Source organism: Carettochelys insculpta, chromosome 32, assembly GCF_033958435.1.
Source record: "Carettochelys insculpta isolate YL-2023 chromosome 32, ASM3395843v1, whole genome shotgun sequence".
Classification (NCBI taxonomy): domain Eukaryota; kingdom Metazoa; phylum Chordata; order Testudines; family Carettochelyidae; genus Carettochelys; species Carettochelys insculpta.
The window spans coordinates 3,160,817-3,230,373 of NC_134168.1; the positions used below are offsets into that span (position 1 = coordinate 3,160,817).

The 69,557-nt window shown below is 51.7% G+C and overlaps 9 protein-coding genes across 9 annotated transcripts; 8 read left to right on the plus strand and 1 right to left on the minus strand.

Moving 5' to 3' along the window:
- The first annotated feature begins 46 nt into the window (after window positions 1–46).
- LOC142004649 (olfactory receptor 10D3-like) lies at window positions 47–979 on the plus strand. The gene has a single exon (XM_074982277.1). The coding sequence runs from the start codon at window positions 47–49 to the stop codon at window positions 977–979; it is 933 nt and encodes a 310-aa protein (XP_074838378.1).
- Window positions 980–8,437: 7,458 nt separating this feature from the next.
- LOC142004650 (putative olfactory receptor 10D4) lies at window positions 8,438–9,370 on the plus strand. The gene has a single exon (XM_074982278.1). It carries the CDS (start codon window positions 8,438–8,440, stop codon window positions 9,368–9,370), a length of 933 nt encoding a protein of 310 aa, XP_074838379.1.
- An 11,252-nt stretch (window positions 9,371–20,622) lies between these two features.
- LOC142004656 (olfactory receptor 10D3-like) lies at window positions 20,623–21,540 on the plus strand. Its single transcript, XM_074982289.1, has one exon. The coding sequence runs from the start codon at window positions 20,623–20,625 to the stop codon at window positions 21,538–21,540; it is 918 nt and encodes a 305-aa protein (XP_074838390.1).
- A 4,728-nt stretch (window positions 21,541–26,268) lies between these two features.
- On the plus strand, window positions 26,269–27,201 carry LOC142004651 (olfactory receptor 10D3-like). Its single transcript, XM_074982279.1, has one exon. It carries the CDS (start codon window positions 26,269–26,271, stop codon window positions 27,199–27,201), a length of 933 nt encoding a protein of 310 aa, XP_074838380.1.
- Window positions 27,202–32,999: 5,798 nt separating this feature from the next.
- Window positions 33,000–33,932, plus strand: LOC142004536 (putative olfactory receptor 10D4). Its single transcript, XM_074982179.1, has one exon. It carries the CDS (start codon window positions 33,000–33,002, stop codon window positions 33,930–33,932), a length of 933 nt encoding a protein of 310 aa, XP_074838280.1.
- A 5,643-nt stretch (window positions 33,933–39,575) lies between these two features.
- On the minus strand, window positions 39,576–40,517 carry LOC142004659 (olfactory receptor 10G6-like). The gene has a single exon (XM_074982294.1). The coding sequence runs from the start codon at window positions 40,512–40,514 to the stop codon at window positions 39,576–39,578; it is 939 nt and encodes a 312-aa protein (XP_074838395.1). The 5' UTR covers window positions 40,515–40,517.
- Window positions 40,518–52,995: 12,478 nt separating this feature from the next.
- Window positions 52,996–53,922, plus strand: LOC142004660 (olfactory receptor 10D3-like). Its single transcript, XM_074982295.1, has one exon. It carries the CDS (start codon window positions 53,011–53,013, stop codon window positions 53,920–53,922), a length of 912 nt encoding a protein of 303 aa, XP_074838396.1. The 5' UTR covers window positions 52,996–53,010.
- A 4,711-nt stretch (window positions 53,923–58,633) lies between these two features.
- Window positions 58,634–59,566, plus strand: LOC142004537 (putative olfactory receptor 10D4). Its single transcript, XM_074982181.1, has one exon. The coding sequence runs from the start codon at window positions 58,634–58,636 to the stop codon at window positions 59,564–59,566; it is 933 nt and encodes a 310-aa protein (XP_074838282.1).
- Window positions 59,567–66,943: 7,377 nt separating this feature from the next.
- On the plus strand, window positions 66,944–67,897 carry LOC142004538 (putative olfactory receptor 10D4). Its single transcript, XM_074982182.1, has one exon. It carries the CDS (start codon window positions 66,944–66,946, stop codon window positions 67,895–67,897), a length of 954 nt encoding a protein of 317 aa, XP_074838283.1.
- Window positions 67,898–69,557: the final 1,660 nt, after the last annotated feature.

A 69,557-nucleotide genomic window follows, 5' to 3' on the forward strand; every position in this document is an offset into this window, starting at 1 on the left:
AGTAACTCCCATCATTTCTCTCCTCAATCCCAGGAATGAGTCTCAAATGGGGCTGGCCAACCACACGGTGGTGACTCATTTCATCCTCTTAGGGATCCCCAACACCGATGGCCTCCAGAACATCCTCTTCTTCACCTTCTTAGCCTTCTACCTCTGCACCCTGATGGGCAACCTGCTCATCTTATCAGCCATCATTGCCGACTCCCGCCTGCACACCCCCATGTACTTCTTCCTCTGCAACCTATCGATTCTGGACATGGGTTTTTCCTCCATCAGCACTCCCAAGATGTTGGCCAACCTTTGGGGTCAGAGCAAGGTCATCTCGCTGGGCGGGTGCGTGTCCCAGGTCTTCTTCTTCCACTTCCTGGGCAGCACCGAATGCCTGCTCTACACAGTCATGGCCTATGACAGGTATGTAGCAATCTGCCACCCGCTGCGCTACCTGCTCATCATGAACCGGAGGGTGTGCGCCCTCCTGGCTGCCGGCACCTGGATCACCAGTTCCTTCCACGCCACCATCCTCACCACCCTGACCTTCACGCTGCCCTACTGCGGCTCCAACGTGGTGGACTATTTCTTCTGCGACATCTTCCCGGTGGTCAAGCTGGCCTGTGCTGATACGTACATCATTGAGACTGTGAGCTTTACCAACATTGGGGTGGTGCCCATGACCTGCTTCTTCCTCATCCTCACCTCCTACGTCCGGATTGTCTACTCCGTCCTGAAAATGAACTCGGCCAAAGGGCGGCGCAAAGCGGCCTCCACTTGCAGCTCACATATTATGGTGGTGACTCTGTTCTTTGGACCCTGTGCCCTTGTGTACACTCAGCCACAGCTGAGCACAATCCTGGGGACTCCCGTGCACATCTTCTGTAACGTGGTGACGCCCATGCTCAACCCGCTCATCTACACGCTAAGAAACCAAGAGGTGAAAGTGGCACTCAGAAAACTGGGAGGGGGCCAGATTCCTGCACGTTGATGTGCAGCTGGTGCCAGATTAGCTTTTACACTAAGAGCTGGGGGAAAGCCGAGAGGTGTGGAGGAGCACAAGGATCAGACAGAGGCTTTCCTTAGGGGAGAGACTATCAATAATTAATTCTCCACGTCCTAGTAAGGAGGAGAGGATAGAAGATGATACAATATGGGTAAGATCAGATAAGAAACAGTGAAGTGAAAATGAGTCCCAGACCATCACATCATATAATGGCAGACAACTAAACTGTAACAAGCTTTGACAGTGCATCTATACAAATGGTAGAAGTCTAACTCATAAGTTGGGCGAACAAGCGTGCCTCATATTGCATGAGGATATTGATAAAATAGGCATCACAAACTTGGTGGAATAAGGATAATCAATGGGACATAGTAATACTAGGGCACAAAATACATAGGAAGGACAGAACAGGTCTTGGTGGTTGCAGAGTTTCACTATATGTGAAAGAAAGCACAGAATCAAATGAAGTATCCTTTAAATTATGTTCAAATGACTGGAGAAGAGGAAATGTGATGTCAATTTTTTAAAAAAGGGCTCTAGAGGTGACCCAAGCAATTACACACTAGTAAGCCTAACTTCAGTATCAGGCAAACTGGTTGAAACTATAGTAAAGAGGAGAAATGCCAGACACACAAATGAATGATCTTTGTTGTGGGGAAGTCAATGTGGTTTCTATAAAGGGAAATTATGCCTCACCAATTTACAGAAATTCTTTGAATGGGGTCATCGAGCATGTGGACAAATGGATCCAGTGGATATAGTGTGCCTAGGTTCCCCGAAAACTACCTATGGCTCTTAAGCATCACACCCCTCCCCCAAAGAGCCACTGAGAGGTAGCCGTGTGTGATGGGGTTCAGGGGTCCCCCTGCACTGCACCCCGTCTGCTGGCAGGATTGACTCTCACTCAGCAGGTACAACAGAAGGTTTATTAGGCAACAGATGCCCAGTTTCTCCCAGAAGCGACAGCACAGCAGCCAGAGACAGTCCTTCCAACCCGTCCTGGGGAGAAGACCCCGAGGGGTGCCCCTCTGGGGTGTAGCTTTCCCCCTCCTCCGGCTGGCTGCCTTCCAGCTCCTCTTTCCCCCGCTTCCTAACTGCCGCCCCCGATTCAAAACTCGGCTCAGCTCCTCCCTCCTCTTTGTTCAGGGCAGAGGTGTTACCTGCCAGTTGTAGCCCCAGGGTCATCCTTAGCCACTGGGAGCTTCTGCTTGCCTCAGACATCCAGCCTGACTCACACATGCACTCCCCCCACTCCATCACACCGTGTTAGTCTGTATCTTCACAAAACAAAATAAGCAGTCTTGTGGAACTTTAAGGACTAACAAAATGATTTATTAGGTGATGAGCTTTCATGGGACAGACCCACTTCTACAGACCTGGAAATTCTGTTAAAAGTAAACTGGCACAATGGGAGTTTAACAAGAAGATAGAAAAAAAAAATAAATAATCTGCAGCCTGCACTGGAACACGATGCTACACTTTCAGAGGCTCTGGGTGAGAAGTCTGAACCTTCCTAATAGTAATTCTGGAACTTTTCCCTGAAACAAACCCTGTTGCCAACTCTGTGTACATATTGCCCTGGAGACACCATCACTGGAAATTTCCATGTCAGTTATGCAATCAGGGGCTCACACTCTTGTACGTACACCAATGGGATATATGCCATCATGTGTCAGCCGTGCTATGTATACTGGGCAATCGGGACAATCATTCCCTCAAAGAGTGAATGGACACAGAGCCAACATCAGGAATCTGCAGACACACAAGCCCGTCGGTGGGCATTTCCACTGAGCAGGCCGCAGCATCCAAGCCCTGAAAGCCTGCACCCTAAAACAGAGATACTCTAACGCCACATTACAAACGGAGACACCTGGATTGGAACTCATGCTCACGTCCGACACGTTACACTTAGGCCTCAGTGAAGACAGCAATTGCCTGACGCACTGCAAGGACTGTTTCCCCATCTTCGATATTCATAGTGATCTCTGGCAACTCGCCCGACTTAACAGAAAACTGCAGTAAGTAATTTTCTTTCCTCTCTTCTCCTCCCTTCACCACCCTCCTTCTGTCCCATGCAGCCTGTTCATCAGTTTTCATTCCATTATTTTGCTAGCTGTTAAAAGTAAATTGGCAGGATGAGAATTTAACGGAATTTCCAGATCTGAAGAAGTGGGTCTGTCCCACAAAAGCTCATCACCTAATAAACCACTTTATTAGTCTTTAAAGTGTTACTAGGTTGCCTCTACCCTGAGTTCACTGTTAGAGGGCTGGACAGCATCCAGTACGGACACAAGGGATGTTCCTTTGTGTTAAGCCGTAAGTGTTGCTGGAAAAGACATGAGGCTGCCAGCATGTATGTGACAGACTAGCTCTACCAAATAGGGTTACTATATCACAGCCTCTATTTAAATGCTTTAAATTGTATGGCATTTATCACCCCTTTCAACCACGAAAGTCTGTTGTTAGCTACAGGCTTTCCTTTCGCCTAAGTAAAGGCTTCCGGACTTTGGGGCTTTGGGATGAAAGCATTTCCAGTGGAGATGCCCCTCCCCCTGTGGGCTAGGACCCTTCAAAGAATTTACCTGGGCTCCAGAAGAGTGTCAGTAATCCTCTGTGTGTGTGTTGTGTGGTCTTATTCTGATTCAAGGTGTCTTGGGGTTACAGATGCAGACCCAGCACGTGTCTCCAAGGATCCTTGCAAAAGGTGGGGAAACCCCACTGCTCCCCACCCCAGGCCATCTGCCCTTTCTTCAGGGGTAGTCACACAGCTCCCAGCCATGACTGACCCCTTCCTGGTGACCTCTGTACCCTTTTTCCCCTTTGAATTGGGCGCACCTCTAGTTACCAGGCGCCTGGTTCATCAGCCTCAACCACAGCTTCTTGGACCCCCACCTTTTCTTGAAGGCTTTACCCGAACACATGTGCTGTGCACCCCAGGGCTGGGCTCCCAAGCATTTTAAAGCTTGGAGGACCCCATGACACCAGGTAACTCATGGCTGCTGGTTGCCTGCTACCACTCCACCCTCTCGTTGCAAACTGCCTCATCCTCTCGGAGAGGAATTAAAGAGACACCCTGCGTGCTCTTCTCGGAGTCTCTGCTGTACTGCAAGAAGTGCTGTGCCATGGTGCACAGACCCTATAGGGTACTCCGTGGGCACAGGGATGAATTTCAGCCTCACACCCCGTCACATCACTGTACGACCACATCCCTGTGCACACACAGACACAGAGAAGGGGGCAGGGGAACAGCTGGAGGTACAAGGCAAGGAGAAACCTCTGTTGTCCTCAGAGGCCTCCAGCAGAACCTTTGTCTCCACTGACTCCTATTCCACAGCCTGGGAGGAATTCTATGGCTTGTGTCACAAGGCGGGACAGTCCAGCTGAGCAGGACTGCCCCCCCGACCCCCCTTACAGTGCACGGATTAGATTCCCAGCTGGTAGAAACCCACACAGCTCTTTGGAGTCTAGTGGCATTACTCCTGATTTACACCAGTGTGCACTGCTGAGCGGGGCAAGAGGGACAGCAGAATCCAGACCCTGGTGGAACTGGGGAGCTGGCACTTTCACTTCCATGGTGATTACTTACGCCACCTGAGGACCTGGCCCCGGGGGGCAGGGGCCATGAGTGATCTCTCGGATGACGTAAATTCTCCATTAATTGGTGATGCTGCTGAGGTCTCAGGCTGGGAGCCTGGTGGGGATTCAGGGCTCTGGGTCCTGAGGGGCCCAAAGGGGATTTAAAGACCAGGGAGAGCTGGGAGGATGCAGGTAGTGGGAGACGCTTTGGGGCTCGGCTGCAGCGTGGGGCAAATCGGTGGTGGGCAGAGCCAGGTGGCTTCGGAGCACATTAGGGCTCCTGGTTGGATGCCAAGTGCCCAGGCTGAGCCCCTCTCCTGGGCGATGGGCTGCTCTGGGTAAGGAAGCCGGATGGTGCTACACAGGAGTCACAGCCGGGGACAGAAAAGAAGAATTACCATCAGCTGGACCCACCTCTGCCAATGCAGCCAGTGTAAGGCTCCTGCTTTGTAAAGATATTTTCACTCTAACTCTCAGTCTCTGGCTGTCCTGGATCCCATCACGGCCTTGGTCCCAGGGGGAGGTCAGCCAGGGATTTTCTACAGCGAAAAATTGATGTTGTCGTCTCGCCATCTGTCTCTGTGCAGTGTGTCTGTCTGCCTGTGTGTTGTGTGTCTAGCATTTGTGCTCCTCCCTCCATGTTATAATTGAATCTGCCAGCATCTCTCCTACAGCCCAGCCCCTCCTGCCTGGGGAAACTGCCTGGGAAAATGCCAACAGACCCTTTCTCAGAGAGGTAGCCATGTTAGTCTGCAGCTTTGAGAACAACAAGTCTTGTGGCACCTTATAGACTAACACATATTTTGGAGCGTAAGCTTTCGTGGGCAAGACCTGATGAAGCAGGTCTTTGCCCACGAAAGCTTATGCTCCAAAATATCTGTTAGTCTATAAGGTGCCACAAGGCTTCTTGTCGTAACAGACCCTTTGTTATTTTCCCTCAAACTGCACTGTAACTATCCCGTGGGGAATGTTATGGACAGAGCCCAGCCTGCTGAACACAGCCAAGCAGATGACCAGCTCTGGCCAGGGGGCTGAACAATCTTTTTAGTCAGGGTGCTCAGTCACTCAACCAAGCTGTGCGCCCTGGATGTGATGGAAACCATATCAAGTCAGGGGGTTCAGCTGTTCCTTCGGTGCCCCTAGTTCCAGCCCCTTTGGCTGTGGCTGCTCCCCTTCTTCTCTCTCTAGCCCTAATAATATCCTCCCAACAACTCAATTCTTTAACAAAGCCAGAGCAATCCCTCGCCACATTCAGCCATTTGTGTGTTCCCTTTGCCCCATCTTCCTGAGCACAAATATGCAGCCGCCTGTGCCTTTCTAACAACATAACCCTCCTAAAGCCCAGTGCTGCAGTGCATACGCAGTCAGCCCTCTCAGAAGAGCCGAAGAGAGAGAACAAAGCACAAAGGGGAAGTGTCAGCCACAATGGAAGGCTCTAAGGAAGTGTTTCTTGAACTATGTTCTGCAGAGCACTGGTGTTCTGTGAACAACCTGCAGGAGTGACACAAGCATCCGGCACTTTTCTGATAGCACACACCAATGGTCTGGATTTTCTGTTATTAAAACCAAATACAAGGTTATTTCCTCATTGCTAGAATACCTGAGAACATTATTTCCTTTTGTTTTTGTTATATATGTTGATGTTTGGAGTTCTCTCTCGTCTGGCAACAGTTGTTTTTTTCCAGAAAATTTTCACAGATGTTCCACATAAAATATTATTATTTGGCGTTCCACGGTCTCAAAAAGTTTCAGAACTGCTCTAAGGTACTGTGGTGAAGAGAGTGGGGAAAGGGCATAGAAAGAGTAGGACTGTGGAAACTGGACTAGGGCAAGAGAGAATAGAAGAAACAGCAAGAGAATAGAATAGAATTTAAACTACATGGAAATTTTTAAAGATACCATAATAGAGGTGCAACTTAAAAGCGTACCTCAGGTTAAAGAATGTAGTAAGAAGGCAGCTAAGTCCCCCTGTGGCTGAACAGCAATGTAAAAGAAGCAGTGTGATGCAAAAAGGCTTTCTTTAAAAAAATGGAAGATAGAGCCTATTGAAGAAAATAGAAAGGAGCATAAACTCGGGCAAGTGTAAAAATGTATTTAGTAAGGCCACGTGGTTGGAGGATAGCTAATGTGATGCCACTTTCTAAAAAGTTTCCAGGGGTGATCCTGACAATCTTAGGTGGGTAAATCTAATTTCAATACCTGCCACAAAAGAATTGACAGACACGTTGATCAATATCATCTGCTGGGGGGGCAGAGTCAACATGGTGTTTGTAAAGGAAAATCAAGCCTCACCAAGCTACTAGAATGCTTTGAGAGGCGACAAAAGAAAACGTGGACAAGCAAGAATCCAGTCTATATAGTGTACTCAGCTGTTCAGATAGCCTTCGGCAACGCCGCTCACCAAAGGCTCTTAACGCAAAGTGAACTGTCCTGCGAAGAGAGGGAAGGTCCTCTCATGGACCAGTAGCTGGGTAAAATATAGGAAACAAAGCAGAGGAATGAATAGTAAGTTTTCACAATGGAGAGAGGTAAATAAAGGTGTAACCAAGGGTTCTGTACTGGGATCGATCCTATTCAACATATTCAGAAATGATCTGGACAAAGGGGTAAACAATGAAGGGGCAGAACTGGCAGACAGTAGAAATCTACCTTAAGGTAGTTAAATCTGAAGCAGACAGGGAAGAGTCACAAATGGATTTCACAAAACTGGGTGATATGGCCAGAAAATGGCAGATGAAATGAAAATAATGCACATAGTAAAACTTAATCCCAACTACACATATAAAAAGATGGAGTGGAAATCAGCTGCTACCCCTCAAGAAAAAGATAATGAAGTCATTGAAAATAGTTCACTGAAAACTTGCTGTCAACGTGCTTCAGCAGTCAAAAAAGGATACAGTGTTGTGAATCATTAAGAAAGGATCTGATAAGAAAGGAAATAGAACATTCCCTGTATATAAATCCAGTGTATGTCCACATCTTGAATTCTGTGTATGGATGTGGTCACCTCATCTCAAAAAAGGTGTACTGGATTTGGAAAAGATTCCGAAAAGAGCAACAAAAGTTACTGGGAGAGGCATGGAACAGCTTCCCTATGAAGAGAGATTAATAAGACTGGGACTTTTCAGCCTCGAAAAGAGAAGACGAAGGGGGAATATGATATAAACCTACCAAATGGCAACTGGTGTGGACAAAGTAAATAAGGAACAACTATTTACTCCTCTTTAGTGTAAAACAATTTTGGTGTAATTTCACCAAATGAAATTAATAGAGAGCAGGCTTTAAACCAACAAAAGCAACTATTTCTTCACCCAAAGAACAGCCAGTCTGTGGAACACTTTGCCTTCACAGAATCCTTTGGCAAAGACAGAGGGCGTTCCAAAAAGAACTTGAGGAAATTCGTGGAGATTAGGTCTGTCCATGGCTAATAGCCAGGACATTCAGCGAGAGTACCCTAGCTTCTGTCTGCCAGGGTTTGGGAATGGGTGATGGGGAAAAGCTGACTTCATGATTCTCTGTTCTGTGCACACCCTCTGGAGCATTTGACGTTGGCCATTGCCAAAAGACCAGAGACTGGGCTAGATGGACCTTTGGTCTGACCCAGTGTGGCCATTCTCATGTTCCCCTTTCTCTGTTCATTGGTGGATTGTAATATCTTTAAGACAGAAATGTTCTCTATATTACCGTCAGCTGTGTGAGGCCCTGACCCCGCCTGGCATTACAGTGGTAGAAATATGCACCACTCCAAATGACAGTGAGTGCTGTGGGCAGAGGAAGGAAGTGGGAGCACTGCAGCTGTAGGACGGTCCTTTATTTCAGTAACTCATTGACATTACTTCTCTCCCCCTCCTCAGGAACGAGACCCCTATGGGGTTGGTCAACCACAGTAAGGCGACATATTTCATCCTCTTAGGGATCCCCAACACCGATGGCCTCCAGAACATCCTATTCTTCACTTTCTTAGTCTTCTACTTGTGCACCCTGATGGGCAACCTGCTCATCTTCTCAGCCATCATTGCCGACTCCCGCCTGCACACCCCCATGTACTTCTTCCTCTGCAACCTCGCTGTGCTGGACATTGGCTTTTCCTCCATCAGCACCCCGAAATTTCTGGCTAATCTCTGGGCCAACAGTAGAACCATCTCGCTGGGCGGGTGCATGTCCCAGGTCTTCTTCTACCACTTCCTGGGCAGCACCGAGTGCCTGCTCTACACTGTGATGGCCTTAGACAGGTACGTGGCCATCTGCCACCCGCTGCGCTACCTCGTCATCATGAACTGGAGGGTGTGCACCCTGCTGGCTGCCAGCACCTGGATCACCAGCTCCTTCCATGCCACCATCCTCACCAGCCTGACCTTCACGCTGCCCTACTGCAGCTCCAACGTGGTGGACTATTTCTTCTGTGACATCTTCCCAGTGGCCAAGCTGGCCTGTGCAGACACGTACATCATTGAGACCGTGACCTTCACCAACACTGGTATGGTGCCCATGACCTGCTTTGTTCTCATCCTCTTGTCCTACATCCGCATTGTCTACTCGGTACTGAAGATGAACTCAGGTGAAGGGCGGCGCAAAGCGGCCTCCACTTGTGCCTCACATCTGGCGGTGGTGACATTGTTCTTTGGGCCCTGCGCTTTGATCTACACTCAGCCCCAGCTGAGCAAAGTCCTGGTGACCCCTGTTCAGATTTTTGGCAACGTGGTCACGCCCATGCTGAACCCGGCTATCTATACGCTGAGGAACAAGGAGGTGAAAGCGGCTCTGAAAAAGCTGGTAGGGGATCAGATGCCAGCACGTTAATGCGCAGGAGTAGCATGTGAGCCCTGTGTGGAAATACACCTACAGGTACACTGTCAGGGCCGTTCAGTGGCATTTGTATACTTGTCTCCCCTGTATCCCCATCGACATATCTGGGTCTCTGCAAGTCACAGAAAAGCTTCTAAAAAGACCTGGTTTTGAGTACACCTAAACCTGCAGGACAACACTTTAATCTTTCTGGACATATAATAATAAACAAAGTAACAAAGAGATTTCACGACTAGATTACAAGTGGAGACATCGGAATTGGAATTCATTGGCAAGTTTGATTAACCTATTGCTATATTTACTCTGTTTTCTCATTTTTGCTCCAAATCTGATGAAGTGGGTCTTACCCACAAAAGCTCAGTACCTAAGACATAAAATTTTTAGTCTTTAAGGTGCTACAGCATTACCTAGTTTTGACATTTTCAGTAGCGTTACCCAGGTGTGGGTGAGGCAGGTTGGAAATATTTTCATATCAGGGTTTATGGGGGCAGGCAGAAAGTCATGTAAATGATGTCATCTCTTTGGGGCTCAGTTCCCCACAAGAGGCACTCTGCTAACCTTTATTCAATTTCACTCACCCATTTCCCTGGAACCTCTTTGGGGCAGTGGCTATCTCTGGCTGTGTGGTGCAGCCCCCACTGCAATTGGGTGTCCAGGCCTGCCACAAAACAGAAGTAATAACGAGTGGCTCAGAAGTGCCCCTGACTCCTAGAGTACAGGATTTAATCTTGCCCTGAAATGGAAAAAAAGTAAAGAAAAAGAAGTAAAAGGAACCCGTGGTAGATGCTGTGAGCCAGGCCCCTGGGTCCATCTCTCCGCAGAACAACATGTGAGAGCCCAGCATCTCTGCCCTAGAAACAGCCCTGACTCCAAGGGAAGAATGCTCCTTACTCAGACCCCTGCACCACTCTCTTTGCGGCAGCTCCCCCCTCACACTGCTGGGAGTCAGCCTAAGACTTTGTTCTCTCTTTGCACTGCTCCCGCCAACCAATTTCCAAAGAACCAATAACCCGCGCTGTGGTGCCTGAGAAAACGGAAGTGAAGATTAGTGCAACAAAACACAGCAGCAGAAATGTAGCACTTCAACGACTGACAAAATGATTTATTTGGTGATGAGCTTTCATGTAACAGACCCACTTCTTCAGGCCAATCTCGTTTCCAATACAGACTGACATTTATAAGTACAGAGGACCAAAAAAAAATTTTTTTTTTTGCAATGAAAACTGACAGATCAAGTACATAGGACTGAAGTAGGCGGCAGAGGGATGGGGGATTTTAAGTGTTAAGCATCCTGCCCGAGATAATTACGAGAATCAAAGGCAGGACACTTAACATCCCCCAGCCCTCTGCCACCTACTCATCTTGCCAACCATCATCTTGTGGCTGCACTAAAGGACTGGGACACAGGAGATCTGGGTTCAAGTTCATGCTTTGTAGAAGATTCTGTATTTGACTTTGAAGAACTCACTAAATCACTTTGTGCCTCAGTTTTGCCATCTGTTATACAAGGACAATTAAATCCTGTGTCACTCTGAGATACTCAATATGTATCACATTCAAGCGGGGATCGTCACTGACTGTGTGTCTGTGCTGGCTGTAGCTCAAGAGCGCCCATGTCTCAAGTCCACACTCTAGGTCTTACTAGAATATCCATTGTGATGGGTGGGAGCACAGAGGTTCCCGCAGCAATTGTCCCATGTTGTGCTGATGAAGCCACTGAGTGTGGGCTCATCATCACGCCCTCCTGCCCTCAGGGGCTCCCCAACACCCTGTCCTGCAGGGCCAGAAGCTCTGGTCCCCCCTGGCAAACAGACTTGGGCTAACCACGTCCAGCAGAGCAGCACAGATGCTGGACCCACTCGACGCTGGGAGGACTCGGCCACAAGGCTGACTAGTGCCGCTGGGAAACGAACCCCACAAAGGAACCCAAATCCGCCCGTCTTACCCTGTGTAAAAGTTGTACACAGAGAGAGCTCGTAAAGGTGTTTGCCCCTTCATCAATGAAAGAGATACAGACAGTGGTTGCTCCACCCCACCCCCGGCAATGATTATTCACACTCGGCTTGGTGTGATTTCCATCACATCCCATAGTTAACATCAGCGCTTTATCTGCAGATATACCCGGCGCTGCTCAGGTCGTTAACTAAAGTCATTGCTTGAAAATAAACAACAAGTCTCCATGTTTTACTTCCGTGATTGTTTTTTCAAAAACGAAGACGAACGAAGGCCGGAGGGAGGGTTCAGGAGTGAGGCAGGGGCTGGGGGTGGTTGGCTTAGGGCAGAGGGATAGGAAATGTGGCAGCGAAACACAGAACTCAGCTGATGCAAACTCAGAGTAACCTCAGAGCCTGGGGACTCCTTAGTTGATTCCAGTGGCCATTGCACCCTCAGGGATGCTGTGCCTGGTCTGGGGATAACACCGAGAGACTAATTATCATGTCTGCCTTGTGTTGTTTCCAAGTCGGATGCCCGCCAGGGAAAAAGCAGGAAACGACACCAATGAGAGAGGAACCGTGTTGGGCCTTATTAAAACTGTGGTGCTGGGACACCAGCAAATGGATGGCTGACATCATAGCTGGAAAAACAAACCAACCAACCAACCTTAATGTCGCGCTGGCTCCCTCACGTCCCTCTCTGCGGTGTGTCTGTGGATTTGTCTCCCCTAAGGAGTCTCCTGCTGATGGAGCTAACCCCCACCACCCCCTTAGTGTAGCTGCACAGACCTCTGGGCACAGAAGGAACAGTGTGGGGCAGTGTGGGTGGGTTTCACCCTGAGGTCTCACACCTAGTGTCTGCACTGCTGGTCCCACACTGGGCCCTGGCCACAGCTGCCGCCCAGGGCCCAAGCTGCCGGCCACTGACCTTTGACACTGACTCCTTGGTTCTGGTCCTAGCTGAGGCAAAGGGTGGCCCCAGCCTTGAGTGGTGAGAGGTGTGGAGGGGGTAAGTAGGGTAACAGATCAGCACCATCACCCTGAAAGTTGTTCTAGGGACACTGTTCAGCCCTGCCTCTACTCTCCTCTCCTGCATGGGACAACTCCCTGGAAAAGTGCAAACTTTGATACTTTGCCATTGTCTTTCCAATGTCACTTTAACCCCATCACCTCCATCACACCTGCCGAAGCCAGCCTGCCCGTCACTGCAGAGGAGACGACGACAAGCTGTGGCCGGGGGGGCTGGATCAATGGGTGTCCTAGGGTGCTGACAGACATTGAGCTAAGCTGCAAACCTGGGATATGATGGAGATCACACCAAGCCGGGGTGCAGCTGCCTCCCCAGCACACCTAGTTACTGCATCTCTGGTCATGGTTATTCTCCTTGTTCTCTCTCCTCCTCTCTCTAACCCAAAATAAGGCCCCACTCCACCAGCAAGTCACAAATTTAAAACTGGGGCAGTTGCCGCCCCATCCACGTTCACGTGTTTGTATGTTCCATCCTTACCAAAACATTTAGTAGCCTGTGATAGGGTGAGGCCACAGAAGACCCCTTGGGATACTCCCCGGTGAGCTCATCATGCCACTGACTCCCACGTTCTTGCTTTCTGGGGCTCCCCCACAAACCTGTCCTGCTGAGCCAGATCCTCTGCTCTCACCCAGCCAAGGCGCAGTGCTGGGACTACTGCCCCCCTGCAGAGCAATGCAGACCCTAATTAACCACAGCTCTGGGTGGATGCAGTTAAAGAGCAGAGCACCAAGGAAATCAACCCCCCAAAGGGATCAAAACCACAAATAAATCCATCTCCCTGTTGAAAAGATTTTCACAGGAAGGGCTGATTAGGTAAGCACTTTCCCATAGCCAGAGTGGTGGACTTCCCTCCACAGGGAAAGGGAGGAAAGAGGGCCCTAGAGTTCCTCTGTCTTTGTCTTCAGCCTGCCTTGGAAATTGCCTGACACGCATTTGAGGGACACAGAATAGCTGTGGAGTGTGTTGGAGAGCCAGGTCAGGAAAACATCTGACCTTGAGCTTTCACAGAGGTTTAGAGTGAGAACTCGCACACGCCCAGTTTCTTAGTGGAACAGAATTAGCAATGCACTTTCTATTATTTTAGTTTGGTAACTCACTTTGAGGTGCATGTTTCTTTTACAGTCACATAAATCCTACCGTTTTGCTTAATAAACACTATTTTTTTTATAGTCATGCCCAGTGTAAATTGTTATTACCTGTGGAGGGCTACCATACTACACATCAGCCTGGGGGTGGACAGGTAGATGTGGACAGTGTCTCACCAAAGTGACTGGGGGATCTGGGCTTGCCCACCCTGACTGCTGGTTTCCAGTCCAAGGCACCATCACACATTTCTGTCTGGGGTCCAAGCCCCACACCACGGGAAGAGTGGGAAAGGGCTCATTGCTTGTGAACAAATCATGGGTGTTCATGGCAGAGTGCGTTTGTACAGCACCAAGCACACCCTGTATCTAGGACTCCTGTGCACTGCCAGAGACCAAACAGGGAGAATCAAGAGGGCACAGAGTCGGGGGTCGAGGCTGGAGCCCCACCATGGGCAGAGGATGTGAAGCTTGGGAGGGGATCAATCAGCCACTAGGTGGCAGGCGAGGACCATCAATGGAATCACTCGCCTGGCTTTACAGGGAAATTCCAAACAGGCCCAAGGGAGCGAGGAACCCAGGTCCCACTGAATGCATGAATGAATCAGTCTATCCCCACACATACATCTCTCTCTATCTCGGTACACCCCCTCTCTGGCAAGTCAGAGAAATCCCCATGCACAGGGGCTGAGTGGGACACCCAAAAATGTGGTGCCCCAAGTTTTTGGATGCCCCACACAGCCACATATTTTGTGCCTGGGTCGGGAGGGCTCTGCCTGTCCCTCCAGTAGAGCTCCCCATTCCCAAAACAGCAGGGCCCAGGGGCAGGCTAGCAGGGCTCCTTCAGCTCTGTGCTTTGAGCAGGAAGGGGGAGGAGAAAGGAAGATTCACAGAAGCCAACCTCAAGCCCTAGAGCGCACCAGCAGTTTTAAGACAGAGCTCACTGTCTGCCACCACTCAGCACCACAGGGCAGGGAAAGGGCACGATGATCCTGGTCTGGCTGGCGGTGCTGGTGGGACATGCAAAGCTCGGTGAGGGGCGACTTTCACCACGAAGGGTGGGCTGAGCTACCTGCAGTCCCCACTAGAGTCGGGGGGAGCCATCCAGTGTCCTGAGATGGCAACAGAAGCATGAGCTGGAGCAGCTGTGAGTGCCAAGACCAGGGAAGTGTACGGCAGGACAGCAAGAGAGAAATGCGAGTGTCTGGTTTTTTGCTAGAGAGAAATTGTTCAGGGTCAGATTGATCGATGGCTGAAGCACTGCACGAGGCAGAGCAAACAGAGAGCTGGTCAGCGAGCTAGCTGGGATACTGGAGAGGAAAGAATGGCCAGGCAGGCAAGGGTGTACATGGGGTTGGCTGGCCAGAGAGACAGTGTATCAACCAACCCTTGTCTTTGCAGGCCATGGTCAGGATGCCGTGTTCCAGTCCCCTCCTGCCCTGACAGTGCCAGCTGGACGCAGGGCAACTCTGAGCTGCAATTTTTCCACCAGCAACAATTTTCCCTATCTCTTCTGGTACCGGCAGTTCCTGCACCAGCCTCCGCAGATGCTTATTCAGCTCTACAAATCTGAGCCCAGAAAGGAACTCGGGCAATTCTCCGCTGAATTACACATGGGGAATTACACGGCTCCCCTGGTGATCCGGGATGTGACTCTCCAGGACCAGGCGGGGTATCTCTGTGCGCTGAGACCCACACTGAGGGAAGACAGCCTGGGTCTCTGCACAAAAAGGGGTGGGCGGGCTCAGTAAGAACAGCCAGCCAGGAGGGAAAGAGCGAGAGGCAGATGACAGAGTAAACAGCCACAGAGAGAGAACGCACACGTGACTGATATTTGAGTTGGGTAGCTAATGGATATACACGAAATACACTTTCATCTTCGTGTGGACAACCTCTGTGTCCATGGCAAGTCTTTGTGCGTGGGCCGCCTGTGTTTTGTGGGCATGCATCCCCTCTGTGTCACGTGCGAGTGTGTTGGATGGGTGTGAAACAGGAAGTGATTGTGGAGTCAAAAGAGCTGGCTGGCAGATAGCAACACAGTCAGACAGACAGAAGCAAGGAAAGCAAGCCAAAGCCCTGCAGGCTGTGTGAGAAGGTGAATGAAATTGTCATCCCACCATGAGGACACTTTCAGTTCTTCTGTTCACCCTTGGTCAGTAGCGTTTGCAATCTCTTTTTGCAGGTTTCCAGCCTGCATTTGAATGTTGCATTTCTGAGCCAGTGACTTGCTCCTTAATCATGTTCTGCTTCTCTCCCTGCAGCGGCTTCACGATGGGTCATGGCCCAGGTTTTCCAGCTCCCCCAGATCACATCCATGGAAGGAGAAAGGGTCTCGATCCCATGCCATCAAAATGTCACCTCTGTGGATACAATGTATTGGTACAAACAGCCCCAACAAGGCCAGGGGGTGCTGAGCTTTCTAGGGTCTGGGTTTGATGGCTCTTCCAGCGCTGGAGAATTCACCATGGTTGTGAACAAGGACTTCCGCTCCACCAACCTCACCCGAGACAGAGCCAGGGTGAGCGAGGCTGGCATCTACTTCTGCGCAGTGAGACACACAGCAAAAGGAACCCAGCTGCCAGCTGTACAGAAACCCACAGCCTGTCTTTCTGCCACGCTTGCTCACAGCCCTGCTGCCTTCCCTACATTAGGTGTGCTGAGCCACACCTTCTGGGGAGCTGCCCATTGACTGCGAGGCAGTGATAACTGATTTACACCTGCTGGAGATCTGCTCCATTGACTTCAATGGGGCTACACCAGTTTCCACTGGCTACTGATCTGGCCCTGTACAGTCACATAAGTACATACCTGCGCTCTCCTGCACACCCCAGACACAAGTAACTGTTCAACATTTGAGCCATTAGATGGATGCCCAGAACTTTCTTGTGTTGGGAGAATTTTAAACGGTTTATAGGCTGGAATTTTTCAGAGAAGCCAAAGGGAGTGAGGTGCCCAGCTCAGTAGTAGAGCAGTACCTAACTCTCTTAAACTCCTTTGAAACTCCCATCCACATCTTATACTACTCCTTTCCTGAGGAAATTAAAAAACATCGGAGAAGTTCCTGACAACACCATCCTTGCCACCATGGATGTAGAACCTCTGTACACTACTATTCCACACCAAAACGGATTACAAGCGATCACGAATACTAGCCCTGATGTCATCACAGCCAGTCGGGTGTCTGACCTCTGCAACTTTGTTCTCACCCACAGTTATTTCCAATTCGGTGACAATTTATACCTCCAGATTAGTGGAACTGCTATGGGCACTAGCACGGCCCCACAATGGCTGACCTGGAACAACGACCTGGAACAACGATTCCTCAGCTCTCATCCCCTATTACCCCTCCTCTACTTACGATACATCGATGACATCTTTATGATTTGGACCCATGGTACAGAGACTCTAGAAGAATTCCGCAGAGACTTTAACAATCTGCACCCCACCATCAACTTATGCCTTGACCACTCCACGCAAGAGATACATTTCCTGGACACTACTGTACTAGGCAAGGATGGCCTGATCGGTACCACACTCTACCAGAAATCCACTGATCGCTATACTTACCTACATGCTTCTAGCTTCCATCCTGCACACACAACTAGATTCATTGTTTACAGTCAAGCCCTTAGGTACGATCGCATTTGCTCTGATCCTACCGACGGAGGCTGAAAACTACAAGATCTCTACCAAATATTCATATACCTGAATTGCCCACCAGGAGAAATAAAAAAAAAATAAATCAACAGGGCCAGAGGAATACCCAGACACCAGCTACTCCAAGATAGGCCCAAAAAAGGCCAAGAACAGAACACCACTGATCATTACAGCCCCCAACTCAAAGCACTGCAAACACATGATTAAAGACCTACAACCTATCCTTAATCAGGATGCCACACTCCAGAAGGCCCTAGATGACAGGTCTATTCTCTCCTACAGACAACCTCCCAGCCTCATGAGGATTCTCACCCACAACCACAGGCTATACCACAATACCACCAATCCTGGAACTTTTCCTTGCAACAAGACCTGTTGCGAATTTTGTCCACATATCTATTCTGGAGATACCATCACTGGACTGAACCAGGTTATTCACAGACCCACAGGCACATTCTCACGTTCCTCAACTAACATCACATATGCCATCGGCCGTGTCTACACGTGCCCCAAACTTCGAAATGGCCACGCAAATGGCCATTTCGAAGTTTACTAATGAAGCGCTGAAATGCATATTCAGCGCTTCATTAGCATGCGGGCGGCAGCGGCACTTCGAAATTGCCGCGGATTGCCGCCGCGCGTCTCGTCCAGATGGGGCTCCTTTTCGAAAGGACCCCGCCTACTTCGAAGTCCCCTTATTCCCATCAGCTCATGGGAGTAAGGGGACTTCGAAGTAGGCGGGGTCCTTTCGAAAAGGAGCCCCGTCTGGACGAGACGCGCGGCGGCAATCCGCGGCAATTTCGAAGTGCCGCTGCCGCCCGCATGCTAATGAAGCGCTGAACATGCATTTCAGCGCTTCATTAGTAAACTTCGAAATGGCCATTTGCGTGGCCATTTCGAAGTTTGGGGCACGTGTAGATGTAGCCATCGTGCCAACAATGCCCAGATGCTTTGTATATTGGACAGACTTCAAACTCTTAGACGAAGACGTAATGGGCATAAAACAGACATAACAACACTCCTGATTCACAAACCTGTCAGCCAGCTCTGTAACGGAGTGGGCCGTTCTGTTAACGACTGAAGAGTTTGCATCTTACTGAAGAGGAATTTTCACAGCAGTTTGGAAAGAGAGGGGGCTGAACTCTCTTTTATATTCAAATTTGACACATTAACACGTGGTTTGAACTGGGAGGAGAATTTTCTAGCTTATTATAGGGGCTCTTTTGCATACTTGGCTTTATCTAATTCTTGACTCCCCCACTGCCCCTTCACCTTCTGCCCCTCTGCTCTCTGATTTGCTCACCTTGATTATATTTTTTTGATTTGTCAACCTTGATTACTATGTTTGGTTCTCTCTGAGTTAAATACTGAGTCTGTTCTGGTATGGCTATGGTCTGAAGTGGGTCTGTCCCATGAAAGCTCATCATCTAATAAATTATTTTGTTAGTAGTTAAAGTGCTACTTTACTGCTTTTTTGTTTTGATAGTATATAGACTAGCACGGCTTTCTATCTGTTACGATTCCTTTGGCACTGTGTTACCAACCCAAACCTCAAGAGGGCGTGTAGCACCCCGATACGAACAGTGCTTCACTCACACACTGCTTTCAAGACGTAAAAATCCTCTTGCTTCCAGGTCTAGAGCAATCTGCAGCTGATGGAGCTAGGAGGTTACTTCCACTGCTGGCAGTTCATCCCATGGCTGCTGTCGCCTCCCCACCACCATGTTTTAAAAAAATTGGCTTATGAATAAGAATATGAGTAATTTGAAGATGCTTCAGACAACATACTCCATGTAACATACCAATGTGCTGCTGAATGTGGGTACTCTACTTTTGTGCATATAACAGCCGCCACACGGGGTCAGACCAATGATCCATCTAGCCCAGTGCCCTGTTTTCCGACAGCATCCATGCCAGATGCTCCAGAGGGAGTGGACATAACAGGTAGTCACTGAGAGATCCCTCCCGTCATCCATTCCCAGCCTCTGACAACAGAGCCTGGGGACACCATCCCTACCCATCCTGGCTCATAGCCACTGACATCTCTGTCCTCCATGGATTTATCTAGTTCTAGTTACCTAATTGCGCGCGCGTCTCTCTTGCTGTGAAGTTACACAACAAGTGCCAAGTTTCAGTGCCGTGACCAGTACACCAGGTGACTATCCCCAGATGGCCCTGGGGAATACACCCTTTGCAGCTGCCTCCTGCCAGCTGTCTCACATCTGCCTCTACTGATGGCAGCCCTCATCGCAAGGTACCAAGTGGCAAACAGCTTGTGCAAAGGGCAGGTGAATTGGTTCCTCTGCTCAGGGCTCAGACTGTGGGAGGGAACTAAGCTCCCAAAGGTGCAACCAAGAGCAGCTTAAATGCTCCTGCAGCTCGAGCTCACGAGCAGTGGCTCCGTCCATGCTGCCCAGTCACTACGCAGGTCTTGTGTTTAGCCGTCCCCTTCCTTAAGGCAGACGATCTCCACATCCCCACCACAGACTGCACGGGCCTAGAAGGTCTAACTCCATGGCTGCAGGTGGGTCAAGGGAAGAACAAGGTAAAGACTTCCACCCGCTGCTGACTGTGTGACTCCTGAGCAAGACAGAGCGTAAGCTACTGACATGTCCTACGTTTCCTCCTCCTCTGCCTTGGCTCTGACTTTTTCCTTCTCCACTTCTCTCTCTCGCTCAGTCTCACTTTCTAGCCATCACATGGGGGGGACTAGCGCTCCGACCTGGCACAGAAACATTCCGTCTCAGATGCCTGACTGGTAGGTTGTGGCTCAGGGTCAAACTGATCACCAGGTTTCAGGTGCATCAGGCACCTCCTTCAGATCAGATCTGCATGACTTTTGGGGTTTTCTTCCTGCGCCTTCTTCTGAAGCAGAGAGTTGGTCACCTGCTTATATCATCTTTGTCTCTCAGTCTGTCAGTTCCCAACTTCAGGCACTGATGGCTCCTGGGTCTCGTCTGCTCTTTGCCTGAGGTTACAGAAATTTAGTTGTTTGATAACAGATGTTGTTGGGTGTACATGGTGGGATTTTAACAGCCTGTGATGTATTAGATTATCGCACGGACCTTTTGGACCATAAGCTCTCTCAAACTCTTCCCACCGTTCAATATTCAATTTCTCTGTACAGACACACAGTGGAGAAATCAGCGTCATCAAACTGAAGCATTTTGGTGGTTCTCTTTCTGCTTTGTGTGCTCATTGTGAAGACACCTAGGAATCAGGTAAATTCGTGTTCCAATGCATGATAATTCACCTAGCTTTTATTAGTTTTTCTTTGCCTCCCTGAGGCCACGATGAGGGGTGAGCTATAAGAAATGAATGGACGAGAACAGAGTTGAACAGAATTGAGCAGAGTCATTGAGAACCAGCCAAATGTGAGAGTCCTGACTTGCCAGTCACTGTCATCAAGCTTTGGCTAGTTAGGAAGATTTATCTGTCTAGATTAAGGCTTGGGGGATGCAGAGGGATAAACAAATCACTATTTATTGAGACTGCTAATCTGGTTGCATAATCTCTGTGCCTCTAGGAATGACCCAATCTCGCATGGAAATGGAGAATCGCACTGTGGTGGCAGAATTCATCCTTTTAGGAATCCCCAACACCAAAGGCCTTGAGAACATCCTCTTTGCAACCTTCTTAGCCCTCTACCTCTGTACCCTGCTGAGCAACCTGCTCATTTTATTAGCTGTCCTTGCTGACTCCCGCCTGCACACGCCCATGTATTTCTTTCTCTGCAATCTTGCCATCATTGACCTTGGATACTCTTCCATAAGCACCCCAAAATTGCTGGCCAACCTCTGGGCAAAGAGTAGAACCATTTCACTGGGTGGGTGCACGTCCCAGGTCTTCTTCTACCACTTCCTTGGTAGCACTGAGTGCCTGCTCTACACCGTCATGGCTTATGACAGGTACGTGGCCATCTGCCACCCTCTGCGCTACCTGGTCATTATGAACTGGAGGGTGTGCACCCTCCTGGCTGCCGGCACCTGGGTCACCAGCTCCTTCCATGCCACCATCCTCACCAGCCTGACCTTCACGCTGCCCTACTGCGGGTCCAATGAGGTTGACTCTTTCCTGTGTGATATTTTCCCTGTGGTCAAGCTGGCCTGTGCGGACACATATGTCATCGAGACTGTGACTTTCACGAACACTGGCATGGTACCCACAACCTGCTTCCTCCTCATCCTCATGTCCTACATCAGGATTGGTGCCTCCGTGGTGAGAATGCACAGTGCTGAGCATGGTCGGAAAGCTGTCTCCACTTGTGCCTCACATCTGACAGTCGTATGCTTCTTTTTTGGGCCCTGCGCCCTCCTCTATACCCAGCCCTCGATGAGCAACGAGCTGGCTACCCGCATTCAGATCTTTTGTGATGTTGTTACCCCACTGCTGAACCCGCTGGTCTACACGCTCAGGAATAAGGATGTCAAGGCAGCATTAAGGAAAATGAAACGTGGCTAAACCCAGCCCAGCAAAATTTGCTAGCTGCAATGGGATAGCTCATTTTTCTCCCCCCCGCCCCCCTCCCCCGAGCCTCATGGGAATGAAATTACAGGCAGAGATGGTGAGACTTTAAAAAGGCACAAAGGCCCACAAAGTTGGTGGAAGCTGGGAATCCAATTCACATGTTTGCCTTTAGAAATCTCCCTCCATGTTTTCTGCTGTTGGAGCTCCACTGAAAATCACCACAGATACATCACAGCTTGGGCTAAAGCTTGATGGGAGGTCAGTGGCATCACACCAAGGTTAAGAGTTAGATTAATAGATTACTAAAGCCAAAAGAGAGTGCTGCCGTTCTCTGTGTTGGAGCAACAGTTTACATAACCCAATACCCTGCCTTATGTCAGTGGCTGCAAAAATATCCCCATAAATGATTCCTAGAGAAGGAAGTTTAGAAAAATATCTAGTCCTGATTTTGAAATTGTCCTTGATGGAAACTTCACTTCGTAAATGTTTTGATGGCTAATTAGCTCATTCCACAGTTTCAGTCTGATTTTGTCTAGCTTCAGCTTGCAGCTGCTCGATCTGTTCAGATCTTCACCTGTCTGTCAGACGAAAGAGCCCCCAATTAAATATTAGCTCTCCATGTAGAATACTACAGGCTCTAACTAAATTACCCCCTGACCCTCCAAAGAACGCAGACTACAGTGCCTAAGAGAAGAAATCCAGGAATGGAATGTCAGTATGCACAAACTGCGCACGTTGATTTTAAAAATTGTGGTAGCTTCTGCTGGACAATATGAAATCTCCATTCACCTCCCAGCCACGGGCATGGGGCTGGGGTGAAGGGAGAAGCCAGAAGAACTGGGGGCTGTAGTATTTGGTAACTAAGAACTGTATCAATTCAACACAGCGACATTTAAAGACCCCAGAGGGCACATTTGCAAGCCATTACCTTGTGCCTAAGATGAAGGACTGAGACACAGGAAATATGGGTCCAAATACAGGCTGTGTGAACGATCCTCTTTTGGGGGCTGGATTCGATAACCTCCTGAAGTCCCTCCCAGCCCCAGGGTTCTGTGACCTGCAATAACTTGGTAGATTGATTTGTGACTCTTTTTTCTTCACCAGTCATATATGAATAATTAAATCCTGTGCCATTCTTGGCTATTAAACAAGTACACAATTGGGACAGTCGCTTACTGTGTGTCCATGATGGGCGCAGCACAAAGGGGCCCATGTCTGAACGGTAGGTCCCACTATGCTACCCATGGTAAGAAGAGGGAGAATACAAACAACAATGGAGTTCTGGATCTGAGGTTCATGGCAATGACACTCAGAGCTCAGCTTATACAGATGAAGCATAACTGCTAAGTCTGGCAGAGAGATGGCCCAGCTCGGGGACTCTCATAATATCAACCATTTAATTAATCCCAACAGCCTTGGCACCCCTTGGGATGCTACAAATGGGTTGGGGATAGTACACCATGCAGATGAATTATCACATCTCCCGCTATCCCCTCCGTCGTGGTTCCCCAGAAGCAGGCCCACCAGAGGAAGGCCAGAAAAAGACTGTGGTTAGAGAAATCACAAGCATTTTGTTAGAGCTGTGGCGCTAGGGTGGATGGACGAGATCGCTACAGGGAAACCTGACCTGGCTAGAGAAGAGCAGCTTTGGTTCACGGCATTAGCCGTGATGCTCTGAAAGCCCTTACTTCTGACCCCGACTGTGCAAGGCGGAGGGTAAGAGAACACACCGGCGCCCCAGTAGGCACAGTGTGATGTTCAGTCCATTGAAAAGAGGCGGCTCGACGTCGATAACTCTGCCTGTTGTTAACAGCGCACTCTGAAAAGTCAGGTCTGCCAGATGCTACATCTGAGCTGCACCCGGAACAAGGGTGCCAGGATCCGGGGTCAGGTGTGTGGGGGGGGCGGGGGGGAGGGCAGGGGCAGCTGCTGTACTGCCCCAAACAACTCGCTGATGTGCCCCGGAGTCTCTGCTGTCTCACCGGACACACGGCGTCTCCCACCTGCACCGTGGTGAATTTCACCCTCATGCCTCCCCACACCATCACATGGATACATCCCTGTGCAGGGCAGCAGCAAAGGACCTGGGGACTACAGTGGATGAGAAGCTGGAAATGATCAGCAGTGGGTCCTTGTAGCCAAGGAGTCTAACAGCAGATTGGGATGCACTAGGAACATTTCCAGCAGATCTAGGGAAGTGGGACGCTGTTATCCCCCTTTATTCAGCACCGGTGAGGCCATATCAGGAGTAGTGTGTCCAGTTCTGGGGCCCCCAGTATAGGAGGGATGTGGATGCATTGGTGAGGGCCCAGCAGAAGGCCTCCGAAGAGATTAGAGCGCGGGAGCACACGATCTACGAGGGGAGGCTGAAGGCTTTGGGCTAATCTAATTTGTAGAAGAGTGAGGGGGATCTGACAGCGGCCTCCAACTTCCTGAGGGGGTGTTCTAAGGCAGATGGAGAGAGGCTGTTCTCAGTAGTGACGGGTGGCAGAACAAGGAGCAATGGTCTGAAGTTACAGTGGGGGAGGTCTAAATTGGATATTAGGGAAAAACAGAGGGATTTTTTGTGCTGGTCCCAAGTCCTGGCAGCTTGGTGAATCCAGACATGGGCTTGGCTGGGGTCAGGAGGAGCCGGCTGACTACCGGCACCATTTTTTTTTTTCCAGAAAAGGCAGTGGAAAAAACTACTGGACTAGGAGGGTGGTGAAGCACTGGAAGTTGTTTTTAAGTCCCAGCTTGACCAAGCCCTGGCTGGGATAATTCAGTTGGTGTTGGCCCAGCTTTGGGCAGGGGGCTGGACTCAATGGCCTCCTGAGGTCTCTTCCAGCCCTGGGATTCTGTGATCGTAGAAGGTGCTGCTGGATTCAAAGGCCTCCAGCTGAATCTCAGGCTCCATTTTCTCTGCTATCACACCACTGGGGTGGAAGCCTTTGGCTTGTGTCATGTAGTAGGAGAACCCAGATGAACATCTCTCCAGACAACAACTGGGTTAGATTACTAGCTGGTAGAAATCAATACAACTTCTTTGATTCCAATGGAGCTACTTCTGATTTACAGCAGAATGAGTGGACAGAAGGGAAGCAGCCCCAGGGAATCGACTAGAGTTCCCCAGGAGTTAGACAAGGGGGAGGGAAAACAGAATCCAGACACTGGTGGAGCTGGGGAACTGGCCCTTTCAGTTCCATGGCACTACGCTAATTTACCTTGGCTGCAGGCCTGACCCCAGGACTCTGTGTGCATCCTCAAAAATATTTTGGAGATCTCCATTCATTAGTGATGCTGCCGAGGTCTCAGACCAGGAGCCTGATGGGGATACAGGGCCGTGGTCCCCAAGGGCCCAAAGGGGATTTAAAGACCAGGGAGCGCTGGGAGGATGCTAGAAGCTGTGAAGCTCTGCAGCAGCATGGGGCAAGATGCAGTGGGCAGCCCTGGCCAGCTTGGGAGAGGATTAGGGCTTCTGGTGGGACGCCAAGTGCCCAGGCTGTGCTGCCTCCTGGGCCATGGGCTGCTCTGGGTAAGGAAGACAGATGGTGCTACTCAAGAGTCACGGCCGGGACAGAAAGGAAGTAACTCATTCACGTACACCCACTTCTGCCAACGCAGCCAGCATAAGGCGCCTGGTAAAGATCTTCTCGCTCTATCCCTCAGTCCCTGTCTGTCCCTGATCCTGTCACTGCCTCACTCCCAGGGAGAGGTCAGCCAGGGATTTCCTGCAGGGAAGAAACAATGCAGCTGCCTGGCCACCGGTCTCTGTGCAGTGCCTGTTTCTGGGGTGGGTCTCTGTATCATTTATCTCCCTCTCTCCATCTCTCATAACCCCCACACACCAGCGTCTCCCCTGCAGCCCAGCCTCTTCTGCGCGGGGAAACTGCTGGCAAAGTGCAAACAGACACTTCGTTATTATCCCTTAACTCTCACCTAAGAAATCCCCTCTGGCAGGACGACTACACAGCCCAGCCCGCTGATCTCAGCTGAGGCACTGGAACCGTTTCTATAGTGCCGGGGCTGAGAGTCATTGAACCAAACTGTGACCCCTGGGTAGGATGGAAACCACGTTCATGCTGGGGTACAGCTGCACCCGAAAACTCCTAAATCCAGCACCTCCAACTGTGACTATACTCCCCTTCTCCTTCTCTCTCTAACCTAATAATATGCCCTTTGCCAACACTTCACCACCGCTTTCACTGGTTTATATATGCCACCCTAGTTCTTTTCCGTAGTGCAGTGCGAGGATTGTTTTGGCTGATAGCTCAGATTTATGTCCATTCATCAGTGCAGCTTAAGTAGAAGAGAGGTTCTGGAAGAGGGGAGTTGAGGAAATGTTGTTCTCGAGCAGCTTAACACATGTTGGAATATTGTGGGGCCACGCGGGTGCCCGTAGTGGTGCTGCGGACAAAGGTATAGATTACCCCCAAATCAGAAATACTTGTGGATGAGGACAACGTGGAATAGAATACAGTAAAACAGAATAGTATAGAGTGATTTGCTTTGTTTGTCGCTTGGCTGTGAGATCTTCTCACATTTCATGTTCTCAGCTAGCACCGTGAGTCTCTGATCCCCATCAGGCAGGACAGTCAGAAGCATATTCACCGCTCCTAATGAAAGTGACTAATCGGGGAAGCCGAAGGAAGGGTGAGCACTGCAGCTGTGGGGCACTATGTATTTTTATTTCAGTAACTCACTGGCACTATTTCTCTCTGTTACCCGAGGAAGGAGTCCTAAATGGCAACAGTCAACCAGACATCGGTGACTCATTTCATCCTCTTAGGGATCCCCAACACTGATGGCTTCCAGTCCATCCTCTTCTTCACCTTCTTAGCTTTCTACCTCTGCACCCTGCTGGGCAACCTGCTCATCTTAACTGCCATCATTGCGGACTCACACCTGCACACCCCCATGTACTTCTTCCTCTGCAACCTCGCCATTGTGGACCTTGGATTCTCTTCCATCAGCACCCCAAAATTGCTGGACATCCTCTGGGCCAAAGGGAGAACTATCTCGCTGGGCGGGTGCATGTCTCAGGTCTTCTTCTTACACGTATTTTCCTGTACTGAGGGTGTGTTCTGCACTGTCATGGCCTTTGACAGATACGTGGCCATCTGCCACCCGTTGCGTTATCTGCTTATCATGAACTGGAGGGTGTGCGTCCTCCTGGCTGCTGGCAGCTGGATTGCCGGCTCCTTCCACGCCACCATCCTCACCAGCCTGACCTTCACACTGCCCTTCTGCAGGTCCAACGTGGTGGACTATTTCTTCTGTGATGTCTTCCTGGTGGCCAAGCTGGCCTGTGCAGACACGTACATACTTGAGTCTGTGAGCTTCGTTAACCTGGGGTTGGTGCCCATGACCCTCTTTCTCCTCATCCTCACCTCCTATATCAGGATCGTCTACTCTGTCCTGAAGATGAACTCGGGCGAAGGGCGACGCAAAGCGACCTCCACTTGTGCCTCACACCTGGTGGTGGTGACGATGTTCTTTGGGCCTTGTGCCCTGATCTACACGCAACCCCAGCTGAGCGAGGTCCTGGTGACCCCTGTGCACATCTTCGGCAACGTGGTCACGCCCATGTTGAACCCGCTCATCTACACGCTGAGGAACAAGGAGGTGAAAGCGGGTCTGAAGAAACTGAGAGGGGGTCAGAGAACGGTACGTTGATGTGCTGCAGCTGCAGGAGTACCTTGTGCATATATATGCAAATACAGATACAAACATATCTTAATGGCTGTTCCCTGGATTTTGTGAACCTCTCTGTCCCTCCCTCTCTTTTGCTCCACAGCCCATGAAGCCCCTTCTATCTAGTGGGAGCTGTAGAAATCAGACATGCTCTTACATATCCCTCCTTGTCTTTGCCATGCTGTTAGGCTAATGTTTTCAAAGTTTCCTAAGGGGCAGGCACGCTCAGTCTTCATTCAGATAAATAGGGCCCGGAAATCCAAACCTGGGAGATAATCTAAAAATCTCAGCCTTATCACAGACCTACTCAACTAAGTGTCACAGTAAAGCAGGTTTTCCAGTCATTCAGCTGTTCTCATGGCCCTTGCGTGAAAGCTGTCCACTTTAAGAGCAGCCATCTGGAACGGTGTACACCACAGCCGGACACAGTTTTCCAGAGGCAGTCACACCAGTGCCAAGCAGAGAGGTAAAATAACCTCTCAATTCCTACTCAGGATTGTTCCTTTGTGCATCCTAGAGTCACACGAGGTGTGCTGACCACAGTTTCCTACCAGGAGCTCACACTCAACTGAATATCCACCATGACTCTCGAATCTCTGAAAGATTCACGGGTGCTGAACACAGAACATGCTGGGGCATAAACAGGTACACCATTTTGGATTAGGGTGAGCGTGCGGGAAACAAACTGTGATTTCCATGGTTATCTACACACTTGAAAGCCATATTTTTCTGGCAGATAATTTAGCCGTTAGCTGCCTGGAGCCCTGTATCTAATTGCTACATAAAAGGCCAACAGTAGATCCTCTCAGCTCTAACAGGAATGTATTCTGAAATCGTGCAGCAAGTCACTTATGGGATACCGTTAGGGTTAGTATTAGTAGAGACCCTCACTTTGTTACAAGCTGTGTGGAGGGGTAGAGCCTCTCGGAAGTCCTGGGTCCCAGCTCAGCTCTGGGCGGGGAGTGGGTTTAAAGCAGGCAGCAGGTGCCTCTGAGATCGGTGTGAAAACGTTGGAATGGCCAGACTGAGTCATACCCAAGGCACGTCTAGCCCAGTAACCGGTCTGTCTTTTGACAGTGGTCAATGCCAGGTGCTTCCAAGGGAATGAACAACAATCGCCGAGTGATTCAGTCAAATGCCCCTTTCCCTCTCTGGCAAACCAAGGCAAGGGACTTGCACAACTTGCTGTTGAAGACACCTCTCCAAACTGGCTAACACCCATTGAGGGACCAATCCCCCATGAACTTATCTCGTGCTTTGCTGAACCTTGTTATAATCTCCGCCCTCACAACACCCTCTGGCTATCCGGTAGCCTGTGAAGAAACACCTTCTCTTGCTTGTTTGAAAGCGGGGGCCTATTGCTTTCCTTCTGTGACTCCTAATTCATGTTATTTCAAGAAATAAATACCACCAGTGGGGACTGGCCAAGCTCTGGGGACTGCCCCCCACCTCCAGTGCCCCTTCTGGCCTACAGGCTGTGGGGAGGAGCAGGGTCTGGAGGTTGCCCCTCCCTCCTGCAGAACCCCAATACACAGCGTGTAGGCTGCTGAAGGGGCAGGGTCGAGGCTCGGGGGCTGCTTGCAGCCTCCCATGGACCCCCTTCAGCTTGCAGACTGTGTGATGGGGTGGCCCTTGCAGTTGCCCCACGCCCGCCAGCCTCCAGCATGCTCCTCCCATCTTCTCCAGCCTATCTGGCGATGGGCCCAAACTCCGGGGACTACCTCCACCCAGTTGCCCACCCCCCCTCCGCCTGCAGGCTTCCTGGGGAGGGTCCGGGGGGTTGCCTCCCTCCACCTGCTCACGGTGGGCTGCAGGCTGCCACATCACCCGCTGCCCCTTCATCCTGGCTCCCAAGAAGGACGCCCACCGGAGGAAGGCCAGAAAATGGCCATGATTAGAGAAACCGCAAGCCTCTTGTTAGAGTTGTGGAGCAGGGACCAGATGGAGGAGATCTTTATAGGAAAACCCCCAGTCGAGTCCCGTTTCTTTAACATCCCTCTTTGTGCCGCGTCTGTGGATGTGTCTTATTTACACATCTTCCCAAAGACCCAGTTAATCACCACCAACCCCTTAGCACAGGTGTGCAGTGGAGATGCCGGATGCAGTCTGTGCCCATCCCACCTACCCGGCTAGTGAAGGAGCAGCTTTGGTTCATGGTGTGAGCCATAGTGCTCCAAAAGCCCTTGCTCCTGACTGTGCAAAGGAGAGCGTCAGAGAACACACCGGAGGCCCAGCTGACCCGGCACGACATCGAGTGCACTGAGAAGCGGAGACACGGTGTTGATAACCCTGCCTGTGGTTAATAGCGAACTCGGAAAGGTCAGGGCTGCCTGACTGCACCTGAGCAGTACCTGGGCCAGCACCTGGTGGGAGTGTTGGGGGAGGAATGGCGGCTGCTGAACTGCCTCAGATGTCTCACTGGATGTTCCCTGAGTTTCTGCCCTGCTGTGACAGTTCACAGCACAGGTCTACACAGTGGTGAATTTCACCCCCCCCGCATCACCGCAAGAACACATCCGTGTGCACATGCACAGAGTGCGAAGCGGGGCAGGGGAACGGGAGGATGTACAAGGTGTTGCTGGATTCAGAGGCCTCCAGCTGAATCTCTGGCCCAGTTTTCTCCTCTATCAGACCACTGGGGGGAATTCTTTCACGTGTCAGGTAGCAGAAGAAGCGAGATGAGCATCCCGTCCACCCCCCAAATTAATGGGTTAGACTATGAGCCAGTAGAAATCAACCAAACTTCTTTGATTCCAATGGAGCTACTTCTGCTTTACGCCAGAATAAGTGGTAGCAGGGAGACAGCCCTGAGAATCCATGGGTGTTCCCCAGGATTTAAATAAGGTGGAGGGAAACCAGAATCTGGACTCTGGTGTTGCAGTGCCAGGAGCTGAAAGGGACAGGTTCCCAACACTAGTTCACCCTGGCTGCAGGCCTGACCCCAGGACTACACGAGCGTCCTCAAAAATATTGTGCCATCGCTATTAATTAGCAACACTGCAGACGTCTCAGACTGGGCACCTGGTGGGGATTCAGCGTGCTGGTCCCAAAGGACCCAAGAGAGAGTTAAAGGCCAGGGAGACCTGTGGTGATGCTGGAAGCGGTGGGGCTCAGACGCAGCATGGAGCAGTGGCTTTTTTGGGCTGGCACTTGCTAGTACTGAGTACCAGCACCTTGGCAGCCCCAGCCGTAGGATTGACTGGGGGGCAGAGGTGGCGGTGAGCTGGCTGAGTACCACTTTTTTTTAAACCAAAGAAGTGCTGGTGTGGGACAATAGGTGGTGGGCGGCCCTGGCCGGCTTAGGGGCGGATTAGGCTCCTGGAGGGATGCCAAGCGCCCAGGCTGTGCCCCTCTCCGGGGCGATGGGCCGCTCTGGGTAAATAGGCTGGATGGTGAGATGCAGGGGTCACGGCTGGGGACAGAAGGGAAGAACCCCAGACAGTTGCACCCGCCTCCGCCAACGCAGCCAGTGTAAGGCGCCGGCTCTGGTAAAGATCTTCTCGCTCTGTCCCTCAGTCTCTGCCTGTCCCTGACCCTGTCGCGGCCTCGCTTCCAAGGAGAGGGCAGTCGGGGGTTTCCTGCAGAGAAGAATCAATGCAGCTGCGTGGTCACCCGTCTTTGTGCAGTGCCTGCCTGTCTCTGGGCTGTGTCTCTGCATCATTTATCTCCCTCTCTCCATCTCCCATAACCCCCACACACCAGCGTCTCCCCTGCAGCCCGGCCTCTTCCGCACAGGGGAACTGCTGGCAAAGTGCAAACAGACACTTCGTTATTACCCCCTAACTCTCACCTAAGAAATCCCCTCTGGCAGGACAACTACACAGCCCAGCCCGCTGCTCATGGCGGAGGCACTGGAACCGTTTCTATATTGCTGGGTCTGAGAGCCATTGAACCAAACTGTGACCCCTGGGTAGAGTGGAAATTGTATCAGAGCTGGGCTGCAGCTGCACCCCAAAACTCTTAATTACAGCACCCCCCAGCTGTGACTATTCCCTTTCTCCTTCTCTCTCTCACTTAATTTTCCCTCCACCACCAAGTCCACAAAACTAACAAGGCTTAGCACTTCTTCACCACAATCATTGGTTTCTGTATTCCATCCTCATCCTGGTCCTTAATACATTCACGTAGCAGTACGTGCATTTCTAAAAACAAAATCCTACCAATACTATCACTCCCCGGTGCACACAACCCTCCCTCTGCAGAGGGAGTGAGAGACAGAAAGCACTACAAATGGTCACAGAGAGGTAGCTGTGTTAGTCTGTATTGTCACAAACCACAAAAGCAGATCTGAAGAAGTGGGTCTGTCCAACGAAAGCTTGGTACCTAACACATTATTTTGCTAGTCTTTACAGGGCTACCGTACTTGCTTTTTTGTTTTGTGAAAACCACTAAAGTTGGCCACAAACAGAATTCTCTCAGATTCTGTGGTGATAAAGGTGGGGAAAAGGCCCAGATAAGAAATTTGCATCGTGCAGATGTAAAAATGATTAAACGTCAAGAGATCAAGCAGCTCTGTAGCACTTTAAAGACTAACATTTATTAGGTCACGAGCTTTTCTGATTAAGATTCACGTCTTCAGATGACTGGAGCAGACACTTAGAATCTAGGGTTTATCTAGTAGGGGGAGGAGGTGAGGGAAGGGTTATATGTCAGAAGTTGGACAAGTAAATGGAGCAAATGAAGTAGGATGCTTCCCAGTCCTGAAAGTATCAAAGATGGGGAAATGGCCCTGGTCATGCGTAGGATAGTTGAGATCTCTGTTAAGATCTAATTTAAATGTGTCAAATTTGCAAACGAATTCCAGTTCAAATGTGTCCCTGTAATTTGTGGCAAAATTCCATTGTAGAAGAATGGCTACTGTAAAATCCATGATTGCATGTCCAGAGAGGTTGAAGTGTTTCCCTACATGTCTTTGTGTAATCCAATTCCTTATGTCAGATTTATGTGACTTCTTGGTACTCATTTGGCTTTGTCAATCTGTTTCTTTCCTTCCCATGGTGGGTAATTAAGTTTGAAGGATGCTTGATAAAGATCTCAAAGGTTTTGGTCTCTGTCTGCGGAATTGGTGCATATACATCCGTATTTTGGAGCTTGGCTGTAGACAGTGGATCGTGTGATGTGTTTTGGATGGATGCTGGAGGCATGTAGGTAACAGCGGCAGTCAGTGGGTTCCCAGTATAGTGTGGTATTAATGTGATCTGCATTGATTTGTACTGTAGTGTCCAGAAAAGAATTTCTTGTGTGGAATGGTCCAGGCTGAGACCGATAGCGGGGTGGAAATTATTGAAATCCCTGTGGAATTCTTCGAGGGTCTCCTTACTAAGGGCCCATATGATGAAGATGTCACCAATGTAGTGTAAGTACAGAAGAACAGCTAGAGGACAGGAGATGAGGAAACGTTGTTCTAGGTCAGCTATAGCAATGTTGGCATATTGTGGGGCCGTGTGGGTGCCCATACCAGTGCCGCTGACTTGAGGGTATAGATTGTCCCCAAATAGGAAATACCTGTGGGAGAGGACAGTGTAGAATAGAATATAGCGATTCCCTTTGTTTGTTGCTTAACTGTACGATCTTCAAGCAGATGTTTTCTCTTTTCATGTTCTGTGTCAGCACAGTGAGTCTCTGGCTTCAAACGGGTATTAGTGTCACAGAAATATTCACCACTCCTAACGGGGGAAGTGGAAGGAAGGGTGAGCACTGCAGTTCTAGGGTGTTAAGTATTTTTACTTCGGTAACGCACTGGCATTATTTCTCTCCATTAACACAGGAAGGAGTCCCAAATGATGGGGGTCAACCACACGGCTGTGACTCATTTCATCCTCCTAGGGATCCCCAACACTGATGGCTTCCAGACCATCCTCTTCTTCATTTTCTTAGCCATCTACATCTGCACCCTGATGGGCAACCTGCTAATGTTATCAACTGTCCTCGCTGACCCCCACCTGCACACCCCCATGTATTTCTTCCTCTGCAACTTCGCTGTGCTGGACATTGGGATATCTTCTGTCAGCCTCCCGAAATTGCTGGCCATTCTCTGGGCCAACAGTAAAGCCATCTCGCTGGGCGGTTGCATGTCTCAGGTCTTCTTCTTACACATATTGGCCTGCACTGAGGGTCTGTTCTGCACCGTCATGGCCTTTGACCGGTACGTGGCCATCTGCCACCCACTGCGCTACCTGCTCATCATGAACTGGAGGGTGTGTGTCCTCCTGGCTGCCAGCAGCTGGATCACCAGCTCCTTCCATGCCACCATCCTCACCAGCCTGACCTTCACGCTGCCCTACTGCGGCTCCAACGTGGTGGACTATTTCTTCTGCGACATCTTCCTGGTGGCCAAGCTGGCCTGCGCAGATAGGTTCATCCTTGAGAACGTGACCTTCATCAACCTTGGGGTGGTGCCCATGACCTGTTTCTTCCTCATCCTCACGTCCTATGTCAGGATCTTCTACTCCATCCTGAAGATGAACTCGGGCGAAGGGCGACGCAAAGCGACCTCCACTTGTGCCTCACATCTGATGGTGGTGACGATGTTCTTTGGGCCTTGTGCCCTGATCTACACACAGCCCCAGCTGAGCGAGGTCCTGGTGACCCCTGTGCACATCTTCGGCAACGTGGTCACGCCTATGCTGAACCCGCTCATCTACACGCTGAGGAACAAGGAGGTGAAAGCGGGTCTGAAAAAACTGAGAGGGGGTCACAGAACGGTACATTGATGTGCAGCAGCTGCAGGAATAGCTTGTTGTCCTGCACTAAAGTACATCTGTTAAACTCACGTTAATGGCTTCTCTGTGGTTTTGGTGAACCTTTCTTCTTGCCTCGCTCTCTTTGCAGCTTGCTCCGTCCCTCTGCTCTGGTGTCACACCCTTCCCCTGTGCATTTCTCTCCTTCGGGATCACTCATGCCTGGGCCAACATTAAGCTGTTGACATTTGCTCTCTTTATAAGTACATATAACCACATCCCTGGGCTGACACTGGGAAACTCGAGAGGGCATTATTAGAAGCGCTGTCCGGGCACTGGGAAGACGACCTTGTATTTCACGAATGAGAAGACTCCGTGGGCCTGTCCAGACTGGATTTCTCTTCCAGATCACAACTAAGGTCCTGCCTTTGCTCAGTTTAATACAACACTTAAAATTAAGCAGTTGTTGTACATACAGAGCCTGAGCCTGAGCCTGGGCTGGGCTCTGGGATGCTGCCCTGCAGAGTGGAGCAGGTGTCTGTCCCCTTGGTTGATGTGCGAACCCCTGCTGCCGTAGGAGTGCTAGGGTGTTCATTGCTGCAGGGAGGGGGTGTGTGTCTCCCCTCTGCATGTGTCTCCGCAGGGATCAAACGGCTGCAGCTGGCCAGGTCAGCTGACCTGGGCTGCGGGTCAAAAAAACTGAAACTGTAGGGAAAAAAACCACTCCCGCACTCTACCACCGCTGGTGTTTATGCCTTCCTGTCTTTTTACATGGGGCAAATTCCCCTGGCCTCTTGGCTGTACATCTGCCCGAGTATATGAGAGCAGATGTGTGTTCAAAGCAGGCCCGGCTGGGTAAAAGTTTTCCCCTTCCCAAGTCAACTTCTGACCTTTTCACATTTGTCACAGTTAAAACAGCAAAATCTCCAAAGTGTTTCTGAACAGAAAAAAATACACACAAAACTCTTTGGCTCAATAAATGTTTCTTGTTGATCATTTCCAAGTGTTTCAGTCAACATTGACCTTTTCCCTTTTTGAAAATTTCTAAGCAGGATGCTGCTTGACCCAAAATTCCCACACCTTTCTGGGTTGACAACATTCAAGGAGGATGTTTCTATAGTCTTTTAGGTTTTTTTAAATCACAATTTATGGGACTCAGGTGTTTCACTCAGCCCAGTGCTGTTCCAGAAGCAGTTCTGCTTCTTCAAAATCAACTTTATTCACCAAAAGTCCCACAAACACCACCACCACCCCGGGCCCACAGAATGTGAGAATAAGCCCCTCCTCCACCTCTGTTTGAAAAGTTCCGGCATCCGTCCTGGCTAAGTGGAGAGCCAGGGAAGCGGGGGTAGAATCTGAAGGGTACATTTTCAATCACAGTGCTCGCATTTCCATGGTCTCTTATTTACAGTAACGAATCTCTCCTGCCGCTGCCCAAGGAAGGGTTATGGTGCCTCTTCCGCAGAGTGGTTGCCAGGAATTTTCAGAGGTGCCCAAAGGACTTGGGAGCCTCCTGTGACATTCCTGGCATAGGTGACTCGTCCAGCGTGTGGGTAGAGCTTGAACCCAAGTTTCTTGTGTTGCAGTTGACCCATAAGCAGCTCTTTATGCAAGAACTCCAGTCGCTGCTACAAAATCCAGGAATTCTGCTACGTATTCTGGAGTGCCATTGACTGGAAGCCTAGCTCCTAGCAAACCAGAGCCCTCACAGAGCAATCCTGCAACCGTGCGCAAGGGGCACCCCTTGCAGGAGGAAATCCTTTCTGCCTGTTTTCTGCAGGACGCTGGCCCTGATCCGCAAAGCGTGGAGATAGGCAGCTGCACTTCTATAGGATTGTAGTGGCTTTTCCCTGCTCTCAGTGCAGGCAGTGTTCAGCTTGGAGCCATAAGAGGTGAAAGGCTCCTTGTCTGGGTCTGTCCAGCCCTCCCAGGCTGGGTCAGTGAACAGAACAGAGTAGTGCCGGTGGACGAAGAGAGACACAGGCACCCCACTGTGTACGTAAAGAAGCAGCTGCTTCCCTGGGAACAAAGCTATGCTGCCATAGAGAAGGAATGAATTAATACGGGTGTGGACCCTTAAGAGGCTGAAGTCATATCTTTTTGGGTGACGCTTCCCTGTGTATTCTGCCCTCTATCTTCTGACCTGCCTGAACCACATGAAAGGGGCCAGAGCCAGGTTCTGGTGACAGAGTCTGCTGGGATGGGGTTCAGGGGTCCCCATTCACTGCACCCCGTCCGCAGGCAGGAGCGACTCTCACCCAGCAGGTAGAACAGGAGGTTTATGAGGCGCCAGAGCCCAGCTCAGCACAGAGGGGTCAGTACAGCTGGCAGAGACAGTCCTTCCAACCTGTCCTGGGGAGAGGAGCCCGAGGGGGGCCCCTCTGGGGTGTAGCTTCCCCCCTGGCCAGGCTGGCTGCCCCCCAGCTCCCTCTCCCCCAGCTTCTCACTGCCACCTCCGATTCAAAAACCCCCTTTGGCTCCTCCCTCCTCTTTGTTCAGGGCAGAGGTGTTACCTGCCAGCCTAGGTTATAGCCCCAGGCTCATACGTAGCCGCTGGGAGCTGCTCTGCTCGTCTCACACACATCCAGCCTGAGTCTCACACATGCACTCCCCCCACTCCATCACATCTGCTCCTGCCAGATTACAGTATGAAGGTAGTTCATGATAAGGTGAACAACAAACATCCCAGCCGATGCCCCGTCCTGGAGAGAGGGGCCTGAATTGGATAAAGTGACCTCAGTTCTGTCTCCAAGCAGGGGAAGAGATGTGACCAAATGGGGATTTGATTTGCTTTCTTATGTCACACGTGAGTTCTACTGTCCTATAACAATACTGTGTGCCTCAGTTTCCCTGGCCACTATGCAGATGGCCTAGGTGGTGATGAGAATTTTGCTTGTGACTTCCACTGAGTGAGGCTGAACTGCTCACTGCAGATAAACAACGGCCAATGCCCTTCGTAACCTGAGCTGGGATGAGATGCAGCCAGGTGACACCTTTTGCAGGGTGACACGTATCAGAGAGGTAGCCATGTTAGTCTGTATCTTCGAGAACAACAAGAAGTCTTGTGGCACCTTATAGGCTAACATATTTTGGAGCATAAGCTTTCATGGGCAAAGACCTGCTGCATCAGATGCAGGAGTGGGGGGGTGGTTTCAGAGGGGTATTTAAAGAGTGGGGTCCCAGGAAGAGGGAGGGCCAGAGCTGACAAGGTCTATTCAGCAAGGTGGAAATGGCCCAGTATCAACAGCACTTATCAAAAGAACTAAAAACAAGTCAGATCAGACAGGGGGGTGTGAGCCTTTATCAGAGTCTAATGGGGAGCTATTAGCACCCAGAACAGAGAAACTGCCTTTGTAAACTGTGAGCCACTCCCAGTATGTTTAATCCATGGTTAATGGAGTCAAATTTGCAAATAAATTGCAGCTCAGAGATCCTCTCTCCATTTGATTTTGTTCTGAAACAAAAAAAATTTAAAAATCAAGTGGAGAAAAATCTCTGAGCTGCAATTTATTTGCAAAATTGACTCTATTAACCATGGATTAAACAGAGACTGGGAGTGGCTCGCATCTTACAAAGGCAGTTTCTCTGCCCTGGGTGCCATTCGACTCTGACAAAGGCTCACATCCCCCTGTCTGATCAGACTTTTTTTTTCCTCTTTTGATAAATATTGTTGATACTGGGCCATTTCCACCTTGCTGAATAGATCTTGTCAGCTCTGGCCCTCCCTCTTACTGGGACCCCACTCTTTAAATACCCCTCTGAAACCCCCACCGCCCACTCATGCATCTGATGCAGCGGGTCTTTGCCCACGAAAGCTCATGCTCCAAAATACCTGTTAGTCTATAAGGTGCCACAAGACTTCTTGTTGTTCTTTTGCAGGGGAAAGCCAGAGGAAGAGCCTGGGAGTGGGGCAGAAACAGGCAGCTGGAAGTGGCTCAGTCATGAGTGGCCAAGGGAAGAGACAGGCCCCTAGATCTGGGCTCCCCTCTCCCGCAGACGGATTGTACTGACTGCTTCGGGTTACTGTGCTACATTGTCAGCTAATGAACCTTCTGTTGTACCTACTGACTGAGAGTCACAGTTGAGTGCAAATGGGAGTTGCAGTGACTCTGTCACACTTTGGAGATGAAAACACCGTGAGTTCTACGAAAGCCAGACAAGGTCACTGTCTTCATCATTAATCAGGACTAGCAGCACATTTCCTCTGAAGATTTTCTCAGCTGGAAAATTAGGCCCTCAATGGATTTGCACACGAACAAACGTCACCCACCAAATGGGAACGTGAACCTCTAACACAGGAGAATTGCTGACATCAGCCTGCAATCAACTGGGCACCAAGGAAATTAACAATACCGGGCCGGGAAGATACAGAAGTCTGACTACATGCAGACATGGCCCTATGTGGCCAGACCCTCACCTGCACAAACTGGCATAGCCCCAGTGCCGCCAATGCACAACAGCTGGTGATCGGAACCACTGACTCCAGTTGGAGTTGTGGCAGGTTCACAACGGCTGGGGAATTTGTCCAATAACGACTCAGGGGCTGGTCCCATTCTGGCAGGCACTCTGCACAGGTAGTCCTTGTCCTAAAGTTCTTATGACCCAAACCGCCTTCACCAAGTGGCCCTAACCCCATGCTGAGGGGGAACCGAGGCATGCAGGGAGCAAACGACACAGCCCGTCTGGTGTCCCGCTCCAGTGCCTTCACCCCTACAGTCTTACTCCTTTGGGAAGCATTGTGGGTTACCTTCTGTAGCGCGACGTGACAACGGGCCCCTAGCAAGGCCCGCGTCCTCCTTCTGTTGTGTGCCACCCGGAGACATACAGAGACCACATGGGCCCCTGAAGAGAGGGCATTCGAATCTAAGACAAGACACAAGTGCAGGTGGCTTAATGGGGGTGGGGTGAGGAACTCAAAAATAAAACCGGGTGGTGACAGACATTTTATTTGTAGGAATTGAAGAGCCTGGAGGAGTCCAGGGGCTGGGCTAACGGGACAGGCAGACCAGTGCCCTGACACCCTTGGCCATTACTGTGTCCCTAAAACAAGTCAAACACCTTGGAGTCTGCCCCGGGGATTCCTGCTGAAATTCTGTTGTTTTCCCTTGTACTTGAACACCACATCTGGGCCACATTCTCCGGGCTGGACCTCACTGTGCCGGGTGCTGTACCCACACGGAACAAAAACCACAGCTCCCAACCCCACACTGCCAGCTGCAGACCCCTGGGAGAGGCCAGAATACCTCTATCTCTGGCTCCTTTGCCTTGAGCTCGCCTCCCTCCTCCCAGTCCGGGAAGACATTAGCCATGCAGCCCTCAATGTCATGCTGTAGGGAAACAACCTACACGGGGAACACAGTACCAATTGACTTGCCCAAGTTCATACACAGCATCTGTGGCAGAGCAGCAAATAGAACCCAGGAGTCCGGGCTCCCTGACTGCCCTGCTCGTACCACGAGGCACAGCTCCCATCCAAGACACCAAAATAGAACCCAAGATTCCCGAATGCCAACCCGGGCATGAGAAATTCCAAACAAGCTGGAGTTCAATAACCATTAGACTCCACTCCTCTGCCAGAGCCAGGGACAAATCCAAATGCCGGGCATAGAAATGCCCATCGCCAGGTCCCTCTGTCCCTGTCTAGGCCCCAGCCAGCTTCTGCTGGAGGCCGGGGAATCAATCTTCAGGTCCAGTGACCTTCCTACCCCCCAGTCTCATCAGGGCGTTTTTCATCTCTTTGTTCCTCAGTGTGTAGATGAGAGGGTTGAGGAAAGGAGTCACTGTGGTGTAGAAAACAGCCACCACCCGGTCCACCGGGTGCTGGGAACCTGGCCTTATATAGATGAAGACCACAGGCACATAGTAGGTCACCACCACTATGACGTGAGCCGCGCAGGTGGAGAAGGCCCGGCGCCGGCCGTCAGCGGAGCGGATCCTCAGGATAGTGGAGACGATGTAGACGTAGGACGTCAGGATCAGCAGGAAGCAGGTCATGGCGAGGAAGCCCACATCAACTAACGTCACCATCTCATTCAGCGCCGTGTCCCCGCAGGCCAGCTTCAGCACAGCCGGGATATCGCAGATGATGTAGTCTACCCGGTTGTCCCGGCCGTAGGGCAGCCGGAAAGTGAGTGCAGTTTCTAGCAGCGAGTGCAGGGCACCCACTAGCCAGGTCCCCGCGGCCAGGCACAGGCAGGTTCTGCGGTTCATAATGACGCCGTAGCGCAGGGGCTTGCAGATGGCCAGGAAGCGGTCGTAGGCCATGACCGTGTAGAGGAAGCACTCAGTGGAGCCCAGGAAGTGGAAAAAGAAGATCTGGGCCACGCAGCCCGGGAAGGAGATGGCCCCACCGCCTGCCACGAAGCCAGCCGCCACCTTGGGCACTATCACTGAGGAGACCGTCACATCCAGGAAGGACAAATGGCAGAGGAACCAGTACATGGGCTTGTGCAGCCGGCGATCCAGGACCACCGCCAGCAGGATGAGCAGGTTCCCGCACAGTGTCAACAGGTAGATGAGGAGGAAGAAGAGGAACAAGGGCACCCGCAACTCTGGGGGGTACGGGAACCCCACCAGGATAAAATGGGTGAGCTGGGAGCGGTTCCCACACTCCATTTACTTTGTCTGGGTCCCTGCAAGTGAATGCAGGGAGTTAATGGCTTAACCAAGGGAGAAACAAAAGGCAGATTTCCAGGGCTGCTTGGGCTAAAATTCACTGCTATGTGGAAGCCAAAAATCTAACCCAGGAGTCCTCACTCTGGAGCCCTGTGCACCAATCCAGGGGACCCCACTGCCGCTTCACCTCTGGGGTTAGAATCCAGCCCTTCTGACTCCCAGCCTACCCTCTTTTGCCCTGCCGAGCCCCACTCCTCTCTCAGAGCTGGGAATAGGAGCCTGGAGCAAAACAGAGCTAAACTCAAATGAGAAACAAAGCACCCGCATTAAACCACGTGGGCGATTAACTATGTGCACCAGCCCCCCGGCGAGCGGTAGATTCTCTCTCGCTGTCCCCAAGACAAGAACAGTTGCCTTAGAAGTGGAAGCTCTTAGGGTAAATGCAAATTTGGTGGCTGGGGGGTCTAGGACCACCCTGGCCTCCTCTAGCCTTAAAGATCTGTCCCCTTGACTCTGTACAGCTGTGCACGGTACCTGGCTGCGTGTCCTCTGGGGTGCTCAGCCGGTGGGCTAACGCCGTCACCACTGCCCTGCCAAGCTCTCCCTCTGCCTCTTTAAATCCCTCTGACTAGACACACCACACAGGAGGTGGGATTGATCCCAGCCTCACACCGCCTGGGATTCAGCGCCACCGTCTCCACAGAAGAGGACCCCAGAGCTGTGTGCTGCCGAATCATTGCACCTGCCTCGGAAGTCACTGGGACTATCAAGCAGTCACGAGTCGCAGCCCATCCAGCAGTTTCTCTGGCTCTAGGAGTCGTCTCTCTACTATGTTTAGCATCTCCTGATGTGCTCTTTGTCTCTGCAGCTTTTTATAACCTTGCTCCTTCCCTCGTCTCCTCCTTGTACTCTGCTCTCCTGCCCTTCCCCTCTGCATTTCTCTCCTTCGGGATCGCTCACGGCTGGGCCAACATTACGCCACTGACGTTTGCTGTGGTTATAAGTCCATCTAATGATGCTCCCGACCCCCCCGGGGGGTGTCAGGGGACACTATCAGAAGCGTTATCTGGGCACAGGGAAGAAGATCTTGAGTTTCCTGAGGGAAGACACTCTGTGGGCCTGACCAGACTGGATTTCCCTTGCAGATGGCACCTGGTGCCACTGATGGTGATAACACCAAAGGCCCTGCCTTTGCTGAGTTTAACGCAACACTTTTTAAGTCAATTGGCTGTCACTGACATTCCAGACACAGCCCCCGCAAGCCAGGCCTGGGCTCTGCAGAGAGTGGATGGGGCATTTGTCGACTTGTTGGGAGCACAGACCCTCCTGTCCTAGCAAGGTGCTGGGGGCGCTGTGCAGCCAGCGGGGCGGGGGAGGTGCTTGTCCTCTCTGGGTATGTCACAAAAGTTGGATATACACAAATCCATGGGTCCAGGTCGAATGTATCCGAGGGAGCTAAAATAGGCAGCTGATGGGATTACAGAGCCATTGGCCAGTATCTTTGAAAACCCCCTGGTGATCGGTGGAGGTTCTGGGTGGTTGGAAAAAGGCAAATGTAGTGCCCATCTGTAAAAAAAAGGGCAGAAGAAGAATCTGTGGCATTACAGGCTGGGCAGCCTCACCTCGGTCCCTGGAGAAATCATGGAGGAGATCCTCAGGGAACCCATTCTGAAGCACATGGAAGAGGGGACAGTGATCAGAAAGAGTCGACATGGATTCACCAAAAGCAAGCCACGCCTGACCACTCCGATTGCCTTCCCTGAGGAAGTAACTGGCTCCATGGATATGGGGAATGTGGGTGGATGTGACGTCCTGGACTTTAGCAAAGCTTTCGATAAAGTCTTTCACGATATCCTTGCCAGCAAGTTAAAGACACATGGATTGGATAAATGACCTATCAGGCGGATGGAGAACTGGTTGCAGCACAGCGCAGGCACAGCAGGTTGTGATCGTCGGCTCTGTATCTGGCTGGCAATCAGCATCAAGTGCAGTACCCCAACGGCTGGTCCCGTTCAACATCATCATTAATGACCTGGGCGATGGGATGGATTGCACCCTCAGCAAGTGCAGTACCCCAACGGCTGGTCCTGGGGCTGGTTTCGTTCAACGTCATCACTAATGACCTGGATGATGGGATGGATTGCACCCTCAGCAAGTGTGCAGATGACACTAAGCTAGGGGGACAAATAGATATGCCTGGATGTGGAGAGGGGAGGGATGGGGTCCAGAGTGGCCTAGATAAACTGGAGGATTGGGTGAAGAGAAATCTGACAAGGCTCAACAAAGACAAGTGCTGAGTCCCACACTTAAGACATAAGAATCCCAAACTCTGCTACAGGTTGGGGGCCTACTGGTTAAGCAACAATTCTGTAGAAAAGCACTTGGGCATTACAGTGGATGAGAAGCTGAGTATGAGTCAACAACACGCCATTGTAGACAAGAAGGCTAATGGCACATTGGGCTGCATCAGTAGGAGCATTGCCAGCAGATCTAGGGAAGTGATTATTCCCCTTTATGCAACAGCAGTGAAGCCACATCTGGAATATTGTGTCCAATTCTGGGCCCTCTGTTACAAAAAGGATATGGACACATTTGGAGGGACTCCAGCAGAAGGCAACCAGCGTGATCAAGGTGCTGGAGTATATGACTTCTGAGGAGAGCCTGATGGATTTAGGCTGATTTAGTCTACAGAAGAGAAGAGTGAGGGGGGCTTTGATAGCAGCCTTCAACTACCTGAAAGGGGGATCTCCAAGGAGGATGGAGGGAGGCGGTTTTCAGTGGTGACAGATGACAGAATGAGGAGCGGTGGCCTCAAATTGCACTGGCAGAGGTGTAGGTTGGATATTAGGAAAAATTGTTTCGCCAGGAGGGCAGTGAAGCACTGGAATGCGTTGCCTAGAGAGGGGGTGGAACCTCCATCCCTAAGGGGTTTTTTAAGTCCCAGCTTGACAAAGGCCTGACTGAGACGGTTTAGTTGGGTTTGGTCCTGATTCGGGCAGTGAGTGGGACTTGATGACCTCCTGAGGTCTCTTCCAACCCCATGATTCTATGTGTTCACGGCGATCAAAGGCCTGCAGATGGCCCCGGTCAGCTGACCTGAACTCTGAGGGGCAAAACGCTACAAACAGCAGGAAAAAAAAACCCCATCACTGTACTCCACCACCACTTAGCAAAGTCCCTTTGACTCTTGGCTGCATGTCTGCCAGACAAAACGAGAGCAGATCTGCTTTCCAAGCAGGCCTGGGTGGGAAAAGTTTTCCCCCTCCCAGGTCAATTTCTGATCTTTGGACATCTGCCACAATTAAACACGTAAAATCTCCAATGTGTTTCTGAACTGAAAATATATATAAAATTTCTTTTGCTCAATAAATGTTTCTTGCTGATGGTTTCCAAGTATTTTACTTTAATACTGACCTCTCCTCGTTATTAAAAGTCCTTCAGTTTGTTTTTTTTTAAACCACAACTTGCTTCACTGGAGTCAGGTGTTTCACTCAGTCCAGCACTGTTCCAGAAGCAGTTTTACCTTTGCAGAATTGACATTATTTGACCAAAAGCCCCACAGCCAACCCTGTCCTCCCCTGCTCCCAGAACACGAGAATAAGCCCCTTCTGCAGCTCTCTCTCAAAGGTTCCTTTGGCGATCGTCTGGCCAGGCTAAGCGGAGAGCAGGGAAGAGTGAGGAGACTTTGAAGATATGATTCCTACCTGAGCGCTCACATCCCCCAGTCTCTCTGGTGCCGCTCATTTACACCAGTGACTCTCTCCTGCCTCTGCTCAGGGAAGAAAGGGTCAAGGCCCCCTTTCCCAGAGAGGTTGCCAGGAATTTTCATAGGGCCTAAAGGACTTTGAGCACCTACTTTGACATTCCCAGCATAGGTGATTCATCCAGTGTGTGGAGAGCCCAAACCCAAACCTCTTGAGTTGCAGCTGACACACCATAAACCATTTACACAAGAATGTCCATCACTACTACGAAATCCGGGAACTCTGCTGTGGGTTCTGGAGTGCCATGGCCCGTCAGCCTCGCTGCTACCAGCCCATGGGCACAGATAGCGGCCCATCTTCACAGAGCCCTGCTGTAACAGTATTGTGAGTGCCTGAGCAACCCTTGCAGCAGTAAGTGTCTCTGCAGCACCCTGGCCCAGATCTGCAGTGGGTGGAACTGGGCAGCTGCACTTCTATGGGATTGCAGTGGTTTTGGCTGCTCTCAATGTGGACAGAGCTCAGGTTGGAGCCCTGGAGGTGAAAGGCTCCTTGGCGGCATCTCGGTTCAGCGCTCACAGGCTGGGTCAGCCCAGCAGAGCCCACGCCTGCTTCTTATGTGTATTGTGGCAGTGCCTGCTGGCCCAGCTGACGAGGGGGCCTTGTTCTGTCTGGGGCTGCACCACACAGTATCACAGACTGAGCCAGAGAGTGCACACACAGTGACAGCCATGGGAACCTCTGGCTGAGGCACTGCCCAGAGGCCCCCAGAGCGCCCGTGCTCGGGGACCCTGCTGGGCCATACGTTGCCCGGGGACCCCCAGAGCGCCTGTGCTCGCAGACCCCGCTGGGCCATACGCTGCCCAGATGCCCCCAGAGCGCCTGTGCTCGGGCCATACGCTGCCCAGACCCCCGCAGACGGGCAGAGATCAGGAGACTGTGGTGCTAGGTGCTGCACAGATGAACAGCTCCAGACATGAGGACAGTCACAGGCCAATCACTGTTAGGGAGCCTCCTCCTGTCTGCTCAGGGGATTAGCTCTTTCCATGCCTGGCACCCCCCTGCCGCTCATTCACACCCCTGCCGGCTCTCTCCAGCCCAGGCGCTCTGTCCTCAGCACCAGCTCCTGGAAAGTCCTTACAGGCTTTGGAAAGCCGCACCAGATAACTAGCTGTGCTAGGCATCTTTCTGCTGCACGGCCCGGCCTGTGCCCCTTGCCCGGTGGGTGACAAGGGAACTCAGCTCCCACTGACTGAAGGTTGCAGCCCCGTGTCCCTACGACTAGCCAGTACAGTCTGCTCATTCCTGGCACCTGCTGCTATTCCTCTGGAGCTTCTACCTTCTGGTTCTCCTGGGAGCCCAAACTCCCGCCACTTACGGAACAACAGCTGCCAACCTCCTGGCTTTACAGCAAGTCCGTCTGGTCCTTCTTAGATGGGCACTGTCACCCGCAGGGCTGTCAAACCTGGCTCTCCCCCCGCGTGTGGGTGAACTAACCTTACTTAGCCCACCTGGCCATGCACGGGCTGAACCCCACGGTGCGAAGCACTGCACAGAGGAAGAACAACAGAGACCCAGACCCCTCCACGCCAAGCCCTGCACAAACACACGGTAACAGAGACTGGGACCCCATAGGCCAAGCACTGCAGAGTCGCACAGTAATGAGGACCCAGAAGATTTTGGGCCAGGCACTGCACAAACGCACAACAACAGAGAGCGAGGCCCCAGCGTGCCAAGCGCCACCAAAGCTCCGCGACCGGGGCCCCAGAGTGCCAAGCAAGATACAGAGAAAGAGTGACAGAGACTGGGACCCTGCCCTGCCCTGCCCTGCCCAGGAGTGGGCCGCCCCAGAGACCAGGACCCTGCCCTGCCCTGCCCTGCCCAGGAGTGGGCAGCCCCAGAGTAACTGACACGCGAACCCCAGCACTGCAGAAACAACCGGTAACAGAGAGCAGGACCCCTGTGCCGAGCTCTGCACTGCAGCGCAGTAACACAGACTGGGTCCCCCCTTTGCCAATATCCTCCTGAGAATGATGCCTCTCTCGGGCCCTTGTTCCTGGAAGCTCGCTGGGGCTGTGTCTGGCTGTGCAGGTGCCGCCCCCAGGCCTGCCCGAGAGCAGAAACACTAATGTCTGGCTGAAACTGATCCCGGACTTCTAGGGTGCGAGTTTGCACCTTGTGCCGTGACGCGAAAACAAATAACTAACTAACATGGAAGCTGGGGTAGACACCGTGTGCCAGGCCCTGGCCCTTCTGTCTGCGGCTGTCCCCTTTGCAAACCCCCCCCGCCCCCCGAGTTTAAAAACACTTAAACGAGCCCCAAAGCCTAGCCTCACCTCTTCCACAGCAGGCCCCAAATATGCCCCACCCATTCACAGGCAGCAGGCAAACCACCCACCCCCACAAACACCAACACCAACACAAAACCCCATGCGGGGGTCACACAATACACCAGGCCAGCCCCCACCCCAGAACACAGCATGGCAAAGCAGTGACAAAGCCAGGAAGCAAACAAACAGAGTCCCACCCCCACAAACACCAACACAAAACCCCATGGGGCGGCACACAACACACCAGGCCAGCCCCCAGCCCACAACACAGCATGGCAAAGCTGACACAATGACAAAACCAGCATCACACAGAGTCCCTCACCTCATCCACCAGAACCAGCCAGCCACTGGCCACCTTGCAAAAGCGGGGGGCACCCCCGCAGGCCAGCCCCACCCCACCATGGCAATGCAAACACCAAGCGACAGCTTGCACGTACCCACCCAAACCTACAAGCAGCCCTAGGGCTGAGAGGGGGCGCACCTGGCCTAGCCAGCAAGGAAAAATACATCTACTTGCAGCCCTACCTGGCTGTAGCTCCTGCTGAGGTCAGGACGCCCAGACTCTGGAGGCACCAGGCCCAGGGTGCAATCTGCTGGTGTCTGAATCTCAGCTGAAAGAGGCTGGGCTGGGCTGGGCTGACTTAGAGGTCAAGGAGACCAAAGCAGCCTAACAAACTCACCAAACTTTCTCAACCTGATTTTGCCTCCAGGGCAGGAGCCAATCACAGCTGCAGAACTGTTTTGATCTGATTGGCCAGGCTTGGGGCCAGGGAGCCTGTTACACCCTGCAGCAGGAAAATCAAAAAGCAGCAGCTGCAGTCCCAGATTCACACAGCGCTTAACTGGGACAGGGCTGACACCCAGCCCACAAGCCCACTGCCCTGAGAACAAGCCAACCTGGGCTTGTTGAGCAGACGTGGCAACAGCCCATGAGCCCTGCTTTCAACACTAGCACCTCCATTGACCTCTGAGCCCTTGGCACTGGGTGGCCATAGCGGGAGAAGCAGGGAGAGTTTGGGGCTGTAGGGTTTGGTAGCTGAGACCTGTATCAGTTCAACACACGTACATTTAAAGAGCACTTGGGAATTATTGGCCAACCCTTATCTTGTGACCCAAACAAAAGCCTGGCACACGGGAGCGCTGGACTCAAGTAACTCACTAAATCACTCGTGCCTCAGTTTCCCCATCTGTTGTAGGTGAACAATTGCGCCCTTTGACACGCCCAGCTGTGCGGTGTGTATCACGTTTGGGCGGGACCTGTCTCTTGCTGTATGTTTGTATGGTTTATTGCACAAAGAGGCCCGTGGCTCAGTTCCAGACCCCACCGTCAGGCTGACGATGATAATAGCGATAACACAAAAGTGCAGCTCCAGCTCTGACATTCGTGGCAGTGACGCAAAGTGCTCCGCTGCTGCAAACCCAGGGCCAGTCCTGAGCCTGGGACCCGGAGCAGCGAGCCCGGGAACTCGTTAGAATTATCACTATTTTAATTAATCCCAACGGCTTTAGCACCCCCTGGCAGAGTACAACTGGGCTGGGGTTACCACATCTGCAGAGATTAATTTATGTCTTTCTGCCCCTACATCCTGGCTCCAAAGTAAGATACTCACCAGAGGAAGGGCAGGAAAAAACAGCGACTAGAACAATCGCAAGGGGCCTTATTAACGCTGCATTGCTAGGACGTCAGTAAATGTGTGGCTGAGATCTTTGCTAGAACAGAACTCTGATACTAATCCAGCTGTCTCCCTCACATCCCCCTGCGTGCTGTGCTTGTGGGTCAGTCTCCACCAAACAGCTGCCCACCCAGGCCGCTAACCACCGCCAGCACCTTTGCGCAGATCCACAGCGGGGTGCCAGGCAAGGCGTGTGTCTCTGCCGTTGATTGGCCTCCAGCAGGAGCACAAGCCTTGGCTAAGTTAGGTCAGTCGTAGGGCACCACCGGCCCTTTGTCCTGAGCCCAGGCTGGGCCAGGGGAGGGTCAGAGGACATGCCCGAGGCCCAGAAAGACAGCGTGCAATGAGAAGAGGCGGCAGTGTTGATAACCCTGCCCATGAGTAGTAACAGAGAGTAAGCCGTGCTAGTCTATACACTATCAAAACAAAAAGCAGTCAAGTAGCATGAGTGGCTGCGTTAGTGAACTCTGTGGAAGCCATCTGCTATAGAAGACATTTCACGCTTCTTATTTCTCCACGCCCGCAAGAGCTTGGACTTTTCCTGACCTGTTTGGGAGTGGCAGGGAGGGGGAGCTCTACGCAACGCGTTAGTGAACTGTTTGGAGTTGGGGCTCCGACTCCCTGACACCTGTTCCTCCTGGCTGGTAACAGTCTTCTCTCTGAAAACGATTGATGTCTCTAACGTATTGCCTCTGGCATTGCTCGTTTGTGTGAGGGTGTAAAATACTAGAGTTAGCTGCATCAGGCAGCCTTGCTGGACCTGGTTTCACTGGTGTCCAGTTTGGCTCATCTGCTGCTTTATTGAATTCATTAAAGCTGAAAGGCCGGCTTTGTTGCTCTCTGTCAGTGGCTTTTTCACGCTCAGAAGGGTCCCACTTTGCCCCTTTCCCCCACACTGTGCTGGGCTGAGAGAACCTGCAGAGCATGACCGGGAAACCCAAAAGCTTCCTTCGCCAGCTCCCTGCCTGCAAAGCTGGCCCAGAGCTAAGAAGGGACCCCATTTTCCTGCATTCCCATGGCTGGTTAGCACCAGGAGAGAGCATGGGAGGGAGCAGGGAAGCTGGGAAACCCCTGCACACCACTTGCTGGGAAGGGAGAACGTGTGAATGGGCAGTAGGTGGCTTTGGCCCAGATTTCCCCCTCAGAAGCCGTCCCCCAGGCTGGCTTGGGGAGACTGGTGGCCTCCGTTCACTGCCCCACGAGGAAGAACTGCCTAGCAAGGGAGCATGCGAGCCCCAGCAGGAGAGGGTGATGTGATGAGGAAGGGAGGGAAGGTTCTGTTATGTCCCATCCCAGGCCCGCATGAGGGTTTGACTCTTTCCACAGCGAGGAAGTAGAAAAGGGCTTTTCCTTTCCCGACATACGTGTCTAATGCTCAGAGCTGGGTCCAAGTCCCGCCTTCCCCATCTGAACAGGAGGGCTCCCGTGTCCTTCGGGTGACTGTTGCATCACTTCTCCACAAGCAAATACTGAGCCTCTGTAACTGGCCGTGGAAAAAGCAGGGTGCAGTCGAGTAACCGATGCCTCAGTGCTTGCTGGGACCGGAGTCGTTATTTACAGCCTCCTCACTGCTTGCTTGTTTGCTTGTTTTCAGTTCTCTTCTCCTAAAAGAGAAGACAATGATGCTACCCGGGTGTTTCCCCACGGAAACACAGGGTGTAACAAAAGAACAACAAAGGTACCTCAACTTTTCCTCCTTCTGGGGGCAGCCTTCCACGAAGGCTCCAGATACCCTCCAGTCACACACAGTGAAAAGAGTTCCACTTTCCTGGGCGCTGGGTTTGCCAGAACTCAGCTGGGTTACCGATCTGAACTTTCAAAAGAGAGGACACAGCTGAGAGCCGGTGCGTCTGTATGAGCATCCACCCACTCACAAAGTATTAACGTGCGACACATCCCATAAGACACTACTACCACTTGAGTTGGCAGGTGCTCAAACAGACACCCTCCCTCTTGGGGTGTCCTCTGGTTTGAAAGTTCAAATCTGGCAGCCCTAGATAAATCTGTCGGGAATTTTCCCTGATCACCATGAAATTTACGCTCACTGGTCAATGCACCTGGCTGTAGAGCTTCAGGAGAAAAACGGAGGGTGGGGGAGCTGCATATAACAGCAACAGTTGTGCCGAGGTGCATGTTCACAATGGAAATGTCTCCGAGATTCAGCACCAGGCGTGCTACAGCATGTCCACACCAGGCCCGAGCTTGGAAGGGGCTGAGGACAACATGGGGACCCACCCAAGGTCAATTCAGCCCTGCTCTGCGTTTGAGCGGCACTCAGCACACGGTTGCCAGCCTCTCGTAGGCCAAGAGGGGATACAGCCCCAGTGCACCCAATGGCGTACCCGAGGAGTCAGGTTAGGGGGAGGGAGAGCAGAATCTGGACCCTGGTGGCGCTGGGCAGCTGGCCCTTTCAGCTCCATGGTGCTGCACTTATTTACGCCGGCTGATGGCCTGGCCCCAGGGCTGTATGCACAGTATCTAAAATAATGGAAAATCTCCATTAATTGGTGACGCTGACGAGGTCTCAGGCCGGGAGCCTGGTGGGAATTCAGGGCCCTGGTCACGAGGGGCCCGAAGGGGATTTAAAGACCAGGGAGAGCTGGGAGGATGCAGGAAGCGGTGAGGACTCGGCAGCAGTGTAGGGCAGTAGGCAGAGGGCAGCCCTGGCCGGCTTCAGAGCGGATTAGGGCTCCAGGAGGGATGCCAAGAGCCCAGGCTGCGCCCCACTTCTGGGCGATGGGCCGCTCTGAGTAAGGACACTGGATGGTGCGACGCAGGAGTCACGGTTGGGGACAGAAGGGAAGAATTCCAGACAGCTGCACCCGCCTCTGCCAATGCAGCCAGTGTAAGGCGCCTGCTTTGGTAAAGATCTTCTTGCTCTGTCCCTCAGTCTCTGCCTGTCCCTGACCCAGTCACGGCCTCGCTCCCAAGGAGAGGTCAGCCGGGGATTTCCTGCAGAGAAAAAAGAACACAGCTGCCTGGCCGCCCTCTCTGCGGTGCCTGCCTGTCTCTGTGCTATCTGATCATTCATCTTGCTCTCTCCCCGTGTTACATTCCCTGCTGCCAGTATCTCCCTTCAGCTCTGCCTCCCCGGTTATGTACGGAGCCCAGCTTGCTGAGCTCTGCCAAGCAGGCGGTGAGGTGCTGGAACAATGTGTGTGGGTGGGGGGGGGGCGGGGGCTCAGAGTCTCTGAACTAAACTGCACACCCTGGGTATGGTGAAAAACACATCGAGACGGGGCGCTACAGTAACCCCCACACCTGGGGTGGCTTCCTGTCCCGTGGAGTGGTGCTTAGAACCCTTACACGGAGACAGAACGAGTCAATTCTGCAACCTGAGCTGAGCAGCAGCTGGCTTTTAGCTCAATCTGCAGAAACGCCTGCACGGAGCTGCAAGAGGGCCCAGGGTCAAACCTCAGTCAGGCCCCCAGCTGTAACTGCCCATGGGCCAGCTCTAGCCTGGCACCTCTGCAGCTTAGTGCAGGAGCTGCTGCAGTTTAAGCTAAAAGCCAGAGGGCTCCCACCTAAGTCTGTAGAGGAGATGGTTTTTTGCTGTAGAAGTGGTCGAGGTGCCACGGCATGAACAGAGAACTGCACCCCAAGGTGTGTGGGTCACACTACTGCACCCAGAGTCCCTGCAGTTCCACACTTGTGTCTGCGGCATTGCCCCGTTGCTCCTTCTCTCGCCCACCCGAATAATCTCCCAAGTGATTCACATTCTGAGCAAAGCTGGGGCAATTCTTCACCACATTCCACAGCCGGTATGTGCCCCACTCCCCACTGCCCCCTGTCCTTAACAGCAGCATGAAGCAGCCTACGCAAGTGTAACTACAAAACCCTACCACAACAGAGCGCTGAACTGCACGCAGGGCCGTCCTGCTGCTGAGAAGGTAAGAAAGGGAGAGAAACTAAACAACAAATGGGCATATTCGGTACTGGTGAGGCCACATCTGGAGTACTGTGTCCAGTTTGGGCCCCCCCAGTTCAAACAGGAGGTGGATGTGCTGGAGCAGGTTCAGCGGAGGGCAACAAAAATGTTTGAGGGGCTGGAGCACAAGACCTGCGAGGACAGGCTGAGGGATTTGGGCTCATTTAGTTTACAGAAGAGAAGACTGAGGGGTGATTTAATAGCAGCCTTCAACTTCCTGAAGGGGAGCTCTAAAGAGGAAGGTGAGAAACTGTTCTCAGTGGTGTCAGATGGCAGAACAAATACCAATGGTCTGAAGTTAAAGAAGATGAGGAGTAGGTTGGATATCAGGAAAAACTACTTCCCCAGGAGGGTGGTGAAGCACTGGAATGTGTTGCCTAGAGAGTAGGTGGATTCTCCATCCCTAGAGGTTTTTAAGTCCTGGCTTGACAACGTCCTGGCTGGGATGACTTAGGGTTTATCCTGCTTGAAGCAGGGGGCTGGACTAAATGACCTCCTGAGGTCCCTTCCTGCCCTAGGATTCTATGATATTAACCACAGACAGAAGCCAGGAAAGACTTGTGGTGGAAAGGGTGGGGCATTGCCCTGACATCCCCTTTCTCTGTTTGTCTTTAGATGGTAGGATCATCAAGGCAGATGTATTCTTTGTATGTTGAGTGACAACACAGGGAGTCCCTGACCCCCGCAGGTATTACAGGGACAGAAACACACACTACTCCTAATGAAAATGAATCAGGACAGCAGTGGAAGGAAAGGTGAGCCCTGCACCTGTAGGATAATAGTTCTTTTTTTCTGTAACTCACTGGCATTATTTGTCTTCCCTCCCCCAGGGATAAGTCTCACGTGGGACTGGTCAACCATACGATGGTGACTCATTTCATCCTCTTAGGGATCCCCAACACCGATGGCCTCCAAACCATCCTCTTCTTCACCTTCTTAATCTTCTACCTCTGCACCCTGATGGGCAACCTGCTCATCTTATCAGCCATCATTGCCGACTCCTGCCTGCACACCCCCATGTACTTCTTCCTCTGCAACCTCGCTGTTGTGGACCTTGCATTCTCTTCTGTCAGTATCCCAAAGTTGCTGGCCAACCTCTGGGCCAAGAACAGAATCATCTCGCTGGGCGGGTGCATGTCCCAGGTCTTCTTCTTCCACTTGTTGGGCAGCACTGAGTGCCTGCTCTACACCGTCATGGCTTACGACCGATACGTGGCCATCTGCCACCCGCTGCGCTACCTCATCATCATGAACTGGAGGGTGTGCGCCCTCCTGGCAGCCAGCACCTGGATCTCCAGCTCCTTCCATGCCACCATCCTCACCAGCCTGACCTTCACGCTGCCCTACTGTGGCTCCAACGTGGTGGACTATTTCTTCTGTGACATCTTCCCGGTGGCCAAGCTGGCCTGTGCAGACACGTACATCATTGAGACCGTGACCTTCACCAACACGGGCATGGTGCCTGTGACCTGCTTCATCCTCATTCTCGCATCCTACGTCAGGATCGTCTACTCCGTGGTGAAGATGAATTCAGCTGAAGGGCGGCGCAAGGCGGCCTCCACCTGCGCCTCCCACCTGGCGGTGGTGACGCTGTTCTTCGGGCCCAGCGCCCTGATCTACACTCAGCCGGAGCTTAACATGGTGATGGTGACGGCTGTGGAGCTCTTTGGCTCTGTGGTCACGCCCATGCTGAACCCGGTCATCTACACGCTGCGGAACAAGGAGGTGAAAGATGCCCTGAGAACACTGCGAGGGCGTCCGATGGCTGCACGTTGATGCAGCTGCAAGTGCAGAATGGGGGTCTGCAGGGAAATGCGTTTTCAAATACTTTTGTAGGGCTTCTCCGTGGCTTTTGTGACCCTCTGCTCTTACCTCCCATCTATCTGGAGCTCTATGAATCACGCCCCTAATAATCCCCAACTGCCTGTGATTTGCTGTAAGACACATTTTCAAGCCTTCTCTGTGGGACAGGCGCCCTCAGCCTGCACCAATAAATAAGCGCTGGAGATCCAGTCCTTGTAGATGACTTTGAAAATTGCAGCCGTATTACATAGATAAGTCCAGCTTAGGTTTTCTACTCTTTCCGTTCTTCTCATGGCTGTTTGACTCTTCTCTGATTTCTCTGCACCTGTGTGGGATTGTGATCACCAGAATTGAAATCATCAATGCACTGGAGCACATGACCTATGAGGAGAGGCTGAGGGATTTGGGCTTATTTAGTATTGGAACAAAGTCTGGACACCAGGTGTTAAAGACTCACATTTAGTTTGAAGAACAGAAGAGCATAGGTTGATTTGGAAACCGTCTTCAACTTCCCGGGGGGGTGTGTGTGTGTGGGATTCTAAAGAAGATGGAGAGAAGCTGTTCTTAACAGTGAGGGATGGGAGAACAAGGAGCAAGGGTCTCAAGACACAGTGTGGGCAGTCTAGTTTGGATATGAGGAGAACCTGTTTCACCAGGAGGGCGGTGAAGCACTGGAATGTTACCGAGAGAGGTGGTGGAATCTCCATCCCTAGAGGTTTTTAAGTCCCAGCTCCACAAAATCCTGGCTGGATGATTTAGTTAGGGGTGGTCCTGCTTTGGGCAGGGTGCTGGACATGATGAGCTCCTGAGGTCTCTTCCAGCCCTGGGGTTCTAGGATTCTAGCATTCCCGCAGAACACTGTGTAGCAGAAGAGCTCACACCAGTGCCAAACAGTGTGCTGAAATCACCTCTCTATTCCTGGTCAAGATTCCTCCCTTGGGTGTCCCATGGGGGCAGGAGCACTTTTGGCCTCAGCATTGCACTGTGAGCTCAAGTCGGGCTGATCCTCCAGATCTCTCCCCATGGGAATGTCTCCTGTCCTGTCAGCTCAGCCTCGGTTCTCTGTCCCTAGCTGTCCATTCAAACATGGGGGTGAGCAAATTCTTTACGTCAGGCCCCACTTTTCGTACCGGAATTAGCAGCACCCACAGCCTGTCTAATGGAATCCAAACCAATGGAAATTTCCGTTAGGTTGGTATGAAGTTTTTTTTTTCGGCTCATGTAAGACAATCAGTCTGTAGAATGTAAAACTTTGTGAATCTGTTTAACAATGTGAATACGCAGGCAAAAAAACCCAGTAACACAGTTCAACATTGCTAAAGAGATGGATGAGCCTGAGGCCCAGCACCCGATTGTGCTCTGTCTGCCCCACACTTGCACATCCTGGTTCAAACACCTACTGTTACCTTGTGCCCCATTACCAGGAGATCCAAATCAGGGGAAGTGAAGCAGGAGGGAGCAGGCAGCCATGGAGCTGTCTCTGACCGCGAGGGGGCAGCCCCCATTGCAAAGGGACCTCCCGCCCTGCCATACAACAGAAATACGAATTAATAGCTCATAGATATCCCCGACTCTTAGGACATGGTTTGAACATTTTGCCGTGGCAATAAAAATAAAACAATAATAAAAAAGCAAATGGAAGCGGGGCAGATGTTGTGAGCCAGGGCCCTGGCCCTCCTCCCCACCAAACATCAATGCATGCAAATACAACAAGAAGTCCTGTGGCACCTTATAGGCTAACAAATTTATTGGTGCCCAGGGCTTTCTGTTGTTTTTGTAGCTATAGACTAACACAGATACCCCCCGATACTTGTCAGCATGCAAATATAGCACCTGCACTCAGGGAAATTCTGTGCCAAAACATTAAATGGTCTGTGCACCGTATTTCATAACTTTGCAGACTCCTACGTAGTTAATTTCACATAATAGCACACTGGAATCACACCCATTTCCCTCATGCTGCCAATTCATTTGAAAACACCTGTCAACAAGTGTGCCAGAAATCAGAACAGCCAAAAAAGGCTCCTCCAGCAGGAGAGACCTAAAGAAACTCCCACAACAACCGAGTCCAAGATGGGGGTTATGGGAGTGGGTTGTGTGGAGCCCCCAGAGATAAGTCACTTGCCCTCCCAACCCCCCAGAGCCCAGCTGCAGCAGGACACCCCAACGCCCAGGAATCACACCCCCTACAGCCCAGACACAGCCACCAGCAGACACAGAGCCTTTATTCTGTGCAGCTTGCCTACGCTCTTGTCAGGGGATGCGGTGCAGTGAAGCCTGGCCCTTCCTCATTCATAGCTAAAGAGAGGGTTCCTGGTCCCTCTCCCATCCCAGGCAGAGCAAGGACCATGTACAGTGAGCTCCCTCCAGCCCAGCCATCCTGGGTGCTCAGCTCACTGCCAGCTGGGCTCGGCAGAGTCCAGTGCCCCCCAACTGCAGCCAGAAGCTCTGCTCCTCATTACTACGGGGAGAACTGGGAATTCTGCAACTTTCTGCCTTGTGTAGTGGTGCAGAACTCTCCCAGGTCTACCAGGCCGGCATGAGGGACAGCCCTGCCTGAGAAGGAAGAGCACACCCTACCCCTGCGCTGCAGCCCCCCACCCCCCATGCACCACCTCAGGTTTCTCTGCGATTTCCTCGCATTGGTCCAACGAGCCAGCAATTTCCAAAGAGCCACAAGCCCAGAATCCGCTGCCTGAGAAACGAGAGCTGGGAAGGGAAGGTCGGAGCTCACACATTGTGCACTTCGATTTCCAATACCGTGGCGCCTTTCCTTGACCAACGGGACCCCTCCATTGCCCTTCCAGCCAAGGGCTCCGCTGGGAGGCCCTAGAGGGAGAAGCAGGAAGAGCTGCGGAGGGGGGGTACAGGATTTGGCAAACGAGAACTGCACCATATCCACAAACCCACTTTTAAAGAGTACATGGGAATTATTTGCTCCCGTTATCTGGTGGCTAAGACGAAGGCCTGGGACACAGGATATCTGGATTGCAATACAGGCTGTGCAGAGGTCTTCCCTATCTGACCTTCGGTAATTCACTAAATGGCTTCCCGTCTCAGTTTCCCCAACAATTCTACGTGGATAGTTGACTCTTTTGTCAGGCTCCACTGTTAAATGTGCACAAGAAGCAGGTGGAGGCGCTCTCTTAGTACATTTGGGTGCTGGGTGTAGCACAGCGTGACCCCCCAGCTCAGGTCCAGACTGTAGGTCCTACCATAATACTCAGAACATAAAAATCAGTTCTGGCTCTGGTGTTTGTGCAACGACACACAGAACACCTGATACAAACACGAGTGATGTCCGAGCCTAGCACCCAGGGCAGTGAGTCGGGTCGGGGGAGGGAGACCAGAATCCAGACCTTGTGGGAGCTGGGGATCGGGTCCTTTCAGCTCCATGGTGCTGCATATATTTACACCAGAGGAGAACTCCCCCGGGGGTCTAGGAGTGATTTCCAAGGTGATGCAAATTCTCTGTTAATTGGCAACGCTGACGAGATCTCAGGCTGGGAACCTGGTGGGGATTCAGAGCCCTGGTCCTGAGGGGCCTAAAGGGGATTTAAACACCAGGGAGAACGGAGAGGATGCAGGAAGCTGGGAAGACGTCGTGGGGCTGGGCAGCAGCGTGGGGCAATCAGCGGTGGGTGGCCCTGGCCGGCTTTGGAGCCGCTTAGGGGTCCTGGAGTGATGCCAAGCGCCCAGGCTGTGCCCCTCTTCTGGGCAATGGGCCGCTCTGGGTAAGGAAGCTGGATGGTGTGACGCAGGAGTCACGGCCGGGGACAGAAGGGAAGAACCCCAGACAGCTGCACCCACCTCTGCCAATGCAGCCAGTGTAAGGCGCCTGCTTTGGTAAAGATCTTCTCGCTCTGTCCTTCAGTCTCTGCCTGTCCCTGAACCTGCCACAGCCTCGGTCCCAGGGAGAGGTCAGGTGGGGATTTCCTGCAGTGAAAAATCAATGCCATCTTCTAATCATCTCTGTGTGCACTGTCTGTCTGTCTGTCTCTGTGTTGTGTCTCCGTCTCCTTTATCGTCCTCTCTCCATGTCCGAACTCCACCTGCCAGCGTCTCCCTGGCAGCCCTGCCTCTCCAGAAGGGGGAATCTCTCTGGGAACATGCCCACAGATACTTTGTCACTGTCCGTCAAACCTCACTGAAAGCCCCTAGCTGGCACGATAGCTACAGAGCCCCCGGTGGCTGACCACCCCGAACAGACGACTTGCTGTGGCTGGGGGTGGTTGGGACTGGAACGATCTGTGGTCTGGGGGTGCTCAGGGGCATTGAACCCTGAATCTTGGATGTGACGGAAACCACATCAAGCCAGGGCTTGGGGTTGGCCCCCGAAACTACACTGCTACTTCCTGCACCACTTCCTGGTGTATTCTCAGGCTCCTTCTCTCCATCTCTCCCCTGACGAGCATCCCTCCATGCTCTCACACCACCACAGCTGGGGTGATTCTTCTGCACAGTCTTTGGTGTGTCTGTTTCATCCTTGTTCTCTTTGATAACACGCGCGCACACACACGCGCACACACACTCTGACATGAGGTAGCCTGGGCAATCCTAACAAGCAAGTGGTATCAAACACATAGCTGTGCCCTGAAGCATTGGAGCTATAGGGTGACAGGTCTGTGTGTTTCAGTAACTCACTGACAATATTTCTCTCCCCTGTCCCAGGGATGAGTCCCGAATGGGGCTGGTCAACCACACGATGGTGACTCATTTCATCCTGCTGGGGATCCCCAACACTGATGGCCTCCAAACCATCCTCTTCTTCACCTTCTTAATCTTCTACCTCTGCACCCTGATGGGCAACCTGCTCATCTTCTCAGCCATCGTTGCCGACTCCCGCCTGCACACCCCCATGTACTTCTTCCTCTGCAACCTCGCCATTGTAGACCTCGGATTCTCTTCCGTCAGCCTCCCGAAATTGCTGGCCATCCTCTGGGCCAAGAACAGAACCATCGGGCTGGGCGGGTGCATGTCCCAGGTCTTCTTTTACCACTTCCTAGGCAGCACCGAGTGCCTGCTCTGCACTGTCATGGCTTACGACCGGTACGTGGCCATCTGCCACCCGCTGCGCTACCTGCTCATCATGAACCGGAGGGTGTGCGCCCTCCTGGCCGCCGGCACCTGGATCACCAGCTCCTTCCATGCCACCATCCTCACCAGCCTGACCTTCACGCTGCCCTACTGTGGCTCCAACGTGGTGGACTATTTCTTCTGTGACATCTTCCCGGTAGCCAAGCTGGCCTGTGCAGACACGTACATCATTGAGACTGTGACCTTCACCAACACTGGGTTGGTGCCCATGACCTGCTTCCTCCTCATTCTCTTGTCCTACATCCGCATCGTCTACTCCGTGGTGAAGATGAACTCGGCCGAAGGGCGGCGCAAAGCGGCCTCCACCTGCTCCTCCCACCTGGTGGTGGTGATGCTGTTCTTTGGGCCATGTGGCCTGGTCTACACTCAGCCGGAGCTGAGCACAGTGATGGTGACGGCTGTGCAGCTCTTTGGCTACGTGGTGACACCCTTGCTGAACCCCGTCATCTACACGCTGCGGAACAAGGAGGTGAAAGCAGCTCTGAGAAAACTCAGAGGGGGTCAGACGCTGGCAGAGTGATGTACGGCAGCTGCAGGCTTAGCACGGGGGGTCTGCAAGTAAATATGTCTTCAAATACATCTGTATGACTTCTCTGTGGCTGTTGTGACCCTCTCTCTGTCCTCCCATCCCATCTATCTGCAGCGCTATGAACCGTAGCCTGATCCTAATAATCCCCAGCTGTCTGTTACTTGCTGTAAGACTAACATATTCAACACTGTCTGTGGAACAGGCGCCCCCAGCCTGCATCCCAGTAAATACGAACTGGAGCTGCAACCCTTGAGGCGACTTTGAAAATTGCAGCCGTATTACACAGATAACTCTAACTAAGGTTTTCTACTTCCATTCTTCTCATGGCTGTTCTCTGGCTCCTCTCCGATTTATCTGCACCTGTGTGGAATTCTGATCACCAGAATTGTCCTGCAGAGGACAACCAGAATGATTGGGGGCTGGAGCACGTGACCTACGGAGACAGGCTGAGGGATATGGGTTTATTTAGTATGCAGATGAGAAGAGTGAGGGGTGATTTGATAACAACCTTCAGTTCGCTGAAGGGGGGCTCTAAGAAGAATGGGGAGAGGATGTTCTCAGAAGCGTGGGATGGCAGAATCAGGAGTACTGGTCTGAAGATTCAGTGCGGGAGATCTAGGTTGGGTACCAGGAAAAACTACTTCCCCAGGCAGGTGGTGAAGCACTGGAATGCGTTGCCTAGCGAGGTGGTGGAATCTCCATCCCTAGAGGTTATTAAGTCCTGGCGTGACAAAGTCCTGGCTGGGATGATTTAGCTGGGGTTGATCCTGCTTTAGGCAGGACTCAGTGATTTCCGTAGGTCTTGTCCAGCTCTTTGCTTCTAATGGGGCACATCGTACAGCAGCACTCGCACCACTGCCAAACCGCCGGGTGAAATCACCTCTCTAGTCATGGTCAAGATTCCTCCCTTCTGCGCCCCATGCTGGCACGAGCTCCTCTGGACTCAGTGTCGCCCTGGGAGCTCGCGCTGGGCGGATTCTGGAGCACGACCTCCACATCTCTTGCAGCATCATTTCTCCCCAGGAGAACCTCCCCTGTTCTGTCAGCTCAGACCTGGTTCTCTGGCCCTGGCTCCACATGCTGACATTCAGCTGTCTCCAAACACCTAGCGCTAGCTCGTGCCCTATTACCAGGTGATCCAGACCAGGGCGCTGAAGCAGGCGGGACTAGGCGGGCATGAGCCCCTCACTTATTACAGAAGTGGCCTTAGCCGTGGGTGAGGGAGGGAGCAGAGAGGATCGGGGTAGGGGACAGGACACAGGCGAAAGATGGTGCCGGCAGGCCGAGAGGCAGAACTTAGAACATGATGCAAAATCCAGCTGGCTGTTAACTGAGGCTGCAGAGCAGACTTAGTTTTGTCTCTGGAAGAGGTCTCAGGACCACTCGATGAGATGAGCACCCCCAGAAGGTGTGTGACTTGCATGAGGACAGGGCGTGTGTAGGCTGGGCCACTGTTCAGGTACTAGGGGCCCCATGATGCACTTTTAGGGAGCTGTCATCATGATGGGGGAAGAGGTCGAGTGGGCTATTCCCAGGTTGGTTTTACGGTGGACGTCAGAGGAGGTGTCCCATGGCAAAGTAGGATGACACTGGTGTAACTCTAGGTTAGAGTTTGGGTCATGGGAAAGGTTAGAGGAATAGGGCTCAGGCTGAAGTAGGGCAGTTGGGTTAAGGGAGGGTACAGGTAACACATGCATGCAGTCAATAAATTTACCCTGAGGTGTGTGTGAAGCAGGAGATGAACACAAGCCTGCCCAGCTTTGTGAGGGTGAAGTTGGAAGTTTAGGGGATGCATCAGCTCCTTGGGGCTCAGTTCCCCACCTGTGACACTGGGACAGCAACCATTCCTTTCTCCCTGCTATTTCTCTCGTAAACTCATTGGGGCAGGAGCCGTGTCTGGTGGCGTGGGGACACCCCCATTGCAACTGAGCCTCCCACCCTGCCACACAGCAGAAATACGAATGCAGGGCTCAGAATTATCCCCGACTCCGAGGACATGTGTCTCAACCTTGTGCCCTGGCCAAAAAAATTATAATAGAAAAAAGCAAATGAGGCCTGGGGCAGATGTGAAGAGCCAGGTCTCTGTTCCCACATAACACCACATGCAAATACAGCACCTGCACTCAGGGAAATTCTGTGAGAAAACATTAAACAGTCTGTGCTCGGTACTTACAACCCTGCAAGATTCTACCGTGTTATTTTCCCAAAACGGCACATTGGAATCACTCCCATTTCCCTTTTTTTGGCAATTTATTTCACAACACCGGTCAACAAGTGTGCCAGCAACTAGGACAAAGCCTCCCCCAGCAGTAGAGACCTAAGGAAATGGCCATAACAAATGGGTCCCGGATAGGGGCTATGGGCAGGGGTTGTGTGGAGCCCCCGGAGTCAAATCCCCTGCACTCCCATCCCCCGAGCCCAGCTGCAGCAGGGCACCCCCAAGGCCCAGGAATCACACCCTCTTACAGCCCAATACCACGGTGGCTTCTGTTGCTCAATGGGAAACCTCCATTGACCTTCCAGCCACGGGCCCCGCTGGGAGACCCTAGTGGGAGAAGCAGGGCGAGCTGGGGGTGTATAGGATTAGGAAACTGAGAACTGTACCAAATCCACAAACCTACTTTTAAAGAGCCCATGGGAATTATTTGCTCCCATTATCTGGTGGCTAAGACAACAGCCGGGGACACAGGTGATCTGGATTCAGGACTCCCTATTTGACCATCAGTATTTCACTAAAAAGCTTTGTGCCTCGGTTTCCCCACGTGTTCTCCATGGATAAATGACTTCTTTGTCAGGCTCCACCGTTAAATGTGTATAACATGCAGGTGGAGGCCGTCCCAAGCTACATTTCGGTGCTTGCGTGCAGCACAAAGGGGCCCTCACCTCAGGTCCAGACTGTAGGTCCTACCGCAATATCCATACCAGATAATGCACATTAAAAGAGCCAAATGCAGTTCTGTCTCTGGTGTGAGTGGCAACGGCACACGGAGTTCAGCTGATGCAAACCCAGGGCAATGTCTGAGCCTGGCACCCAACGCAGTGAGAAGACTCACTCTGGGGGCTTATCTGAATTATCAAAGTTTAATTAATCCCTGTGGCCACTCAGCCCTGCTGGAAGGTCTCTCTGGGCTGGGGATAAGCCATCTACAGAGATTAATTACCACGCCTGCCTGCTGTGCCTTCCTGCCCGCTCCTAAGTAAGATGCCCACCAGGCCACACAGAGGAGGGCGCAGGGGGCAGCAGGACACACACACCCAGGAGAAATCTCTGGTGGCTTCAGAGCCCTGCAGCAGGGACCTTGGCCGACTTCTCTCCTCTCTCACACCATGGGGGGAAAATCTCTCGTTTGTGTCCTGGGACAGGAGAGCCCAGATGAGCAAGTCCCATCCTGCCTTACAGGGAGAGCAGGGTTGAAATGCTCAGCTGGTGGAAATCCACGGGACGCCTTTGAAGCTAATGGAGTGATTCCTGGTTTACCCCAGAGAGTGTGTGGCTGAGAGGGGCAAGAGGCCCCAGTATATTACCAGGATTGAAGTCAGTAGGAGGGAGAGCAGAATCCGACCCTGGTGGTACTGGGCACCTGGCCCTTTCAGCTCCATGGGTGCTGCACTTATTTACGCTAGCTGAAGACCTGGCATCATCTCTAAGATATTGCGAAATCTCTGTTAATTAGTGACGCTGCCAAGGTCTCAGACCGGGAGCCTGGTGGGGATTCAGGGCCCTGGTCCCAGGGGTCCCGAAGGGGATTTAAAGACCAGGGAGAGCCGGGAGGACGCTGGAAAGACGACATGGGGCTGGGCAGCAGCGTGGGGCAATCAGCGGTGGGAGGCCCAGGCCGGCTTCGGAGCCGCTTAGGGCTCCTGGAGTGATGCCAAGCGCCCAGGCTGTGCCCCTCTGCTGGGCGATGGGCCGCTCTGGGTAAGGAGGCCGGAAGGTGCGACACAGGAGTCACGGCCAGGGACAGAAGGGAAGAACCCCGGACAGATGCACCTGCCTCCACCAACGCAGCCAGTGTAAGGTGCCTGGTTTGGTAATGTTCTTCTCTCTCTGTCCCTCAGTCTCTGTCTGTCCCTGACCCTGTCATGGCCTCGCTCCCAGGAAGAGGGCAGTTGAGGATTTTCGATAGAGAAAAATCAAGGGCATCGTCTGGCTATCTGTCTCTGTGCAGAGTCTCTCTGTCTCTGTATTGTCTCTCTAAATCTTTCACCATCACCTCTCTCTGTCATAACTCCAGTGTCTCCCCTGCATCCCTGCCTGTCCCATAGGGTGAAATCTGCCAGGAAACATGCCCACAGACACTTTGAGAAGTCCTGTGGCTCCTTATAGACTAAGAGATTGTTTTGGAGCATGAGCTTTCGTGGGCAAAGACCCACTTCATCAGATGCATGTAGTGCCAATTCCAGAGATAGGTCTAAATATACAGGCGCATGAAAAGGAGGGAGTCCCAAGCAAGAGGAAGGCCAGAGATGATGAGGTCAGTTCAGTCAGGGAGGAGGTAGCCCACTTCCAGGAGCTGATGTCGAGGTTTGAGCATCAAGAGAGGAGAAACTGCTTTTGTAGCTGGCCAGCCATTGCCAGTCTTTTTTCAGTCCTGAAATGTTGGTGTCAAATTTGCAAAGGAATTGTAGCTCTGCAGTTTCCCTTTGGAGTCTGTTTCTGAAGTTTTTTATTGCACGATGGCTACTTTTAAATACCCTACTGAGTGTCCAGGGAGACTGAGGCGCTCTCCCACAGCTTTTTGTAGGTTACTTTTCTTAACATCTGATTTGGGCCCATTTCTTCCTTTATGCAGAGACTGTCTGGTCTGGCCATTGTCGATGGCAGAGGGGCACTGCTGGCAGATGAGGGCATTTATTACATCAATGGATGTGCAGGGGAACGAGCCCCTGATGGGGACGTTGATGTGGTTAGGGTCTGTGATGATGTCACCGGGGTAGATATTTGGGCAGAGTTAGCACCGAGGTTTGTTGCAGGGATCCTTCAACTCAGACACCAATCCCTGTAGCAAGTCTTGGTGCCACCTCTACCCACATACTCACACCAGCAACACCAACACAGGACCTAATCACAGCATCAGGGCTGCTGGAAGTTGGCCACATCCTCCCTGATTGAACTGACCTTGCCAACTCTGGCCTTCCTCTCGACTGGGACTCCCTCCGTTTCATGTGCCTGTATATTTAGACCTGCCTCTGGAATTTCCACTACATGCATCAGACAAAGTGGGTCTTTGCCCACGAAAGCTTATGCTGCTGCACGTCTGTTAGTCTATAAGGCGCCTGAGGACTTCTCGCTGTTTTTGCAGCTACAAACCAACACAGGTGCCCCTCTGAAACTGCACAGACTCTTTATCACCACCTGTCAAATCTCTCCGAAGATAGCTGGCACAATAGCTGCAGAGCCCCGGCTGCCGAGCACCACGAGCAGACGACTTGCTGGGGTCGGGGGTGGGTGGAGCTGGAACAGTCTGTATACTGGGGGTGCTCAGAGGCATTGAACCCTGAATCCTGGGTAAGAAGGAAACCACACCAAGCCAGGGCTTGGGGCTGCCCCAGAACTCACACTGCTAGTTCCCGCACCCTCTGCTGAGTTATTCGCTGGCTCCTTCTCTTCTTTCTTTTTCCGTCTTATCCAAGAATCCCCCTGCACTCTCAGCCCCGCCCCGACACAAGTCCTATCGTTAGCAGAGCTAGGGCAGTTCTTTCCCAGTCATTGCTGCACCTGCTCTGCCCTTCTCCTCTTCGTTACACACTTGCTGTAGCCTGGGCAACCATAACAACGAAGCCCTGCTGAGCACACAGCTCTGCCCTGAACACAGGGTCGTCTCTCTGCAGACAGGGTGAAGGAGAGAGAGATCACAACACCGGCGGGCCCACCAATGGGGAGGGGGGCAAGCGGGTAATTGCCCAGGGACGCCAGTCACAGTCATGGCACCGGAAGCTGAGCACCTCACCAGGCCCTGTGGAATCGCAGGGCTGGCAGGGGCACGGAGGTGGTGGTGGGTGGAGCCAGCGCTGTGGAAGCTGCCGGCTCCTGTCCTTCCTCCTGCACCTGTTATGCTGATAAGCACACGGGATCTTGCCAGGGGAAAGGGCGACAGGCCAGGTTTACTCCGAATGCAGTAGAAAAGCAGTCAGTGTCTGCTCCCATACACACACACATGGCCTGGCCAGTTCATGGTCTAGTTACGGGTCTGTCGCTCGATTTCAATCAGCTGGCGAAGTTAAAGGCATAAGAAAATGGGTTGGGAGCAGGTTGAGACCCCAGGGGAAGTGGTAGATGATCCTGGAGTCTGGGGCAGAGCAGCCCCCTTCTTACAGCAATTTTCTTGCATGGGGCTCAGGGAATTTTGCGTGTATTTGTGAGCACTGGTTTTCTCAAGTTTCCTCATGTTTCCTTCTCATCTATGTTCAATAACTGCTCTCTGGTCCTCATTAATGACTGCCTCCTTCCCCCTCCAGCATTGTCTGTATGCTCCCTTCTCACGTTTTAATGGGGGTGTGCAACCATCCCGTCGCCTGTTCTGAGCCCACCCTTACACTCCTGACTCACCAACAGGGCCTTTCCTTAGCGTAGAGACAATGGCAGCACTTACACGGAACATTGCGTTAGTTTTGACAAGCACTAATTATACTCTGTTAGAATATTTACCTTAAATCTGAGCTGAGCAGCAGAGACAGGTAACATTGTGCAAAATTACAGCTTTGTCCTCAATCAGACAGACCGGAAATAGAATTTTATACTGCTCACCCTTTCCTCGGGGAAGGCGGTATGAGACCCAGTGCTCTCCTAACCTGCACACACTGCACGCAATTGCACAAGAGCATCGGAAAATCTGAGACACTCCCGCTTTAATATCTAACCACCTGCCTCTTCCTATCCCTCTGCTTGGGCTTGGCTTTCTCCGAGAGGAGCTCGTTAATTTCAATGGAAAAAAGCTGCTGGAGTCATTAGCAGAATGTGGGGCCTGCGAAAGAGCCATTCAAGGGGTAACAAAGCCATTAAGCAGTTGCCAACTCCAGGTGTATCCTGTCCATTTCTGGATTTACCTTCATAGTCGACAGGTGCTTAGTTTAATATTTGTTCTAAAAATAGGTCATTCACGTTGTTATGACATCACATCTCTGAGAAGCTGCCCCTGTCCATTCTGGTATCGGGCAAATGAGCATCAGTTTAATAGTACAGCGAAGTGGCCCACAGATCCCAAAGATGGCCCTGGTGAGACCACCCCCTTAACACGTCCCCACCCTTACCCAGAGCCACAGACTCCCCCAGTCCAGAGAAACACTGGGTATACAGGGGGACAGGTCTTTGTGTTTCAGTAGCTCACTGGCGTTATTTCTCTGCTCTGTCCCAGGAATGAGTCCTGAATGGGGCTGGTCAACCGCACGGTGGTGACCCATTTCATCCTCTTAGGGATCCCCAACACCGATGGCCTCCAAACCATCCTCTTCTTCACCTTCTTAATCTTCTACCTCTGCACCCTGATGGGTAACCTGCTCATCTTCTCAGCCGTCGTTGCCGACTCCCGCCTGCACACCCCCATGTACTTCTTCCTCTGCAACCTCGCCGTGCTGGACTTTGGATTCTCTTCCATTAGCCTCCCAAAATTGCTGGCCAACCTCTGGGCCAAGAATAGAATTATCTCGCTGGGAGGATGCATGTCCCAGGTCTTCTTCTACCACTTCTTAGCCAGCTCCGAGTGCCTGCTCTACACTGTCATGGCTTACGACCGGTACGTGGCCATCTGCCACCCGCTGCGTTACTGCATCATTATGAACCGGAGGGTGTGCTTCCTCCTAGCTGCTGGCAGCTGGATCACCAGCTCCTTCCATGCCACCATCCTCACCAGCCTGACCTTCACGCTGCCCTACTGCGGCTCCAACGTGGTGGACTATTTCTTCTGTGACATCTTCCCGGTGGCCAAGCTGGCCTGTGCAGACACCTATGTCCTTGAGACTGTGACCTTCATCAACACCGGCGTGGTGCCGATGACCTGCTTCTCCCTCATTCTCTTGTCCTACGTCCGCATTGTCTACTCCGTGGTGAAGATGAACTCGGCCGAAGGGCGGCACAAAGCGGCCTCCACCTGCGCCTCCCACCTGGTGTTGGTGATACTGTTTTTTGGGCCTTGTGCCCTGGCTTACACTCAGCCGGAGCTGAGCACAGCGATGGTGACAGGAATTCAGCTCTTTGGCTACCTGGTGACGCCCTTGCTGAACCCCGTCATCTACACTCTGCGGAACAAGGACGTGAAAGATGCTCTGAGAAAACTCAGAGGGGTCAGACACTGGCAGAGTGATGTACGGCAGCTGCAGGCTTAGCACAGAGGTCTGCAGGTAAATATGTCTTCAAATACATCTGTATGGCTTCTCTGGAGCTGCTGTGACCCTCTCTCTGTCCTACCATCCCATCTATCTGGAGTGCTATCAATCGTAGCCTGATCCTAATAATCCCCAGCTGTCTGTGACTTGCTCTAAGACTCACGTATTCACACTTGTCTCAGGGACAGGCGCCCCCAGCCTGCACTCCAAGAAATAGGAGATGGAACTCCAGTCCTTGAAGGAGGCTTTGAAAGGTGCAGCCCTATGAGCCTAGCTAAGGTTTTCTACTCCTTCAGTTCTTCCCATAGCTTTTTTCTGGATCCTCTCTGATATTCTTGTGCCTTGCATGGTGTCAAGTATCGGAGGGGTAGCCGTGTTAGTCTGGATCTGTAACAGCAACAAAGGGTCCTGTGGCACCTTATAGACTAATAGAAAGTTTTGAGCATGAGCTTTCATGGGGAAAGACGCACTTCTTCAGATGCAGACCCATGTGTGGAATTGTGATCACAAGAATTGTCCAGCTGGGGGCAACCGAAATCATCAATGGGCTGGAGCACATCACCTGTGAGGAGAGGCTGAGGGATTTGGGCTTATTTAGTTTGCAGAAGAGAAGAGTGAGGGGTGATTTGATAAAACCCTTCAACTTCCTGAAGGGGGGGGCTCTAAAGAGGATGGAGAGAGGCTGTTCTGAGTAGTGATGGATGGCAGAAGAAGGAGCAATGGTCTCAAGGCACAGTGCGGGACATCTACATTGCATATTAGAAAAAGCTATTTCCCCAGGAGCGTGGTGAAGAACTGGAACACATTATCAATAAACTAGGCAAATACAACTTAGATGGGGCTCCTGTAAGGTGGGTGCAAAACTGGCTGGATAACCGTACTCAGAGAGTAGTTCTCAAAGGTTCTCAATCCTGCTGGAAAAGTATAACAAGTGGGGTTCCGCAGCAGTCTATGTTAGGACAAGTTCTGTTCAATATCTTCATCAACAGTTTAGATACTGGCATAGAAAGTACACTTATTATGTTTGCAGGTGACAACAAGCTGGGAGGGGTTGCAACTGCTTTGGAGGATAGGGTCAAAATGATCTGGATAAATTGGAGAAATGGTCTGAGGTAAACAGGATGAAATTTTGTAAAGACAAATGCAAAGTACTCCACTTAGGAAGGAACAAAAGGAACAATCAGTTTCACACATACAGAATGGGGAGAGACTGTCTAGGAATGACTACCGCAGAAAGGGATCTAGGGGGTTATAGTGGACCACAAGCTAAATATGAGTCAACAGTGTGATGCAGTTGCAAAAAAAGCAAACATGATTCTAAGATGCATTAACAGGTGCGTTGTGTGCAAGACACAAGAAGTCATTCTCCCGCTCTACTCTGCGCTGGTTAGGCCTCAGCTGGAGTATTGTGTCCAGTTCTGGGCACTGCAGTTCAAGGAGGCTGTGGAGAAATTGGAAAGGGTCCAGAAAAGAGGAGCAATGATCAAAGGTCTAGCAAATGTGACCGGTGAAGAAAGGCTGAAAGAATTGGGCTTGTTTAGTTTGGAAAAGAGAAGATTGAGGGAGGACATGATAGCGGTTTTCAGGTATCTAGAAGGGTGTCATAAGGAGGAGGGAGAAAACTTGTTCTTCTTGGCCTCTGAGGATAGAACAAGAAGCA

Excerpts from the sequence above, each read along its gene's own strand:
- LOC142004650 (XM_074982278.1), top strand. The coding sequence starts at position 8,438 with ATGGGGTTGGTCAACCACAGTAAGGCGACATATTTCATCCTCTTAGGG.
- LOC142004659 (XM_074982294.1), bottom strand. The coding sequence starts at position 40,514 with ATGGAGTGTGGGAACCGCTCCCAGCTCACCCATTTTATCCTGGTGGGG.
- LOC142004660 (XM_074982295.1), top strand. The coding sequence starts at position 53,011 with ATGGTGACTCATTTCATCCTCTTAGGGATCCCCAACACCGATGGCCTC.
- LOC142004536 (XM_074982179.1), top strand. The coding sequence starts at position 33,000 with ATGATGGGGGTCAACCACACGGCTGTGACTCATTTCATCCTCCTAGGG.
- LOC142004651 (XM_074982279.1), top strand. The coding sequence starts at position 26,269 with ATGGCAACAGTCAACCAGACATCGGTGACTCATTTCATCCTCTTAGGG.
- LOC142004537 (XM_074982181.1), top strand. The coding sequence starts at position 58,634 with ATGGGGCTGGTCAACCACACGATGGTGACTCATTTCATCCTGCTGGGG.
- LOC142004538 (XM_074982182.1), top strand. The coding sequence starts at position 66,944 with ATGGGGCTGGTCAACCGCACGGTGGTGACCCATTTCATCCTCTTAGGG.
- LOC142004649 (XM_074982277.1), top strand. The coding sequence starts at position 47 with ATGGGGCTGGCCAACCACACGGTGGTGACTCATTTCATCCTCTTAGGG.
- LOC142004656 (XM_074982289.1), top strand. The coding sequence starts at position 20,623 with ATGGAAATGGAGAATCGCACTGTGGTGGCAGAATTCATCCTTTTAGGA.